This window comes from Aythya ferina (genome assembly GCF_964211825.1).
Source record: "Aythya ferina genome assembly, chromosome: 4".
NCBI classification, from domain to species: Eukaryota; Metazoa; Chordata; class Aves; order Anseriformes; family Anatidae; genus Aythya; species Aythya ferina.
Genome location: NC_140300.1, coordinates 28332597 through 28403261, shown reverse-complemented (window position 1 = coordinate 28403261; position 70665 = coordinate 28332597). Strand labels below are relative to the sequence as shown.

The 70665-nt window shown below is 43.1% G+C and overlaps 2 protein-coding genes across 3 annotated transcripts; one reads left to right on the top strand and one right to left on the bottom strand.

Moving 5' to 3' along the window:
• Window positions 1-30081: 30081 nt before the first annotated feature.
• GSX2 (GS homeobox 2) lies at window positions 30082-32655 on the bottom strand. 2 transcript variants are annotated; one of them, XM_084518316.1, is made up of 3 exons: window positions 31874-32655; window positions 30999-31619; window positions 30082-30817 (listed from the first exon to the last, which is right to left on the bottom strand). In XM_084518316.1, exons 2-3 carry the CDS (start codon window positions 31474-31476, stop codon window positions 30477-30479), a joined length of 819 nt encoding a protein of 272 aa, XP_084374442.1. In that variant the 5' UTR covers window positions 31477-31619; window positions 31874-32655; the 3' UTR covers window positions 30082-30476. The 2 variants fall into 2 exon arrangements, with proteins under 2 accessions (XP_084374442.1, XP_084374441.1); XM_084518315.1 differs by having other exon boundaries at window positions 30999-32655.
• A 13377-nt stretch (window positions 32656-46032) lies between these two features.
• On the top strand, window positions 46033-70311 carry CHIC2 (cysteine rich hydrophobic domain 2). The gene is made up of 6 exons (XM_084518209.1): window positions 46033-46313; window positions 52781-52835; window positions 52968-53123; window positions 66721-66777; window positions 66944-67003; window positions 69919-70311. Exons 1-6 carry the CDS (start codon window positions 46195-46197, stop codon window positions 69967-69969), a joined length of 498 nt encoding a protein of 165 aa, XP_084374335.1. The 5' UTR covers window positions 46033-46194; the 3' UTR covers window positions 69970-70311.
• Window positions 70312-70665: the final 354 nt, after the last annotated feature.

Genomic DNA, 70665 nt, shown 5'->3' with positions numbered 1-70665 from the left:
TGACGGGTTTAAGGATGGAGGTGATGCCTGGCGAGGGACCGCCAGCATCAGCCGTGGCGCCCGCTCAAGGAAAAGAGCAAAAGGAAGGGGAGAAGGCGCTCTCTGTTTGCAATTACCTGCCTCATTTGAATAATGCCTTCGTAGTGATCATTATCGAGCATTCGTTAACGGCTTCCACGTGGGATCTCACAAAAACGAGCACAGAATAAAACCAAATCGCGGAGTCGGGACGGGAAAAAAGCTGCGGGCGGGGACCCCGGCGGCTCCTGCGGGGCCGGGCCGGGGGCAGCGGGGCCGCTTTCCCCGACGTGGCTCCCCCTTCCCCGCCCCGACGGCAGGGGACGAGGGGCCCCCTGCCCGCGGGAGGAGCCCGGGAGCCTTCTCGGGGCCGGTCCCCCACTCCCGGTGCCGGCGGTGCCTGGGGGGTGTTTGAAATAACCCCTCCGGGACGGCTCCCGAGCGCTGCCCCCGCCCCGTGTGGCGCAGGGGGGTCCCGTCCAGGGGCTTGGGGTTAGCGAGAGGACAGGCTGGGGGTGGGGGGATTTACACCACGGCAGCCCCCTCCCCTCCCAGCCCCTCTCCCCTCCCCCGGAGTGCTGCAGCATAAGGCATCCTGCATGTTTATGTGGCAACAGATGGAAGCCGCACGTCTTAAACAACCCGGGCTGGAGCCTCTGCCGCCTGTTTACTCTCCCAATCTGCAGCCCCCCAACGCCCCCCAACACCCCCGGGGGGGCGGTCGCGGTCCCGGCTCCCTCCCCGGTTCTGCAGCGCCCGCAGGCTCCGGGCGGCGGGCACCGACGGGGCGGCTCGCTCCGGTCCCGGGAGCTTGCGGGGGGGGGCTGGGAGCTGAGATTTTGGGCTGGGAGGGAAGGCAGGGATGGGGCTGAGAGCCGTCAGCCACGTTTTAGGGATGTCCGGTGCCGGCTGAGCTCTCCCGTAGGCACAGCGCCGCTCAGGAGGACTGCGACACCCCTGGATGCACACCTCTCCGCTCATTAGTATTTTTCTATTTTTCTAAAATTTTAATTTATTTTTTAAATTTATTTTTCTAAATATCCATTCAATGCATAGCTCTCGGGCCCGGCCGTTTCCCGAGCAAAACACCGGCCTAAGCCACGACCATCGAGAAGGGCAGCTCCGGCCAGGAGCAGAGCCCCGACAAACCCCGAGAGAGGGGGAAAACCGAGCGGGCTCTCCTTGCTTATGTCTGTAAATCTGTGCCCCGTCTGTCGCGGAGGGAGGAGAACACAGCAGCGGGACAGACGGGGACAGACGGGGGGCACAGCCGGGCTCCGCCGAGCCCAGCCCCGCCGAGGGAGATGCTCGGCCCTTGCAGACGTGTCGCGTTTACAGCCATGGCGGGGATTTTTTGATTTTTCCCTTTTTCCACAACTCCCTCGTTCTGTTTGTCCAACATCGGCTGTCCCCGAGTAGCAGGGATCCCGTGTCGGTGGGCGAGCAGGGAGCCAGACAAAAGAAATAAACCTCTGCTCCCCGCCACCAGCCTCCCCTCCCCTCCCTTTATTTTCATTCACCCCGGGGTGGCTTAAGGCAGTGCCCCGTGCCCGTCGGGTTCCCTCTAAGGCCTCTGCTGCTTCGACGTCGAATTGTTTTGCTTTCACCGTCACATTTGGCTTTTGACGTTCAAAGATGGCAGAACAAGCGTGGCAGCCTTATTCTTTGCGGTGGATCAAAAAAAAAAAAAAAAGAAAAAGAAAAAGAAAAAAAAAAAGCTTTGTTTTCCCTGCTTTATTTTTTATTTTTTTTTTTTTTTTCTTATTCTTTTTTGGGAGGGATTGGGGCAGCACAACCAGGCTGCTCCGGTCCTAACCCGGTTTAAGGGTGGGGTAATGGGCCGGGAGCGGAGGCAGCGGGCGGGACGCTAGAGGGCACCGCAGCCCGCGGGAGGAGCGGCCGGGCAGCGCCAGCCACCGGGGGCACACGGCTCCCCCCCTGCACCGGAGGAGCGCTCCTTACACAGAGTCCCCCCCAAAAAAATAATAGTTAGCAGCCGCCCTCCCCGTTAGCCCACAGGAGAGGGCAGCGCTGGGTGCGCGCCTGTGTCTTGCAGCCGGGGGGTGGGGGGATGGTTTTCTTTCCTAAATATAACCCGCAAGCCCTAGGAGGAGTTCAGTGGGGCACGGCACGCCCCGCAGACGCTTGGTTTCGCTGTTCGCAGTTAAAGAATCGGCTGGGTTTTGGCGATGGGGAAGCGAGGATCCGAGCACTGCATCCCTGCGGGTCCAGCAGCAGCCCCGAGGCGAGCAGAGCTGCGAGAGCAGGTCCTCCCTGCCACAGACGTGGGGTTTTCCCCCCAGAAAATCAAAGGACCTCCTCCTCCTCCTCCTCCAGCCCAGGTTTGATTTCGATCCGTAACTCCTTAGGCCATTATCTTTGCCTTTGTTCTTTCAAACCGCAGCAATTAATGGATTACAGCAGGACACAGACACAGCCAAGCCAGGCGGCTCTGTTTCTCTATCTAGTTACTGTTGGTGCCAGCTTTACCCCTTCGGGCTGGTGCCCTGAGATCTGCACAGGACAGCTGGCTGGTCCCTGGGCCGCCCAGGACACAGAGGTCACCCTCACCCGTGGTGTGGTAAGCACAGCCAGCCCAGGTCCATGCCAATGTCAGTCCCCACATATGCACGGGCTGACCATGTCCACAACACATCACTGCCATGAGCAAGGAAGAGCCAAGGTAGGCTGAGCATCGTGAGGTGCCCAACTCTGGAGGGACCCCACAGGTCTGTCCAGTGACTTGAATCACCCATGTTGCAGACACAGGTTGTCATATTTCTGCTTCATCCTGTGATAGGTTTTCCTCTGGTGCTTAATGTTTTGACAACACATCCCTTTGGAACAATGTGCTGTAGAATAACTGAAGCTAAGGACAAGGTTTTGGAGATATAATTGACTTTACAAAAGGATCCATCTCTTCCCTGGATGTTTTTTGCTCTGAAATACCATGACAAACAAAGCACTCTCCCTCTGTTTTCGTAGCACGTAGAGATCCTGAGCAGGGGTCTCACTCATCCCACGATTCAACTCGTGTCATCAGTTGCTTTCTTTAGTTGGGAGATAGGAGGGACCGACACACTGAACAGCCAGGGGAAATTGTTCTTCTCTTTTCTGTCGCTTCTATAAATGACTAATTGGGCTTTTCCTTTTGTCTGAGGTCAACAGGTTTTAGCCTGTACCTCATCTCATTCTCCAGGGAGTACTTGCTGCTTCAGTTACATGTTTATTTGCCTGTCCATTGTCGAGAGTCCTTTAGGGTACTCAGTTATTTGCACTTCACTTGAGTGGGGTGGCCACAGCGGGAGAAATGAGAAAGTGAAATGAGAGGAAAATACAGGCACAGGTCAGTTCCCGGCAGCTGTGGACAAGAAATGACGGCTCAGGCTCGGCTTAGACCGGGGAGATCCAGCATGACTCAAGAACAGGGCTCATGGGGTGGGTTTGGGTCCTTGGACCGCTGGCTGTTGTACTCAGACAGCCCTGGTCTTAACCTAAATTATCTTACAAAAAAAAAGGGTCTAATGTGGAAACCGGGACAGATTCTGCATCATGTAAATCTGGTGTAATTCCAACTTCAAGGGAAATATTCCAGATTGAATCTGGTATAATTAAGATTAAAAATTGGCTCTGGAAGTCTTTTCTTTGGCAATAAAGTTAGAGAAGTACTGTGAAGAAAAATAATTCAAACCAGAACATTGTTTCAGTGCTCTTTTAAATAACATATGCTATAGGCGCTTTGAAGGCATTTGTTCTCCATGGCAGCAGTATTTTAAAACTTTCACTTTGGCTCCACTAACCGAGTTAACCCTTGAGAACCAAGTGTGTTTAAAATAGGCTACATACAGAGACACCATTTTGCAGAACATTCTCCAAATAACAGTAATTTAAAAATATCTTTTAGAGTGATATGATTGCTGCTGTGGCAATGGCAAGCTTCCTAGTGAGGATGAAACCATGCATTCACAAAGCAGGCAATGCAATGAGTCTGTATTTATACCTTACTTGTCATAGTGTTGTTTTTTCTTCTTTCCTGGTGAAAACTTTGCTATCTGAATGCTAAACTCAACACACCAAGAAGGAGCAATTTCAGAAGGCAGTTGTTTAGTGTCTCTGGGAAGCAAACTCTGAACGGAGTCCCTAAAGGAATAGAGGAAAACTGAAGACCCATAAATTACTCGGCATTTTTCTAGCTCCCATGAATAAGATGACAAGCTCTCCTCTAATAGTCACTGTGTCCAGTGCCACTTCATTTGTGGGGCCTGTGTCCCCTGTAGAAATGATTTCACCATAACTTTATTGCAATTGCTGAGGAGGTGCTGGTGCTTGCCTTGTGTAGCTGGGCAATTTTTCCAGGTCTGGCGTTCAGCCCCAATGAAATCACGAGGTCTGTCATTCCTATAGTGGTCCCAGATTTTCACCACAGGTTAATCAGATCTTTCTTCAGGGTGTGGGAAAAAAAAAAAAAAAAAGAGGCGAAAAATAAGAATCAGCTGTGTCTGTCTTTGATTCCTTGTGGCATATAAATAATATGTCTTTGGAAAACGTGTTTTCCACTTTTTAAGTGGGGTGGGGAAGTAGGAGGGGTTAAATCTTTCAAAAGCACAGGAACACTGAGCCTTGTCACCCCTGCTTTTTTTGCCAGAGGACCCCTTGTTGAACCAGCAAACGAGGATCTCACAATAACACTGACTCTTTCTCTGGGCAATTTTTCAAACCACTTGATGAGCAGGTTCATAGGGCTAGGGAGCAGAGAGACATGTCCTGCCCCAAACCTGCTGCTGCAAGGAACTGAGCAGCCGTCCTCCCACCACCCTGCATGGGTGCCCCGGAGGGAGGCAGGGAGATGGAAAACAAGCACAGAAGAGACCAGACACAGCCCCGAATGGACCTGCAGATGGGGCCCATCTGAGGTTTCTTTCAGAGAAAGTGAATTGTGGGATAATCCCTCACCTTTCTGGCCCCTACTCCCATCCGTGTTTTGCTTCCTTTGTCTCAAGATAACAGGCTAAGTGCTGAAGGAATAGTGGTAAGGACACAAAAAAAATGCCTAAATCAGGGCAGTGCTCTTTGCTGGCTCTTTTTGCCAGTTGAGGACACTACAGAAAAGGAGTAGGGTAGGAGCAGGTCACTTCACCCCTATTTTCTACTTTCACGGTCAAAGGGAATAGAAACGTGCTCTCCTCAGTGTCAAGAGAATTCAGAATTTCCTCTCCCTCTCGTTTTGTGATGGGAAAAAACATTTGTGCAGCCAAAGTAAATTCAAATAAATTCTTGCAATTCCTATCCGTCACCAAACTTCTATTTTCTCTTCTTAGTTATTTTTCTCCCAATGTTCTCTACACTACTATAAGAAAAAGGTGTCATTTAAATCCACACCTCTATGAAACCTTGTGGGGATCACCTCATTAAGAAAGCCGCAAGCAGAGTCTCAGGAGGTCCAAATGAATCTATGATGCCTGCTACGGTTACTCTTTTCCGAAACATAGTAGGGTTTAGTCAACTTGACAATGTGAAGGGTTCGAGGAAATGCTTTCCTCCAGAAACATCAGCAGCTGTACAGCTGGGGGCTGATCAAAACAGCACTCGGAAGTGTCACTGCAGCCTCTGCCGTGAACGGGAAAGTCAGAGGCACGCAGTTCTGCTTACGGGAGGTTAAAATATATAGGTAGTTAGACAGCTTGGGTGGACAGAAGCCATTGTAAATATCTGAGGAGTCGAGTGCCTTTTTTTTTTCTGGGAGACAAATGGTCCCACAGCCCACTTAGCACCTGCCAGTGCCCCTCAGCTGCCCTTTGCCCCGTGGGGCTGCTTGTTCTGACGGCTTCTAAAGCTCTCCCGGCTTCAAATTCCTTCTCCGTATGTTGGCTTTTTTCATTGCTGCCTATCCCAATATTGACTTAGGAAAGAAGGGGAGTTAAAAGTAGCCAGCTCCTGTGCTGCCTACAAGACCTTCTGCCTAGCTTTGCTTTAGGCCCCTGAATCACAAACATTGGCTTAAGCTACCATTAGCATCTGAATGGAGATAAAGGTCGCAGGAGAAGCTAGGGTAGGCAGCTACCTTGTGCAAGCATCACCCCTCAATTATTTTGAGGAGTAGAAGAGAAGCAGGATCACAGCAGAGAATGTTTGCATCCCATTTCAGCAGCAAGGGATTATTTGGAATTAAGGAAGTAACAAATTTGCTTTAAAAAAAAAAAAAAAAAAGTTGCATTCCTGAAGGAGACCACTGGAGCCTGAGCAAAGCCTGCTGTTGGTGACGGGTAGCTTCAGCTCCTCGCTTCTCCTTGTCCTTGCCCCTGTGCTGCTGTGGCTGGCCAATGGGAGTAAAGGGAAATGTGGGGCATGCACGGGTGGCACAGGTTTATGAAGGTCAGTAAACTTGGGCTCCATCAGACCACCAGAGAGAGTGGGTTTCCCAGCTGGAAACACTCAAACATGTGGCCCTGCATGGAAAAACACCCTCGCTCCAGCCTCCAGGAATGCATCTCTGCCACGGTTAGTAAAAGTGTCCCAGAATATCTCAGCGTCGCAGCGTTACACAAGAAGACAGCCAGACTCCGCGTTCAGATTCAGGATTAAAAACAACTGCTGGATTCCCACCCAGAAGCAAAAATAAAACAAGTGGAGGCTGAGAGCACAGGCACCGTGGGCTCCCTCAGCTCAGCTCCGCAGCTTCTGTGGCAGCTGCTGGAACCACAGCAGAAAGGAGACACGGCAAAAGCCAAACCCAAAGTAGACTGCAGTGATGTGTCCTCCAGGCAGACAAGTTTTTGGATCTCTACAAAGACTAAAACACGCCAGGAATGTTTGTTTTGACCCTGCTTTGATTCTAAGAGCAGGTGGTGGATCCCGAAATATCCTGGTTCTGTGGCTTTCTTTGGCAAGGCGTCAGCACCAAGAGAGATCTGATGTCATCTTGATGTCAGAGCCTGAGTGTGATACATGGATATGTCAACACGATGACCCACCCCCTGGGACGTGGGCCTCTCTCATTTGCAAAGGAGAGCTGAGGACCAGCCCGGCCACGCAGTGAGCCCGCAGAGGTGGCCATGGAGGGAGGACAGTGACAGGCTCAGGGATGTGCTTGTGGCATACCCTGGCAGCAGATGGGCAGTTCCTGAGGAAACACACAAATGGAAGGCATGCAGCCATCAAACATACCCTGTAACCAGAGGCGCATCTCCAAAGGCTAGCTCTGGTGGGGAAGACCTGGGCACAGTCTGTGCTCCTGACTCCAGGAATTACATAGGTACCTGGAACCTGAACAGGACCACAAGAGATGCTGTGTGCTGAGGTTACAAGCAGAACTTGTATGGTCTGAGTGGTAAAGACCACTTGTTTGGTTTTCACGGTGGTGGTGACAGGTCCCCAGACTTATTAAAATGTGTCATCAGTCCTCAAGTTCTTTGGACAGGTGGGGGGTAGTTTTGCTGACAATTAGAGAAAACACAGTGATCAGGTCCGCGTTAGGAGGAGGATTTTGTCAGGGGCAGAGAAAACTGAGGGTAGAAGGAAGGGTTAAGCCTATGAGGAAAGCATAGGCAGAGGCTTGGGTTCTCTTTCAGGGATTCAAGTTAATTATGCACTCAGTAATTTGCTAAAGCAGCTACAAGGCTACAAAGGTGCAAATTTAGACTACCTGCTGTTGTGTTCATAGTAGGCTAGAAAACCTTCAGCTGGCTGAGAGTTCAGGAGACTGGGTCTGACCAACTAGATGAAATCAATCAGCTAACTATGTAGGGAAAAGAAGACCACATGCTCCAAAAATGCAGTGAATTCACTATGATGTGTAAATGAGGGGCAACTGTTGAAATCTACAGCATTACAGTGTTGTGTTACAGGGACAAGAACTGCACCAAGAAGATTAATGTTTTCCTTGAGGCCACCATGATCACCAATGATGTTTGTCACATTTGGAAAATGAAAGAAAACATAAAATCCTTAAGGATAATATTACGTGCAACAAACTGTTATCTGCAGGAGTCTGCTAGATGTCTCTGAGAAAAATCTGTATCCAAAAGGTGGAATTCTAAGGAAAGTTTCTAGTGTTTTCATTTCACTCATTCGATCTACACCACTGAAAGGGCTTTGCTTTGGAAACACAGAAAATAGAGCCAACTTTCCACTTCCAGCATCTCCCATTCAGAAGGAATGTGCAGAAGACCTTGATATGATATGAATTAAAATGATTATGTCTTTGCCAGCCCTAAATTCCAGGAAGTGAAGCACACCATCCTCATCTGCCGTTCCAGGCAACATTTGCTTTTACTCTAGCCTAAATACCAGACTGTTTTCTAAATCCCCAGAAGCTGACCGTTTGCTCAGATTCCTCAAACTCTCCCAGCAGAGCAGCGTGCTCTCCAGGCATTTCAGGCACTCTTGCATGCCATCCAAAATCATCTCCTGCCCCCCGGGGTTTTAGAGACGCCTTTGGAAGAAAAACAATGGGCTTCCATGGCACGTGGGTCTGGTAGGACACACTGCCTGCACAGAAGCCCCTTGGTGGTACCTCCTGATAGTGCCAGGAGAGCATTTGCTCTTTGAACCCATGCTAGTTTGCAAACCTGTAGGGGAGTGGGTTTCATAAAGGAGATTCAGAGCTTCATGAAACCTTTCCATAGGATAACTGTGCTGTTATTGCTTCTTTGATTCCTCTCTGGCATCTTCCATTACACCACTTTCTGTGAATAGGCAGTGGGTATCTCATCCCCCAGCCCATGTCCTCCCAAAGAGATGTAGAAATCCTCTGGCCTTGAGTAGATGTTTCCTGTGTAGATTTGGGTGCTTGGCCACCTCTGTGACACCATGGATGCCTCACCTTCAAATCTTACTTCTTGGTCCAGGGAACCTGTAGGGAAGATGATAGGCATTGGAAGGACTGAAGCAAAGCGATAGGGTTTGTAGAAAATGAGAAAAAGCATGTCTCATCTGACTCCCATAGTAACCATGCAACATGAGCATCCCAGGAGGATCTTCTTTTCCTCAAAACCCCAGGAAATCTCTGTGTAGAGGCAGGACAATCTCTCAGCACACACTCCTACTATGCTTCACCTGGCCAGGGAGTCAGGAAGGGGAAGGGTGACAAGGTTCTGGGGTTAGCCCCAGGGGTATGAAGCTCTGTCACAGACAAAGCAACAGATTTGATGAAATGACCCATTTTGGGATTTCCTCTTTCCCAGCCCTCAGCCCTGGTGGGTATTGCCTAGCCAGTCCCTGGCTCTGCAGAGGAACTGGGCTGATGTTTTCCGAGTGTGGAACGCATCATGCCAGCAACATCTGACGCTCTTCAAAGAGATTACAGACTACATCTGGCGGAGGCGCTGGATTTGCTGCTGTCATGTAGAGGAAGGATGCAGATAGAGAGGCTCATGCAGTAGCCAGACAGCTATTAAAATGTACAGATTTTGATCCAGGGGACAATAAGGTCAATCAAAACCTTAAATTTGTTGGGATTCCTATGCCTGCTGTATGCTGGTAAATCACCACTTGGCCTGCTTCCCCCTCCTGTCACCAAAATCTGCTGACTTTGGTGTCCCAGAAGTGCAGGGCTGTAGCAGAGCAAACAGCAAAGCATGACAAAGGGTGTGGGGTTCCTACTAGTTTCTACTGAATTAAGATTAAAAAAAAAAATACAGAAAGCTGCAGCATTAAGTACTTTACTAGGTATTTTCTGAAGTTTCTGAGGGATTTATGTACTGAATAACCAATGATGTCACTCAGGGGTAGTATAGTAGCTTTTAATCTTGAAAAAATAATTAATTAGACACAATAGCATATTTTGACAAGCACTGTTCTTTCCAAAATACAAAAATAATGTTATTATTGCACTAACTACATAAGAAATAATCAAGGACTCGGTATGCATTTGGTCAAAAACTGTCCCTCTGTATATAGTAAATAAAAGCTTTTCCATAAAAGACCATACTGCTTGGGTTAATATCCATGTTCCCAAATTCTGTATAAGGTGATTAAAAAAATTTCAGCATGGTATACGTATATGTACATCACCTCATGTCAGAGGTCCTCTTTCTGCATCACACTGGGAGGAACTCAGGACAGGGAGTGCAGCTGAGCAGGGTGGCTTCAGCCCAACATCCCTCTGCAGCCAAGCATCACGAAATCGCTGCTCAAAGCGGGCTCCTGGCAGCTGCTAATGCAAATGGAAAAACGTCAACTAACCAAAACAGGTCACTGCTTTCTCCTGGAGATTTATAAAAAGACTTTAGTAGGAGTTTTTAGTTTTCTCTGAGAAATCTCTCTTTTCCCCTGAACATACAGAAAAAGAAGGAAAAACAACAAAGAATGACAGAAGTCCCCCCGGAGGTGTGACTCTCCCCACAAATGCCAGGGTGATCCAAGCCTCGTGCTCTGGCCGTGCCTGTTTACTTCTTTGTGCAGCAATGAAGTCCTGCTGGCTCACCTTCCAGCTGTTGCAACAGACAGCCACATCCTGAGACTCTTCCTCTGTCCGTCTTACTTTGGAGTGAAGCACTTTCCCACTTACTGAAGTGGGGACAGAGGAAAACTGGGTCAAGAGAAAGTGCAGAGGCTTCAAGCTGTGCTGGCGACATGGGCGGACCAAATGCTGGGTGTAGCTCTGGACTGAGGCAGGGGTATACACCCGAGGGAGAAGGAGATCATGATGGGTTTGGTCAATATACAGGTCCAAGACTTCTCTAAGCAGTTTTGAAAACAGAAAATGGTGAAACATAGGGATGAGGCCAAAGAAATGCAAGTAGCTCCTTTCCAGCTCCTCTTTCTTCTGACACCCCCTCGTCTGGTTAAATTCAATATGTAGGACAAGGCTTCAACAGGCAGTGACTGTAATCCTCAGTATTTTTAAGGTGCATCAAAAGAGAGGAGAATTTGAAAAACAACAACAACACACATAATTTCATTAAAATATTGAGGAGTGCATGGTATGCTGTCTCAAGAAAATGAGATATGCAGTATTTCCAGTAAATCAGATAACATTCATACAAGAACAAGAATGTGACTACACTAGATATTTAGGCTGATTTTTACTATATTTGACAACTGCTTTGAAGAGAAATCAGCATTTTAGAAAGATTTTTCGTTTCCTATATGCATAGCAAAAGGATTTGGAGGTGCAGAGGTCAGTCATTTTTTTAAAGGGTATGGTTCTATAGATCAAAATATTATACCATGGCATTAAATTTGTTTCATTACAAACTTTAATCACTATCAGGTTGTTATGATTACTGAAGAAAAACTTTGAAAAATAAACCAAGTCCTGATAGCACAGTTTTGAAACACTGTCTCTGGCATTACTTTTGCAATCCTTTTGAAATTTTTTTTATTTTATTTTATTTTTTGTCACATTATTTGCTTTTACTAGCTTGTTTCCCTAATCTGTGAGTTTTACATTATAATCAGTGTCTTCTTGGCAAAGAAAAATCTGAATAGCTTCCTCAGAGAAAATAATACACCAAGTTTGTATAGCATACTATATACTGCTTGTCACTCTGCTGATGACATGTTTTGCAGGCACAGGTATAATTTCAAGTTGGCAGTGCAACCTTAAACTTCAATTTCAAGAATGCTACTTTATTAGCATGACCTGCCAGATTCCCATAAACTAGTAATGTTGTGCAATGCTTCTCCCATGCTGCCATCCCTTAGCACAGATCTATTTTCTTTCCTTTTTTTTTTTTTTTTTTTTTTTTCCAGAACAGAAGAGCATTGCAGCATTACTGGGGCAGCGTAGGCAATTTTACAAAACACATCTTCTATAGAAAGATTACCGTAATCCATTATTTCCTCCTATAGCTAATCCAGGAAGTGTCAAGAGCAGCTTGATTTACTGTCTAGAACAAATGAATGTAAAAAATAAAACATAGAGAACCGTATGAGTAAGCTACATACAGAAGTCAGTCGTTATTGTACTTTCTGTACACTATCAGAAAGAATACTTTTCCCTACAACTTTCTTAATTTCTATATGCTTTAATTTACAATTGTTTTGTTGATTGTTTGTTTCCAACTATTGTTTGTTTGCTATTAATATTTTGTCGTTATTTTTTTTTTACTCTGGTAAGTACCAAGATTAGGGCTCTGTGGTGATGGATGCTTTGTATACACACATGGATGGATAGATAGATATCTATAGATATAGATATAGATAGATAGATGTAGATAGATAGATAGATAGAAATAGATAGATAGATATTAGATAGAGCCTGTTCCACAGCCTGCAGACACATGATCCCCCATCTCCTGTCTCAGTCCTTGGTCTCAGGAGAAGACAGCAGATCTAGGTCTGGTTCACTGTGCAGAGGTGAAGTTGCTCTGGCCCTGGATTTGGTCAAGGATTGGGTGCTGCTGGACCATGAGAATCAAGGGAGTCTGGTCATGCAGTGGTGGTGGGTCTGCACCAGAGGATGCTACAAAGGACACGACAGGATTCACAAGGAGACATCTCATTTAAATGAGAAAATTTTTCAAAATGTTCAAATTAAAAAGGAATGGGAAAAGGAAAATCCGGGATTTGTGGCCAAGATAAGAATGGAAGAACAGCTGTACTTAGTCAGACCATAGGCCCATCTTGTCTTTGACCATGTCCACTAACAAGTAACAGACTAGTAAAGGCAAATATGTAAAGCTGCTTTCTCAGAGTATCAATCTAGACTTCAATGATTTGCATCTCAGAGACTGCTGGAGCCAAGGGTTTGTTTCTTCATGTTTAATAGTTCTCCATGTCCATGAATTTTTCCAGTTGCACTTTGAACCCAAGCAGTTTTTTAGCCTCTGGCACCAAAGATTTCCCTGGACATAAGCATCAGCAGACCCTTAGGAGAGACAAATACCACTGACAACAGTATGGACACTAGCAAGGTTGGAGAGGCCCAAAGGCAAAGTCAAAATGGGGAAATCAGGCTTTAGAGATGCCACTAAGGAGAAGCATAAATTAGAGCAGGCAGTAAATAACAGGGAAATTAATAGGAAGGGTCATCATAAATTTTATAAAGTGAAGTGCAAAATGTTTAAAACAAACAGCAAGAGATTCTTCACCTAAAGAAAGAGGGTTTTGTGGAAAGAATTGGGGGCCCACTGGATCATGAGGAATGAAAAGGAATATTCAAAATAAACACACTATTGAGAAGCTGAGTACTTTTCCTTCATCTTTGTCTATCAACAGAATAGTGGAAATATGCCTGCCCTGAACTCGGTCACTTCCTTTAAGAAATATGAGATCTTCTTGGAAATGAAAATCTCAGAAGAAACCAGAGTTTGCAGGGAGTAATTTCTGCAGGAAGTTTACTTCTGTATAGAAGTAAATATCATGCACGTATTCCATGATATTTTGGCTGGTAGTCAAAAGGTTTCCAACCACCAGAAAGAAGGGTTTAGCCCTCTCAGATGGTGGGCTGGTCAAACTAGGTGACAGCCCAAGAGGTGAGGACGGAAGAACACCTAACTTTGCCATGGGAAGAAAGGACCTCTCATGGTCTTCGTCTCAAAAGACCATGCTCCATATAATCCTCAAGACCATGTATTTTACCAGAAAGCTGGGGCAGCAGAGACAACTGAACATTGGAGCTGTTATATCCTACTCCCAGCTTGTGGAACCAAGTTATGAGACATTGGCTTCTGTTATGGGGTGGAAGCATAGCCTTCACCAGTAACATCCGCTCTATATGTGCTGGTTCTTTCCTTGATGGAGGGAACTGAAGTCTGACTTTCCAGAGCTTTTGGGTCCATGGAACAGGCAGAGATTTGGCCATACTGGGAATTAATGTTGAATTCTGACACTCCAAAAACCACTGCAATTCAGAGAGAAAGTGATTTCTTCATTATAACATCTAAAGGTCCTGAATAAAAGGAAACCATTAATTACCCCAATGGTTCATCAGTTGGTTTGTTAGAAGTCCAGAGTTTGCTCAGGGTTTCCTAGTTTACTGGGCAGGTCATCAGAAAGACTGAGGGAAGGGGCAGAAAAAGAGCAGGATTGCAACCAAGGCTGCAACCTGTTAACTTCACTGAGACCTGGCACGCTTCACCAAGAGCAGCTCAGCACGGTGTTAGGGTGTCAGCTTGTGAATCCTCCCTTCTCAGCACACAACCCTCCAGAAATTGGCTGGAGATGACAGCATAACACAAAATACCTTGGCTACGTGCTGAATTGCCTTATTACGCTACCAAGAGTAAAGGGAAGACATTAAGGCATACATGTAGCTGGAAGCTGTATTTGTGAGAGTGATCTGGACCTCATGTTATTTATATCTGTAAAGCGATTAACCCTTGCACTCTTCTTTCAACACTTCAGCTCTATTTTCTTTTTAAAATGATACAGAGAACTAAGTCTGGGGGTATTTCCTAAGTAACTCTGTATGTGGCTGCCATCGTTGCTTACTCTTGGGGGTTTCTTTCTCTTCAGCACTCACATCTAAGTTTCATCAAATAAGTGCATATAGGGGCTGGGGCTGTGCCAATCTCCTCTCACTTGTGTATGCTTGCTGCCTCTTGGTTGCTGAGAGACACAAAAGTGAGATTTCCCCAAGGTGCTGGGAAATATTTCCTTCTGCTTGCTCAGACACACAGGGCAAATGCCACCCTTACTCTGTGAGTTTACCTTCTTGTCTCTGCATCCTTTTTCCCTGCTGCTTCCACAAATCAAAACGTTTTGCTGTATCCTGAACTTTTTGCTATCCACTGTTACTTCTTGCAAATGCTGTAAGGGAAATGCCTGTTTTTCTTTTCTCTAGCAATCAGCCAAATTATTTTTTTTATAAAGCTTTGGTACCTGGACTGGGATGCTGGTTCACATTTGTGGGTGTGTGTTCACCCCCCCCCAAATCTGGGGAGACAGTCTGTGGTTCAGGGGGCACAGACCTGTATTTTGAAGCTGAAGGAAGAGATGATTGCTAAACCTCAGTTCTGTGGGGTTTAGAAATAATTTATGTTAACTGTGTCCTCAGTCTGTGCCGCATGGCTCTGCTAACACCCCCCAAAATCTATTAGAAAAATACACTGGTTGATTGCATCAATTTAAAATGTTGCATGTTTCCTGTGGAGTGACAAATTCCAGCATGAACCAATGGAAAATGAGGTCTCTGTATCAGCACACATGGAGGCAGGAGGGGATTAGAGTCCTTTCAATAATCAAAAATGTATAAAGTTGAGGCTTGGTTCAAAGCCTGAATCAGAACCTATTGAATTGGCTGGAACGTTTCCAAAGGCTGCACTCGGCTTTGGACCAATTCCAGGCTGCAGAAAATAAATAGGTGAAATGTAATATCCCAAGATATATGGGAGCACACTTTGGATGAGTTTGTAATTTCATTTTGGACTTCATCTCTGTGCTTCTTGTCAAGTCTGGGGCTTTTTTAGCCACTTAAAAACAGCTCTAGCGTGAAGAAAACACAAAGTAGACATCTACACTAAGCAGCAGGGCATGATACAGGGATCCCAGAGCCACTGCTGCCTGCACGCCGTCCCTTCAGCTGCATGGCACTGTGCCCAGGCTAATAAGACCTGCTGAGCAACAGAATTTGTTAGCATCAGAGTAGCTTGGCCTTTAGAGCTTCTCATCTCCTCTGCTCCTTGCACCCATCTCCACATGGCCACTCCATTAGTTTCTGTCCTGTCTGCTGAGCTGCTTGTAGGGTTCTGATTTTTCTCACAAATTGGGCCAGGTTAGCAAAAATAATGTTCTATAAATCAATTAAGTTAACCTGGTCCACCTCTGCCAACTACAAAAAGGGGAGGGTTTTGTGGCAACAGCTCCAGGGACAGACACAAGAAGCAGGGAGATGGTGGGAGGGTAAGAACAAAAGCTGCACCAAGACTTCTTCAGTCACCCTGATGCCACCAAAGTGTTGACCCCAAAGAGAGTACCCAGAAAGAATCACTGTGGTCGGTTGTCTGAAAATGTCTGTGCCTTTTACTCGTTCAAAAACACTATCCCAAAACTTAAATATCTTATTCTATAACTCTTATATCTATTACCTTTACTGAATTCTTGTTATTCTTTACCTTTTACAGGAGAGAGAGCAAATGTAGAAGGAGAATAGCATTGTTCCACCTGTTACTGGTTTTAAAAGTAAAACTTCCCTACCATCATAAACACACAGACAATAACACATTTTCCCCAGACTTCTGTTTTGTCGAGAGCCTTATTCCCTCTTGAGACAGTTCATTATGTTTCCATAAAAAAAAAAAAAAGGGCTATGACTGCATCATTTCTGCTAGTGTTGCACATTCTAAATATTAAAAGCCAGCAGTGGCAATCTCACTCTGCAAGGAGATGTGGTATGTAAGATTTTCCCATCATACATTAAAGCTGCTTTTAAAGGGGAGCGAATCAGCACTGTTTTCCAAATTATGCCAGAAAGAGACTATAACTCTTAAGAACTCTGGAGGAATGGAAAAAACAGTTGGTCTTTTTACTGAAGAAAACAGTATTACTCCAATAATGAATCATTTGAAACATTCGCACAGCCTATTATAACAATATTTTAAATCAAGTTGTAAGGGAGTTAACCCCATAAATCTGAAAACGGGGTAAGCCCTCTGGGAACTACATTACTGTCTTGATAGGCCAGATTCTGCACGACTGAAAGCAAGAAATAGTTTTACTTCCCTGGGAAAAAAAAGATATGAAGAATTTATGTTGTGGAAGTTTACCCTATTGTTTCAGATGGTAGCAACCCCAGCTGAACATACTGAGAATTGTATTATAGGCATTTTCTCTCATCAGTCAAAATATTTTCCTGAGCAGTTTAACAAAATATTTTTCAACTCAGTATAAAGAGGCCCCACTATTACCTATGGAGGTGCAGATCAGGAGGGGTGCTGTGGCACTAGTACCACGTCAATGCATGCCCGCCATACGAGAGGAGAATCAGATGAGAGAATGAAGCAGGTGTATATTACCTGCTATGTAACATAAACTGCTCCAAGAAATTCTTATTCATTCAAGAGACCTCTGAAAATTAACATCTGTTCACATTAATTTTATTCAGTCGTATTATATATGGTTGAAAAAAATACGAACATATATATATATTTATATGCTTGTGCATTTGGCATTTTAAAATACAATATCCTTTCCATTTAAGAAGGCACTGGTCTTTCTTAACCATCACAAGAAAGGTTCTCTCATCATTCCAGCCCTGATTTCTGGTGCAAAATATGGGTTTCCCAACCCTGCAGTACTGCAGAAGTGCTACATGAATTAGCAGTGTTTAGGAAGAGGAAGCAAAGAAAGCCAAGAAATCTACCTAGTCTGGAAAATACACCAATAGGGTAACTCTAGGACCTCATACAGAAACCTACAAAGATGACCTTACACTGAGGTCAATATGAACATAAGGAAGCACTGACACTAATAAAACTGCATTTAGTATTTTATGCCCTGTGTGCTACCTCCATCTAGAGCTGCTCTGTATCATGTGAAAAGGTAAAACCTCACAGAAGTTAATGTGTAGTTATAAATATTACATTATTATGGTACTACCCCCCCCTCTTTTTTCGTATAAAGCTGTCAAAGTAATATAATAGATATAAATCAAATTTCTATGGTTTTAGCCCAGTGCTGGCCTCTTTGCTGAGGCTGCTTGAGCAGTGTTCCTGCTGCAGTGCTTACTTCCTTGACAGGGTGAGCAGAAAATCCCATCTACTACTCTTCCATCACACACCTGCCATACAGCAACCTAACATAGCTGCCCTATGAACTTGCTCTGAAGCACACCCCACCTTCTGACAGACTGCAGAGGTGGGGCAGGATGGGAAGAACTGGAAAGAGCAAGGGGCTTCACCTCATATTTCCCATGTTTGCCTATGAGTGCATTTATTTTTTGTCTATACGAGGACTAATGTCAAGTTATGCCTATGCATCTGTCCAGATTTGCTATTCTTAAGTCAAAAGTATTTCTGACTTCATGTTAGAACCCCTGATTCAAAACAAAGCCCCTGTCCACTCTAAGGAATAATCTTTCCCAAGAAGAACCATAAAAAGTTAATGAGCAGAGGTGAAGATAAAGATGTGGAACAAAGTGAGGGCAGGATTAGGAATTGGGACTTCTATCCACATTAAAAAATAAATAAATAAATAAAATAAAAATCAGTCCATCCATATTTTAGAGCTATATCTAGCAAGAAGGAATTTAGAGCTGCCAGCTCAATACATCTACATGCAGGTACCCAGGCAGAGCCAGCTGCCTCTCCATCCAATGGAAAGGGAGAGGTGTCTCCAGGGAGTGATTTAGGAAAACACTTAATCAAATGCTTAACCTTTGAAGTGTGTATTGAATTCTGTAATTAAAAGCTTGGGTACTTTTCAAGTGTATAGCCACAGTGATGAGAGACAAATCAATGAACACGAAATACTAGGAGCATCAATCTAGCCTTGCCTTATGTTGTGAATTCTTTGAAGACTTCTCTTGAGAGCAAATGCATGCAGAGTTCAGCTAAACAGACTGTTGCTGGACTACTGCTGAAGTAGCAGGCAGGGCATCTCACGAAGGAGAAGCAGGATCAGGTCTGCACAGAAGAATTTAGCCCAGAAAGTCTTCTGATTCAAAGTGATGTTGGACTTGGTTCCCAAGGAGAAATCCCTGTCTACTGACGAGTGGGATTACCAACATCATCAAGCTTTCTTCTTTCAAAATGCTTCACTTAAAACACTACAAATGAGATGGCTCTTTGTGCTCCAAGCAAGAGAAATGTTCACTTATCGTGGAGTATGTGTGTGTGTGATGTCTCCCTCTCTCCCTTTTTGGAGTACTTCAAGCTGAAATCTCTATGAACCATAACAGTGGTGTTGCTCAAATAATTTGAGTACACTGCTGGGTATTCTAGGCACCTTCAAAAATAATATAGTCCTTTGGCAATGTCATATACTTGATTGCAACACCTATATATTTTATATATTATATATATATATATTTAAAAGTTACTTGCAAATGTTTATATTTAATAATCATTATTTGGAGCAGAGGATGAGAGGTTGTCTTGTCTTTCCTGGGTCTCATTTTTCTGTAATCTGGGTAAATGTGAAGCAACAGGAAGCTCTGACACTCTGTAAAATACATAGCACAGCCGATTCTTGAACTTTTGTTTTCTTCTGGCCAGGGAGGGATTCATCTTGCCTTGCCTCAGGCATGCAGTCTAAGCTATTTATTTAAGTAAGCTATGATACAGTCCATGGAGGAAGATAAGTGTGCTGAAGTGGCTAGAGACTGTATTTCATATGTTATTTCACTTGTCCTTGAGATGTCATGCTTACAGTAAAATTGTTTTCAGATGTGTGTTTTAATTATTACCATTAAATATTAACCAAAAATAGTGCACATACATATCTTCAGCTGGAAAAAAAAAAAAAAGGAAAAAAAAGTGAAAGGTGGTGGAAAGTCTGCATTACTTTCACTGTTGGGTTGCCCACAACATTGCTGATGACACGATGTAGCTGGGCTATGAATACTATAGTTCCATTACCTGCAGGCAGCTAAAAGCAATGCAAGCATCAACCTCTTCAGATTTGCATTTGAGTATAAACTTCACAGAGAATTCATTTCAGTTAGACAACAAATTGACACCTCCCACCATTTTATAATCTGTGTATGGAGAATTATTTTGCCCTAATGTTGCTGAACAGCATGAATGCATTATGATCCGTTCAAATAAACAGCTGCATTTTTTTTCAGTCCGTAGCTATTCCTTTTATTCCAAATCTATTCCTTTAACCCAGAATACTGATAATAGATTGAAGATGAGATCACTGACTATACATACATGGTGGGCGGCTTCCAAATACCACACTAACAGAAGGACAATAGGGTCCTAAAAAAGGCAGCATTTTTTGTTTATTAAGTACCAGAAAGTATTAAAAAATGCAAATGAGGGAAAATAGCTAATTCCTCTGGCATGGATAATTAAAACAGAATTATACAAATAGCTTTGAAGTTTTTTGGAAAACTTAATTAAGCCTTAAATTTGAAGCCATCACCCACCCCATTTTCTTATCTGTACTATGAATCTTTATTAAAAACAGCATATATTACTCTAGAAACTTAGTCTAGCCATATTTCCCCACAAAAGTGTCTCTCAAAGTTGTCATTTATTTAATAAATGGCACATCATGTGGGGATTCCCTAAGCACCCTGTTAAGGTGCCAAATGCACCTATAGAAATCACCTCTTTTAAACAGATTTTAACAAACTGTTTACAAATTTAAATGTGCTACAAAAATATACCATAAAGAGCTAGAAAATCACCTAACTGGAGAGCCTTGGCTTGCATCCTAGCTCCTACTTTCTCCCAGTGCTGTTCCAGTCCTATTCTGTCTTTGGCTTTGAGACTTTACAGCCCTCTAATAGTCCCCAGGAGCTTTTCCCACATGGACCTATCTGACTCTCGCTGTCACTTACTCCTGGATTCGCGTCCCACTCATCTTCCAGCTGGATGCAAAACAAGCAGGCTCTATCTACAGACCAATAAGCCCTTCCCAGTGCTTTCCCAGGAGGGTGGGAAGTGGATAACAGCATGAGATGTTCCAGGCAAATATTACCATCCTGCTTCACTTTCTACGACAATTAAAACAACATTTTCATGCTGTTTTCTGCTCCAGTTAGGCAGCGTGTGTGAGCAAACTACAGTTTTCACATACAGATCCTGCATTGCATGTGCAAACACACGGCTGCTTGGAGACTCTAGGGTTTGTTTGTTTGTTTGTGGGTACAATTGTGTTTGCACTACTCTTAGCCAAGGCACAGTTTGATGAATTTGTCCCCAGACTTTTTCTGCTGAGAATAAACACAACACATCTTAGACAAAAGTCTACTTTTTAGAGAGCTCGAAGCAACTGGAAGAGGCTGATAGAGCAAACATTTCCTTAACCACTGCCACATCACTTTCATGATGCTATAGAACAGCTCAAAGATGTTTATTGATCAGCCTCGATGTAATTACAGTGGAAACTTCTGCTCTTCAAAAATGAAGAAGTATTTGTTAACACGCTGCTCCACAGCTATGAGCATGCAGTCAGTCTAGCAAGGAAATCATCAAATTGCACAAAGTAAAGAGCCAAAGGGTGTTAGGACCACACAAGTGTACCTTTTTAAGACTACAGTGAGTCACCTGTGTGCCATTCCCGTTTTCATATACAACCATTGCCACTGGGATGTATTCATGGTGTGCCATTTGCTGTTCTGGCTACAATAAGAGTCAAGTTTTCAAATCCCCATCAATTCTCTGACTTGATGACTATTCCTCTTCCCCTTCTTATACAGCTTGGCAGCTTGAACAATAAAATTGTTAATGAATCCACATACTCCTACTTGCAGGGAAAGCTTTTGTTCTCCACTTTGTCTTCCTAGATTTCACCTTGTGCCTTCACCACACCTTCCAGAGAGGGTCTGGAGGGAACCAACACCCACCTGCCCTGCCTTAACCTTCAACACTGATCCTCTCCGGGGGTGACCTGGGCTGTGGTTGGGTTTCTCCATCAGGTGGCATTCGTTCAAGGTCCCTCTTGCATGGCCAATTGTTCCAATGGCTCCTCACCCACATCCCCCCTGGAGCTGGCCAGACCATGGCTCCTCTCACTCTTCATCCCAGCCCTGGATGTCTCCCACCCCCAGAGCTGTAATTCTGTAATTCTTGCCAGCACCCCATGCCAAAAACTTGTCATTTGCAAATGCATACATTTTTTATGTGTAAATAATCTTTTAAAGCACACAATTTGCTGTGATTTGCTATAACTGCTTACTGGGTGTAGAAAGAACTGTGCATGCACTTCTGTGTTTAATAGAAAGCACATGTACAAAATCAACCAGTGAGCTATAAAACAAAGTGTCCAGCATTATTCTGTTTGCTTTCAAAGGGGAAAAGTGTTAGGAGGTGAAGGGGAAACAAGTGCTTCCTTATCTCCTTCCTAAATGACTTCCTAAAACCCCCAAATAGCAAAAGGGAATAAAGCAAATCAGTAAAACATTTTTGTTTTCCCCTTGTAGAGTGCTGTTAGTCCTATGAAAGGCAGTGTTACATAGCAGAAAAGCTAGGCTATAATGCAGCCTGCTTTCTCCTGGAAAAAAAAAAAAAAATACATATTTTCTTTCTGCAAAAGGTGACCTAGGGGATTCTCAAGTTCCCTCAAGATAAACTGAAATGGGAAGTCCAAGGTGTGTGAAGACAGACAGACGTGCTGGCAAGGAGTGCAGCTTGCCACAGTGCCTGGGGAAGCTGAGTGTTTAAAATCAATGCAAAATAGGAATAACTCTAACATTTGTGTCTCGTGTTTACTTTTTACACAGAAATTGCTCCTTAATTTCAAGCATCAGATTTCTTCATATACCCTTGAACTTGCCTTAGGGGAAAAAAAAACAAACAAACAAACAAAAAAAAAAAACAGTAGATCTCTTCCACTTCCATTCAGAGTTACAGGAAGAACTAAACACAAAGTTAACAGGGGAAAAAACAGTTATGAAAACAGCAGATCTGTGCTGTTGTTTGCTCTAAACAAGCACTGTGTTTACTTTCTCCTCTTCCTGAAGTTTTTATACAAATTTTTTATTTGCAGGTCAGAACCCCCTAGCTCTATGGGCAAATGGCCCACAAGGTTTTTCAACTGTATGGCTTCAGGCACGGCACATATCTGCTGGTATTCCTGTACCTCCAGTGCAGTAAAAGTCTTCTTCCAGTAAAGCCTCTTACAAAAGCTGCATTAACCATGAAGATTTTTTAAGTGATTTCAACTTTGACCTAGCAATTCTGGGAGTGCAGCTTCTGCCAGCAGCTGATACTGTAAACCTCATTTTCTAGGGAGGTTAAATTTATGAGAGCAGTCTGCCCGTCCCTCCCTCCGTCTATCTGTCTCGTAGGCTTGTCCCACCCACTCAGCTCCTCAGTGAGTTCTGGATCTGTTAGCCAATATCAGGAAAGGAGCAGAAGTCTTAAGGAGATGCTGATGTTCTGTCCTCCCCTGTGGGTGCAGAGCTGTAAAGAGGATGACTCGGCTGCAGCCTCTGTTTTCATGTGCTTCTCAGGAAAACAAATGAGGACAAGGGCACCAGTTTCCATAGAAAAGAAACAGGAATAAAGGATTGGACAACCCAGAGAGAAAGAGATGGGAAATGATGGGAGTCAAGAGCCATCTTTGCCAGCAACTACACTGCCTTCCTTCACAAGCCTCCAACATAAACAGCCTATGCTGCTCGTGATTTACTTTCACAGGTTTGCCCTCAAAACAAGAAGTAGCATTTTCCACTTTGCTTTTCTGGACAGTACCCTCAGGATGGGGAGCCCCAGCACTGCTGCTCCCATCTCAGCAGCATCCACGTGGCCATTGAAGTCAGCCCCAGGTAGGATCCACGTGGAGATCCCTTGTCCCTGTATATACCAACAGCATATGGCATACAGATGCACTCCAAGTAGTAAGGTGACTTTCTCAGTCTTGTTCCCAAATGTTTTTAAGAACATGAAGTCAGGAATCGAGCTGTTCAAAGGACTCCATTCCCAATTTTGAAAAATCAGAACTTGAGAGCTACGTCCTGTCCAGGCAAGCACTTGTTACATTTAATAGCAGTTGTGAAAGAGGGGGGCAAAATCCCACCTTGACAACTTTACTGTAATTTGACAGCTTTTACTGAAAACCCAATGGACTGAACTGCCACAGTCTATTAAGCTGTACCTTGCCTAAAACCACTCGGTCCTGCATTAATTACAAAAGACAAATCTGACTTTGAAAAACATTCTAACAAGAAAAAACATGGCAACAAACAGAACAAAAGAAAACAACAACAAAAAAGACTTATGTCTTGTGATCTTTCCTAAAAGGCATTTTAATACAATGAGTTTAGAGACGGTGTCTTCTGTCTGTGAAAAACTTCCAAATAACAGGAGCTGTCAAAAAAAAAAAAAAAAAAAGAATTAGGAATTCCTGATTGCTGTCCATTCCCTCATTAAAACTTGACTTTCAGTTGACCAAATAAAACATTGCAATAAAAAAAAAAAATAGGAAAAGAGGAAAAAGATGACAGCAAAATGAAAATCAATGCTGTTTGCATCAATGATGATTCCTTTTCCCTGCTACTGTCCCAGCTGCCCCTTGAAGGTATTGCAGTCTTTACAGAGAAACGACTGACTTATGGTCACAGTTCACCTGAACTCGCTGGAGTCACCCATGTGTCTAAGGGCTTCACCACTACTAGTTTAACTAGAGGTAGCATAGTAACCCTGTCCATCCATTCAGGAATATGCTTCATAAGGTAGGCCTGGTCTTTTAGGGGAACGGAATTACAGAGCATCTTGTTTGCAGTACCCACTGGAGGTACCTACTTGCTTTTCTGCAGCCACTCTGAGAATCTTAAGCCATGCCTGGTCTGACCACTGCTCCAGGAGAATGGGATAATGGTGGTAGGTTAGTTAAAATCCAAGGTTACTAATGAAAATTTAGAATACCAAGTTTTCTTTCAGATGCCCCACACACGTCTTACGCTAAGCGTGCTTCTTGGCTCTATGCAATTTGCATCTTCCACATCCCTGGCTGACCATGTTCTGGCCTAAACTTCTTGCTATTTTGAGAAGAGTGGTAGCACTTGCAGCATGAAGACATCTTGAATTTTCTCCATCATTACAGCTTTCTACAGAAAAGGAGGAAAGCTCTCGGGTTTGTGGCCAGGGTTACTTTGCTGGTATCATAAGCCACAGTTTCTGTCGGTTACCTACAGCCTGGCAGGGCTGGGGCTGTGACACCTACATAAATAAGTAACAGCGACCGACACACACCAGCCAACCAACCCAAACCCATGTACAATCCCCAAATGCATTAGTTGCTTTTTTTTTAGTTGTTGTTGCATTTCCCCCCCTCTTCTCTTCTCACCGCCCCTTCGCATAATTAATATATTCGCGTTTCCTCCCATCCTCCCAATGGGCTTACCAGCTGCAGGGCCCCTGAATAGCAAGCTTAATTGTGCTTTGTCATGCAGAAGACCTCCCTTTTCTATAGCAGGTTACAAAGGGGGCCCGGCGGCGGCCGGGCGGCCCCGCACCGCGCAGGTAGCGCCCTCCGCCCGGGGACCTCCACCAGGACGCAGGATCCGACCCGGGGCCTCGCTCCTGCTCGGGAGCAAATGGGGGTGATGGGGGTTAATTGGCACCGCCCGGGCTCAAAGGGGCTTTGCCATTATAGGCTAATCAGGCGCCCTCCACCCGGTACAAATAGCAGGGGCCGGGGGGTGTAGATATTCACCGCGAATTACGGCTAATTATTATTTGGGTCCCGAGCTGCTACTTCTGCCTGTTGATTGGCACCGTTGCCTTCAGAGTATCTTCCCCCCCTCCTCTTGTTTCTTGTTTTGACAGTTTAAATCCAGGTCTACGCGACATAGAAAGCTAATAAAATCCTCATTTCATTGTTAATCTGATTTCATCGCAGCGTAGGTTTTTTACCCTCACACCTGCGTGGCAGGGTGTAATTCCATTAATAATAATAAAAAAAAAAAATCAACATATTCATTGCGTGTCTTTTCCCCGATGATATATTGTGAGCAGTGTGAGTTGAAAAAGAGCCATTTATTCTCACCGTGAATGAGTCTGCCTGGAACTGAAGACTTCACCTGCCTCCTCAGTCAATTAGGAATGTATCGAAAATTCTACCAGAAAACGAGTTAAATTAACCGTTAGCTAATTTCCTTGTGTCCCTCCTACATAATCCCCCCTTTTCAGCTTGCCCCAGAAATTACCACATGTTGCAAGGTTCAAATAGTGCCTAATGAAACAGTGACTAAATGGTGCGCTCCAACCCACAGCGAAGCCCTTTCGCTGTGCCTTCAAAGCCTGGGGGTCTGCAACGGTCGGGGGTCCCCAGCTTAAAAAAAAGACAGAGAGACTGGGAAAAAAAAAAAAAAAAAAAAAAAAAAAAAAAAAAAAAAAGGCAAAATCCTTGATTTTGGCAGAAAACCCTGCCCCGGGAGCGCTTGGGACGGGCTACAGCATCCTGGTCTGGGGATATGGGGACATGGGGAAGGTGTCGCCCCCCCGGCGGAGCGCAGCAAGGTGGGGAGCGCCGGGGGAGTCCCAGATCTGTCGCCCTGCGTGGGCACGGTCACGCGTGGCACCTGCCGGGGGGGACAGGCAGCTGTGCGTGAACGCCCGGGGCTGGAAACCTCCCCCTGGGTGCTTGCGGGTCCCCTCGGGGCAATTCTTCCCCTTGTGGCACGGAGCACAGCCGGTCTTTTTTGAGCTGAGGGGCCACGAAAATGGTAAACCTGGATTTTTTTTGGAGCTTGTTTAGCTGAAAAGCAAGCCTGGAGCCCAGGAGCTCCGTGCCGGGAGTTTTGCCCCGTGGTTACGGGCTGTAGTCACCGCCCAAAGCAGCCCCAGTGAAGTGTCAGCTACTCAACCCCGGTGAATTCCGTAAAGGGAGCAGAGTCACTTATTTGAAACGGTGAGGCTAATACAAAGTCATCAAAGCACTATGGTTCTTGTCTTTAAGTGACAACCCTCTTTATTGAACTGTTTGAAATACGCCTCCCGCTTTTCAATGTCTCTCTATCCATCTTTGTCTGCCCCGCAGAAAAGCAGACAATATAAAGCAAAGCCTGGCGAGCTCCCCACGCTCTGGCTTGGGCAGTGCCAACGTTAGCCTTGAAATTGTCACTCCTTCATTAATCTGCAACTACTTTTTTTTTTTTTTTTTTTTTCTTGCAGAGCACACAGCGCACGCTTCCCATCCCATCCCTCGGGGCAGCTGCCCACAGTTTTCCACGAGGGATCCCCGTGGGGCCAGGGCTCCCCATGGGGCTGGGGTCCCTCCACTGGTCTGGGGTCTCCCCACGGGGCCGGGGTCTCCCCTGGTACCTCCAGGACCGGGCTGCGAGCCCTGCCGGGGGTTTCTCCCGAGCATCTCCCCGGGGATGCAAGGAGGCTGGCGCTCCCGCTGAGCCTGAGAAACTCAACCCTTGAATTTAAACCCTTAAAACCGGACTCTTTTAGAGCAGTCTCCAAGGCTTACATAAATAATAATACATATATATATATATATTTTTTTTTTCTGGCACCACTGAGCCGCCTCCCGCATCCGTGCCCACGGGGGCACCCGGCCGCCCCCGGCCAATGCCCCAGAGGGGCTGGGGAAGGAAATTACGGGAAGTTAAAGACCCACAGACACCTCTTTCAGGGAGCTGTGCCGAGGCAAGGTTTCAGGCTTCTGCCCTGGGGGGCTCGCCTTGTCCCCGGTTCGCACCCCGCGCAGCCTACACGCGGCTGCCCGCAGCGGGACGCACGTGGTGGGGATGCCGAGCGCCGGATCTGCAGCTGGAGCGTGTCGGGGCCGTGCCGGGCTCGTATCCGGTGCTAAAAAGCGGAATAAGGCTGGGAAATCGTCTTGAGGCTCGCGATGCTGGGGCACAAGCGGTCTGCTCCTTTCTGAGGCTCCGTTCTCGGTTTCTAAAGAGCAGCTAATTCATTGCTCCCACGGGAGCGCTAAAGAGAAGCTCAGTCATGTTTCCAGCGCTCTCAAGCATCGTCGTGACAAGTGCCAAAGGAAAAGAAGAGAGTAGCATTTGTTTCTTATTCACCGCACTTGCAACAAATAAGGCTTGGGATCGCACTGAGGCATAAAAGGGACAAGCTGGTTTCTGGGTGCTGTCCTACGTCCCCCAGCCCTCCAGCCACCTCCGTCTCTGCTGTGCTCTCACTACCCTCCCTGCTGGGTTATTTCCCCTGTAGCCATCCTCTTGCAGTGTAGGATTCCCTGATTCTTGGCCCCCGTGGATGAGCTCCCCCCCGCACCTTTCCCTCGCTGGTAACCCCTCCAGCCTGATGTAAAACTCAGAGGAACTCAATATCTCTGAGACCCGGGCACCCTGGCACAGCCGGCTGGTTGGCTGTGGTCACAGGGTCTAAGAGTGAGGAGGGAATGAGGGGAAGAAACAGGCAGATAAGCAAAGCAAAATGCATAATTCTCCCTGCCTTAGAAAGTCCATGGCAAGAAGAATATATATATATATATAAATAAGAAGAATATTAGGTAGGTGGCTGAACACTGCCTGTGCACTGAATGGGGCAGGGACTTCGTGGGGAATGAAGGAAGGAAAAAAGAGAAAAAAAGACAAAAAATAAATCAGAACACAAGGTGATTAAACTAATTTTAAACTTTGTTCTGTTTTTGTTTTCTCGCTGTTGGGTACTGGACATTAAAAACCATCCATTAACTAACTGCAGGTTAGGGCGCACACAACTTCCAGCACTGCTCCTGTCACACCGGTCCTGTCCTCTCCAGAGCTTTGTTTGGGTCAAGTCTTTTACCAGCCTTCTGAGATGTGTCGGGGCAAACCATTGTGTTGTACCTCCATTCCTAAATGGGAACGGTGCAACCTTTTAACATGAATTGTTTACTCTGATAAAATAAAAATAATAATAAAAAATCTGGTTATGACACCAACTGCCTCACTGGCATAGCTTGTGTGCTGGAATTGTATGTCACTACTTCCATTCACCCCTTGAGTGGTGCATACAGGCAAACATTCATTACTATGAGTAATAGCAACTCATTTCACTTCCATTTCACTTTTAGGAAATTGTTAAATCCTGCAATGAAAAGATCCCTTCCCACAGATCTCTAGAGGAGGTGAATTCCTGAAGCAGAGAGAAACTCATTTATTCACTGACTTATTTCCAGTGTTATGCTGAGAACGGGTACACTATCAAGCAATGCCTTTGCAGTTTTGGTTGCAGTACCAGCCAGGCTTAGATTTCATAGAATCATAGAATATCCCAAGTTGGAAGGGACCCACAAGGATCATCGAGTCCAAAACATGGAAAATTTGGAAAAGTGTGATGCCTTTTCCCCCAGCATGGCTCTGCCTCCCCAGGCTGCTGCAGGCCTGTGGACTCACTGCAGTTACCGGACTGGGATGGCACTGCCAAGGGAACAGTTGGGATTTCCATGGTGTTAACTTCTCCTCCCAGAGTTTCCAGAGAGGAAAAGCCTCGGTGGTATTTGAGGAGCCATGAGGTTCCCCATGAGGATGTCACAAGGGCCACGAGCAGGCAGACAGGCAGCTGGGGGCAGCCTGGGCCGTGCAGGGACTGCCACCTGGGGAAGTGATGTCCCCATCACTCATCCCGGCTGCTGGCCTCTGCTGTGAAATAGTTGTGAAACGAGAGAGATTTTGTGGTTGCTTTCCAAGTTCAGGCTAGAAACTTCCATCCATGCTGTCCCCTCCTGGAACACTCCCAGGCTCTGCCCCAAGCTGGTGCAGGCTGTGGCCCGCTCCAGGCCCTCTCCTTCCCACCCCAGCCCTGCCCACAGGCCTGGTGTCCCCTCCTGTGGCTCTGCTGGGGCTGCTTGGAGCTAACATCTCTCCCCAGCACCTCAGGCACTGTGGTAGCTGACGTTGAAGAGCAGCAGGCTTATTCCTTGTCTCCTGATGAGGGAAGATACGGGACCGACCAGCTCCATCCCCCCATGCCTCGGCCCTCTGCAGGGAGCTCAGGCCGTGCTGCTTGAGGCAGAGGCAGGATGAGGTGCAGGATGGGGTCGCCCACCAGCAACCAACACAAAACTAACATTGAAAAGACTGCACATATCACCCTGGTGTCCGAGAAAAATAAATAAATAAATAAATAAGAGGAAAAAAAGGAAAAAAAAAAAAAAGTTTTCCCTGCTCTCTGATTGCCACCACCCAGCTCAGTATGGGATAAAATAAGTGGGCTTTCTGCGTGTATGCGGCCACCCTCGGTAGGGAAGAAGGGGGATGTCCAGAGTGCAGCCCCTCGTCCCGTCCTGTCCCTGTCCCCGTGGCGGTGTCGCCGGTCGGAAGCCGCCAGCCTGCGCTGCCCCCGGCTGCGGTAACACAAAGCTTCATTTGCATTCCCCGCCCGAGTCGGAGGGGAACAGAAAACGTGTAGGGGCAGGAGCCCATGGCATGGATTTGGGGTCGGTACGGGGGTCGGACACACGAACCAGAGCTTGCCCCGTACAAAGCACCGCGAAGGAGCTCGCCCTGCCCCAGCCTGGGCTGGGCTGGCACTTGGGTCAGAAAAAAATAAAGAAAAGAAGAAAAAAAAACATAAATTATCGTCTGATCTCATTTATTTAAATAAATATAAATATAAAATTTATATAAAACTATTCACAAACAAACCGACGTCCCAAACCCAAACGACTTGAGCTTTATTGCTTTTCTTATTCGCGTTAAGGAGTCCGTCCGGGCGGCTGTCAGCCCTACAAGTTTCGTGTTTGCTTTTCAGGTCCCGAATACGCTTGTTCCTTCCTTCCTTCTCCCTTCAGACTGCCCCGGGAGGACCCCTGGGCGGTGCGGGTCCCGTCCTGCGATGCAAGCTCGGAGGAGCAGGTGCCTGCTGCCGGGCTCACGGGGTGCTTGGAGCATCCCCAGGGGAGCACCGGCACCCCAAAAAACAGCTGATGCCGGGGTGGGAGCCCGAGCGGCCCCAGGTGTGCCGCCCTGCACCCCGGGGGCTACGGGGGGCTCATAGCGGGGAGATCTCCTTCTCCTCGGTAGCCGATGAGGGGGATAAAGACTCCTCGTCCTCCGACCTGGGGTAGTGCCCCTGGCCGGTGCTGCACTTGCAGCCCCCGTGGGAGTTTCGCTGGGTGCCTTTGCCTTCTTTCTTGTGCTTCACCCGCCGGTTCTGGAACCAGATCTTCACCTGCTTCTCGGAGAGGTTCAGGTAGGTGGCTATCTCGATCCGCCGCAGGCGGGACAGGTACATGTTGGAGGAGAACTCCCGCTCCAGCTCCAGGAGCTGGGTGCTGGTGAAAGCCGTCCTCATCCTCTTCCCGTTTTGAATTTGGCTGGCGTCGGACCCTCCTTGACGGGAGAAGAAGTGAGAATTGGGGAAAAGGGGAAAAGAGAGAGACAAGCGGCAAGACACCCTCGCCGGAGGCGCATCCTACGCCTGGCGACCCGGGGGGCAGCGGGTCCCCCTGGGGACACCCCCCTCGTCCCACCGCCCCCCTCCCGGCCCTCCCGGTGGCCGCAGGGCCCCTACCCATGCCGAGGCAGTGAAACCTCCGGGGGTCGCTGACGCTGTAGGCGGTGGCGGCGCAGGCAGGTGGGTGATGCGCTGGGTGCCCCAGGGCGGCGGCGGGCACTGCGGGCGGAGGGTGCTGAGGAGGGTGCTGAGCGTGGCCGGCCCTGGGGCAGCACTGCGCCTCGGGGGAGCCGGAGGCGGCGGGGAACTGGCCCTTGAGCAGGGGGATGGCCCCGCCGCCTCCTCCTCCGCCGCCACCACCGCCACCAGCACCGCGGGAGGAGTGCAGGTGCGAGGTGACACAGAGCGGGCAGACGCAGAAAGCGCCGCTCTTGCGGGACGGGCAGCCCGGCCCCGCCACCGACATGACGAGGGGGGAAGGCACGCCGAGGGGGATGAAGAAATCCTGGCCGTGGTGGTGATGCTCGGGCAGGGACGGAGCCGGCCTCGACGAGTCCTTGATGATGAGGGAGTCCACGTAGAAGGAGCGGGACATCGCGGCGAGGCTCGCCGGTGCCGCTCGGCCAAAGTTGCCGCTGAAGTCCCGGCGAGGCGAAGAAGGTGCTTATGTTCGGGAGCCGAACAAAAGGGTCCCTGGAGAGGGCTGGTCTTAAAGTCCCCCCGCCTGGCTCCCCTGCGCTGGGGTTTTATATCAACTATTTAAACACGTGATGGCTGAAAGCCTCGCAGATCTAAATCTCCCCGGCTTCCCAGGCCGGCAGGAGAGGCTGCCGGGGGCGGGGAGGGGGCAGAGAGGGAGGGAGGGGGGGCACAAAATGTGCGTGCTCTTTCGCTGCCCGCCGACCACAGCCCTGAGCCTCGTCCCCAGATAAATTCTAGGAGCGGGGAAGCCGAGGGGGACACGGGGGGGGACATCCCCAGGGTTCCCCTACCCCTTAGGTGATGCTCTGGAAGAAGCGGGACATCGCAGCGCCCCCCCCATCCCGTGCAAAGCCGGGGGGCTGCAGGGCGCAGGGAGGGGGGGACCCGAGCATCTCCTCGCCGGCGGGGTCCTTTGGCACCACAGGAGCGGATAGAAAGTTATGGGTTGGTTAGGGATGGAGTGCTCGCATCTGTACCTAGGGCTTTTTTCGCCCTCCCCATCCTGGCCGAAGTGGCGATCAGACAGAGGACAAAGCCTCCAAAATCTCTGCGCCCTCCTTACCCAAACGGTGCCGAAACGGCAAAGTTCCCAGGGGACTGCCCCGGCCGCTCCGGGGCTCTGCGCTAATGAAAGGCGAACATGTCAGGGAGGGGTTCTTTGATCTCCACCAAGCCTGCTGAAGCAATCATTCAAAGTAAAATTGGATAAACAGCTAAATACGGTCGGTGGCTCCCGAGCATTGCAGATTGCGTGAAAAAAGCCAAGGTATTTGCAGCACGTTACGCGATTTTCCAGTGACCTGTTTTAGGGCGGTTTAAGAGGAGGCTCGGCGGTCAGAGCAGGGCAGATGCGAATGCGTTTAGAAAGGACGGCGTACCCAGTGCCACTGGACTGGGGAAAGGGAAGCGACAATTGTGCTGCAAAGCAGAAAACACGGAGCACGCCTGATTACCAGGGGCTGAGCGCAAGGCTGGGAAGCGAACCAGGAGCCTTACCGCGGCTAAAAGCGGCTGTCGCGCACAAGGGCCGGCCCGGGACACGGTCAGCCCCCAGGTCCCCCTCTCGCACTCAATCCCCTGTTGTTTAAAGCCAAAAACAAACAAACAAACAAACAAACAAACAAACAAACAAAAACCACGAATGGTGCCCGACTTCTGGCGTTTCCTCGCTGCAGCCCGGCCGGGCGCCGGGCCCCCAGCTCCCCCCGACGGCCCTGGCCGGGCACGATGCATCCCAGTTTTAGGGACACCCCGTAGCCGGCGAACTGAGGATTTATGGACGGCAATTAAAGTTTTATGAATTGCAGCTGAGGCTGGTTATGGAGCTATTTGAATGTGATTAGAATTCAATTAGAAAGTGTTTACCGGACGGCGGGGCTCCGGAGTGTAAACAGACAGCTATTCCAGCAATGCGCTAATCCCGCGTCTTGTGACAACAATTAGGGCTTTAGGCGGGTCAGCTCCCACCTCACCTACTTTTCCCCCAAACTGCTGCCGAAACCCCAGCCAAGGCCCCGGAGCACAGGCCCTGAACCTCGGGAATGGGAACGGGATCGGGAATGGGGCCGGGGTCCCGGGACACGAGAACTGCCCCTCCTTGGGGCTCTGCCTCCCGGCGACACCTAAATCACGGTCGTGGTACTCAGCAGTGGGATTTCACCCAGCTCCCCCCTCCCCGTCAAAACGCAGTTCGTCCGGCCGAGATTTGAGTTCACCTCTTTTTCTTCCTTTAATTAATTTATTTTTATTTCTTTTCTCCTGTAAGAGGCCCGCCGGCCCGGGTGGAAAACCCGCCGTCTGCAGCGATAGAAGCGGATCTGGGAAGAAGCTGTCGGACGGGAAAGCAGACAGAGCGAGAGTCGCATCAAAATTGCGATTTGTAATTGTTATAATAAACCAAGCGCAGTGATAAAAGAAAAGAGAGAGAAAAAAAAAAAAAAAAAAAGGGCAAAAGAAAAACCCACCCCGGAAAGCGGGAGCAAGAAAAGAAGTCATTTGAAAGCAAAGATATCCCAAACCAGGCGGAATGATGCAAGGCGTGCGCCCACATCACATCGGCCTCGTTACAATTTTATTTTTCAATAATTCTGTCCGATAAAATTTCATTGTCCATTAAGTAATCCCCGAAATGAGAGCTCTTATGAGCCTATAATGAGCTCTAATTGCTACGACTGGGAGAGCCACGTGGAAGGATTTAGAAGGTATTAAGCAGTTGGGTACAGAGCACAGGCTGTTACCTAGCCATTACTTTCATAATTCAAGGAGAAAATTAGTCCTTTTAAGGGAAAATCCTTTGATTCCCTTCATTCTGCTCGGGGTGACAGAGTATAGCTTTGTCTGCCTTTAGTTCAAGACAGTGTAACAAATGAGAATGTAACGAAATTGCCCCCTTTTCAAAGTGGAGCGCTTCAAAAAGAACAGCAGAGCCGCTCCCCCGGGCTGCGGAGCGCAGGACTGGGTGCTGGTTCCTCTTTTCTTCCAGATGTCTCGAACACCTTTATGTAGGGGAGATTCACGGCTTAAACGACAAAAGCAACGCTTTCCCTTCCCTTCCCTCCCCCCCCCCAAGTCCTCGCTCGGCTCCCGGCCGCCCGGCGAAGCTCCCAGGCGCGCATCTCCGCCCCGATGCGGGCAGGATGCGGCCCCGCAGAAAGGAACGCACCTCGGGGAAGCGCTCCCAGGCGGAAAAAAATAAATAAAAATAAATAAAAAGAAAAAAAAAGAAGAAAGGGAAAGAGAAAGGGAAAAGAAAAAAAAAAAAAACTTCGCAGGGCGGCCGCGAGTTTGCCAGCATCCCGCGGGGGTCGTGCGGTGACTCCGGGCAGGATGCTCCGAGGAGACCCACGCGTGGGTAGCCCAGGGGCCAAGGGCTCTCCTGCTCTTTCTTCGCTAACCTACCATCGATTTCGGATTAGTTTCCAAAGCAATCGGCGGTGTCGGAGCCGGGTTTTGTGAAGGGAGCGCAGGCAAAAGACAGGACTTGCCCCCAGCTCCCGTTAATGAGGTCATTATAAAAGCGTGAACAAGTCTATTAATGTTTTATTGAAAGCGCATCGTTAACTTGTATCCATCCTTTTCTGAAAGTGGCATTGTGATATTGCTGTCTGTGGCACATCTTACCCAATATAGCCCGAGATTTCTCCATTATCTGTAACCAAGCAACACTTTCTGAATACCAAAAATTGAAAAGAACCGCTTAGTCTTCAAGAAAGTCCTCAATAATAGTGGAAAAGAACAAAGATCCAGGAGACAACAAAATGCCACAGGGGTGACTTTTCATGAGCAATTATCTCTCATTAATCAGCAGAACAGCTGCAATATTAATTTCCTCTCTTTCTTCCTCTCTTTTCACAGTCCCCACCATTTGAATAATCATAAATTTTGATTTCATGGAGCACCAACATCGCCGGCGACTCCGGGACACAAGCTACCTACGCGGGGCGGGCGCTTTGCAAAACAGCTTCTATTTTTAAGGCTGCCAAAGGGATAAAAAAAAAAAAAAAAAAAAACGTGAAGAAAAGAAAAGAGAGGGAAAGTTGGGGCTGGGCTGCTTGCCCCCCTTCCCCCGGAGCACGGATTAAGGCCGGGAGCCCCGGCAGCCCCAGCCCTGCCTCTTTCACCCGCGGCCAGGAGCGGGGAGCGCACCGAGCGCTGCCTTCAGGCGTGGGAGTTTCAACAACCTCGCTGTCCATTTAACTTCCAAACATGAAGCCAAGCGTTGTAGATCTGTCCAAAGAGACAATCTTGGGGCGTAACGCGCATTGTGCGACATCAAAAGGCCCTGGCGTTATAGGCACTCAGAAGTGCTTTCAGGGAGGAGGGTGCGATGCCTTCGCTTTTCAGGGGCTCCGCCGCTGATTGTTTAACAAGCGACGTCGCCGAGGCAAGAAACCCGCGCTCCTTCCAAAGATAAGGATGTAATGTTCAAACTCCCCTTTTTTTTTTTTTATTTTTTTTATTTTTTTGGAAGGATTTCAAAGAATCTCATTAGCCGCGCTCTGGGGACGGGAGCGCGCAGCGCTGCCCGCCCGGCTCCCCGCTGCCCGGGGGCCAGTTCAGAGCCCCGGCTGCGACCCCGGTGCCCCTCGAGCTCTGCCCACCCCCAGGCACCCGCATGTCCCCGCCCGGCCCCGGGGGACCAGCAGGGAGCAGCCAGGGGGCTCGCCCGAGGCGTGCGGGCTGGCTGCGAGCTGAGCAGGGGAAGCCTGCTTCCCCAGGGGCCCTTCCCTTCTCTGCGGGAGTTTCTTCACCCACAGCCCCCGGCAAAGATGAGGCAGCCTTCAGCACACTCTCATCCTTCGTGGCTTGATCCTGCATTTTCTACTTTTATTATTTTTTTTTTTTCATTATTCATTTTGCAAGGTTCTTCCTAAGTGAAGCAGGTCTTCTCCCTCTTTAGCCCTCTTAGAAAGTGTTAGCTCATTGCTGGGTTCCCTTCAGTGCCAGGAGGCAAAGGAAGATTCTTGTTTGTGCCTTCTTGCCATGGTGAAGTCAACACCGGTGGTTTTGCACTGTCATACAGAGGAGCCAAGGGAGGAAACGCCCCACGAGATTACTGTTATCCGCAGTCTTGCCTGGTATCTCTGAGCTTGGTTTTGCCACATCCCTCATACTCTGCAAATATAGGACAACATTGTACCAGACACTCCAGTCTGGGCCCTGGTTTCAGTTAATGACCTTTGTTTTGAGCTCTAGCAGCTAAAATTGTTGTCATGCACAGATGATGACACATATGAGGGGAAAATGTGCTGATGTGTCCTTATTGGGGATAAAGCTAAATTTCTGCAACAGCCTCAGAGGAGGTTTATGGGGAAAGATGGAGCTGAAACCCCAGGCTCATGTGAGTGAGCACAAGGATTCAAAGTGCTGCTGTGGGCTGTGGACCACACCAACTGTGGCCAGTTTTGTTTTTACACTGCGATATCACAAAGCCACACAGGAGCATAACACTTTGTAGTAACACAGGTACTGAGCCAGAAAAGAACAGGAACTTCTGTGTAACATTAAACATCTTATTTCATTTCCAGCCTCAAAATTCCACTGTCACACATTTTGATCCTTGGAGGTCATGCTTAGTTTGAAGTATTCTGCTTGGCAGTGACCAAAAAGCAGTCTTTTGAATTTGCTACCAAAGGAAATGCTGTTTTTTTTTCAGACACACTGACACGAGTGGGCATTAAACATGGCTTTAAAAAAAATGAAGAGGTTATCAAACATCTCACAGCAGTGCAGGAGCTGCCAGTTTCCCAGTCTGAATATTGTGTGAGTTTTGAGTCCACCTTATCCAGACTAAATAAATAAAAGAGTTTGTGTTTTTTTTGCATTGTCCTGGAATGAGTGTAGATGTGGGATAGTCCAAGAGCAGCAGAGGAATGAACTTCCTAAGAGAGATGATACTACTCTTGCAGGCACAGGAAACAGATACAAATACAGTTAATGATTGAGTTTCTCAAAATTAGTCTCAAGGGCAGTTGAATTAGTTTGTTTCTTGCCATGGTCAATAGGAGTTTGCTATTCACAGCAAAGAGTATAACTACTGATACTCATGCATATTCTCCTTCCTATACTCTTTGCCATACACTACAAATTGCAAAGAGAAGTCAGGATCTGTGGAGATTGGTGTGCTGTACTGGAAAAAGTGGATGCTCTGAGGAGAGGAGCAATAGCAGTGCAATGACAAAGCCAGTATAAGCACTGGCACATTAATCCCAGACTATGAAACATCACTGTGGCATGGCAAGTGACAGGTGAATGCAGTCACTGAGCACAACAGGCAAGGTCATTCCACTAAGGAGATGGAAATATTTCAAGCCACTGTTCTGGGGAAACCTTGTCTAGGGTAGTGTACAGCTTTGGATCTCCATGTTCCAAAAATACTAAATCAGAGCAGGTCTAGAGAGCAGTGTTAGGAGTTTGAGAGGAACATGGACCCTTAGGAGAAGATATGACTCAAAGAGACTGGCTTATTTGCTCTAAGAAAACACTGGGTTATTTACTCCAAGAAAATAAAGGCTGACAGGAGGCATGCCTGTTGATTGTGGCAGAGATATATATCCATGAGAGAGAAGAACTGTTCCACCTGAAGAAGAGTATCACCTCAAGATCAAATAGATAAACCCTGGTCATGCATAAATTTACCCTGGAAATTATTATTATTATTATTATTATTATTATTATTATTATTATTATTAAAGTCTATAAGAGAAGTGAAGTTCTGAAACTCTTTGTGGGAATTACTAGTGGGAACATGAAAGTTTAAGAGAAAACTTGATACATTTCTGACAGGGTTATACAACAGTGGTTGAAATTATGGGACTTATTCTGGAGTGATGACATACATAAAGAATGTTTAATAGCTATTTTGACATGGTCAGTACTGACTTAAAATTGAGTAAACTGTTGATTATTTGAGTGAGCTGTTGATTATTTTCTAAAAAATGTTGCTGGATTGGTATTGCTGGGATCTAAGGTCTACTGAGCAGCTAGAGCATGGGTGGAAGCAGCACCTTGTTGCATCTTCCCTGCCTGTACCATCTGTGTTCATTGTTCTGGGTACTGCCCCTCATCCAATATAAACCAATGACATAGTTTTTTTTTTTTCTTTTTCTTTCTTTTTTCTCCTTTTAACATTTGTTGTTAAGATAATGGAAGGCAGAACCACGTGTGCTAAAAGGATACTTTTTTTTTTTTTTTCAGTTGTCAAATTAATGACCAGTCTGAATTTTGGTATGAACTTTAAACCTGTACAAGAAAAAGCATACCATCTCATTTCTTCAGCCCCCTTTTCACAAAACAGACTTAGCTTTGCCTAAGCAGATGATATGTGAAAACAAATCTCTAATGTATGTGGCTGGCAGCAACTGTTTTACAGTTTCATCCTTTTGATATGCATTTGTAACCTACCTTTTAGAAAAAGTAACAAAACCATGTATTTTAGGAAGAAGAGTGTCAGTGAAGTACAGGCTAAAGTCACTCAATGTATCACTCAGCTAGGAAGAAAATATTTTTAATAGTTTTTTAATATTACAGAGCTGAAATGGAAACAAAATTCAGACTTTTTAAAAACAATATTGAAAAGTTTTGCATAGCTTGCCCTTTCGTATTTATAATGAACGTATTGTCTGAGCTTGTGTTTCAAGGTTTCTCTTTGAAAAATCATAGTAATAAAGTAAGAACAAAGTAAACCTTTTTTTTTTTTTTTTTTTTGTAAGTATATTATTTCAAAGCTTGTTTATTCTGCTGTAGCATTGAGGCTATACCAAAATCTAATGGAAAAAGAAAGACAGAAGTCCTGACAACTATTTTATAAGGTTCAGAGCACTACTCTAGTGGAAAGGAAAGAGACTGAAATGGAAAAAAATACAGCATCAATCTTCTGAAGGAGGAAGAATTACTGGAACCTATACCACCAGAATATGTGACTAGGAAGGTATAAATCATGATTTTAAATTGCTAAGAAAATCTAATGACCATTATAGATTGACCAGGTGAAGAAAACATCAGCCAAAAAGGAGTCTGATGCTTGAAGAGCAGCTCAGACATCTCCAGCAGTCCAGGTCCTCTCTGCTAGCTGCAGCTTAGCGAAAGAACTAATATTCCCATTAAAACACCTGTACAGCTAGAATACAGCTAATGCTGTGGTGTGTAAGAAGTAAGACTATCTGCATCCTCAAGAGTACTGAAACATAGACTTGTAACACATCAGAAGGTGGAAAGGTTTGGGTAAAATACTACTCTCAGTTAAATACTGAGCTGTAAGACTGAGTTACTCTGCAGCTATTCTGAATGGTGCAGGGGGAGTAGAATTTGGCCTGGTGTTTTCAAAGGTTAGTTAAACAAAATATGACCTTTTTCAGGCAAGGGGAACAAAAGAGGTCAGCTCATTCTCCAGAGCTACAAAAGGTCTTTCAAGGGTACCAAAGAAATAAAAATAAAAGCCACGATCACACTTCCTAGATGCACACATAGAAACAACGCCTGTATGTTAAAGTATAGCCCAGTAGGGAAAACCCTAGGAGCTTGCCTGTCAATGAGAGCTGTGCCAAAAACTCACCTGCTACAAGAAAGGTGTACAAATTCAGACAGTTTTGTCCAAGGGCACAGAGTAAGGTCATTGCAGGACTGGGGTTAGATCCAGCATCTCCTATCTTTCCTGTCCAGTGGGAAAGAATTTGTACAGCTTGTTCTCCTGCTCTCAAGGAGATTCTGATATAAGCTGTCTGTGCTGTACAAACAGATCAGTTACCCAAATTTACCAGTTGATTCTCTGCTGCAGGCTAGAATTTTTAGTCTCATCTCTTCAAGGAGAGAAAACAACTCTACTCCAGAGTCTGACCAAGCTGCAACAAGATTTACAAATCTGGTCACCAAGTACCTTCAAATTACATGAGCAATATTTTTCTCTTATACATGTACTTGTTCACACATGTGCCAAGAAACTCTATCCTTTGTATGGTGATGGGATAACGCATAGATTTTTACTCTGCTACTCAGGCCTGATGGTCCAGGCAAGACTGCCAGCAGCCAAAACTGAGCTGGAGTCAAAGAAGGAACCAGATCTGGAAGAAAGGCAATTCCTTTTCCAATATCTCTCTTGCTTTGAAAGGAAAATACTTTTTTTTTTTTTTTTTTTTTTAGGCTGCAAATTGTTCAAATCTTTCATGCTTTACCACAGAGGTTGGAACTGTTAATTCTTCTTTACCTCCCTTGAGGACCTCATACTCTAGGAACATAATGTATTCCTCTGTAAGTACTTTTGGCATACTTTAAACAATTCCCAGAACAAGAGCATCTATTTTTTTCATGGTGTTAGATCAATTATTGGTCAAGACTCATGCTATCAGAAAGAAAAATATTTCATTAGAAGTGGGAAAGAAGTAATGTAAAGATGATGAGAAAGAAACAAAGTTGTTCTATCTGAAAGAGATATGTTAGAAATACCTCTTTGCTTATATGCAGTAGATATGAGCATGTTAGCATACCCAAACATTAATGAAGATTGGAGAAATTTTGGGAGAAACCTTAGTTGTTCATGTTTTGATGATTTTACATGAAAGCCATCCTTTCTTATTTTCTTTAGATCAACATTTGTCACAGTAATTAATGAGGAAGTAATTATAATGTAATTTGTCAGAATAATCTGACAGGCAAAGAATTATGTTCTCAATCCTAAAGGAATACATAGTTCTAGTTTTCCGACTGATTGGGTAGATGTGGGTGGCATAGCAGAGGGTATTTGCCTTTAAGCAGGATAAAAACTTTGGCACTCTATATTCTTAAGCAAAAATAGACAGAAGCATTGTCTAATTCTCTCAAATATGTTACATGAAAACATTTTATCTTAATTTATATTTCACTTATTAGTAAATTTGGTTCTTAACACTTGCTTCATATGAAAGCTACTTCATGTTACAGTGAAGATTTGCAATTCATTTGCAGTAGTTAAAGTCATCAATATTCATCTCAGTCACTATTTCTTTGAGATGGTGAGTAAACACCTTAGCCATTCAGTCATTTTTCCCATGAGAAATAAAATACCTTGAAATAAATACAAACTATCAGGCGAGGCATTAAAGGAGGTAAAAAAAAATGAAACAAGGAAAAATAAAGATATAGAATTTAAATCCCATTTAAATCCCTGCTGATGTTCAAAGGGGTATGATTGTTCACATCAACAGCAGTTGGAATAGCCTCATTTATTTTTATTTTTATTTTTATTTTTATTTTTATTTTTATTTTTATTTTTATTTTTATTTTTATTTTTATTTTTATTTTTATTTTTATTTTTATTTTTTTTTTTAAGGAAAGAAGTCAACTACAGTTCTACCCAACTAACAACGTCTATGTCTCTAACAGAGCAGAGAATTCAGCCACAATACTTTTTTTTTTTTTTTTTTAGCACTTCCAACAGATATTTTTCTTAAAAGTGATCTTCTGAAGAAAATTTAAATATTGTACTTCTGCCATTCTACGACCATCTTAAAAACCTTGGGCCTGTTGTTCTGACTGAATGTTTATATGGTTTTGTTTTACTTTTATTTTTGGTGGACGTCATACTTCTGTACTTTCAGCATGGAAAACCCCCATCAATTTCAATGTTACATTCACCTCACAAAATGACAAATGGAGACTTCTTGTGTATTTCTGCTTAACTGTAGAGATTATAGAAAAAAAAGCAGCAAGAATTGTGCTTTATTCGATTCTCTTATTTATAGGAAGGGATGAAACAGGTCACCAAACACATTTCCTATGTCAGCGAGTCCTATTGAAGACAAAGAAAAAAAAGAGTCATATCTAAAATCATCCAAGAGTTTATCTTGCCTGCAGTTTATGTGGAACACAAGTAGGTGTTTAAGTCTAGCATATTCCAAATTCTTCTTGGATTGGGAGAGTGCCTTCAGTAATATCTTGTCTTGTGTTCTTTGAAAGAGCAGAAATTCAACTATACCCATCCCCAACTTGAGCAGGCTAGAAACTACAGGGTCTTTTTTTTTTTTTTTTTTTTTTTAAATACATCCAGGAAATTTTGGGAAGGAAGTATCGGAAATATCTGCTTTTCTCTTTACATGAGATCTACACTTTCTATAATTTATTTATAGCTTATAAAAAGCCTCTTTCAGAAATCCTATTTTCTATAGAAATATATTTTTTAACTCTCCTCACTAGCTTCACATAAATGCAATATAGGAAGTCGGCCCCAAAGGAAAACAAAATAAATTGCTTAACAGGGGGAAAAAAAGACTAATAAAAACAAAAACTGAAGTGGAGCTATTCACCATCTCTTGCTAAGAGCTCACTCAATTCTGTATCATAAAGTCAGTAACAAAACTGTTTCTTATTAGCAAGGTTTGGTGTCAAGCCTTTTCCCTTTGCTTTTCACACAGGAAACCCTCCCTTGTTTACCTGTAGTTTCACAGAGATTTTGCAAAATGATCAGTTCAGAGGAACTGGTGCACTCTCCCGGCTAACCATACATTCTGCGTTAATTGTGTCGACTCACCCCTCCCCAAGTTCACCTTTCCACATTTCTACCATAACTGACACCTCATTCTTACTTTTGTTTTGCTGAAACTCTAGAGGCTGGGATGACTGATACCACAAGCAGAAATGTTTAAATTACAGGTAGCACTTTAGATAGCCTTGTGGAGAGCAACGGGACATTTAAGCAGGACAGAGAAGCCAATCTAGAGTTGAGAGGCCTTGTGGCAAGGGAAGGACTGATGTGAGAGGAGTTCTAGGTGGAGAAAAAGCAAAGCACACCCTGATGGGAGTATCCATGGAAGTTTGCTACAGTCCCGTAGCTTTTCCCAACTCTCCCTGTGGCATCAAATAAGTAGTAGTCTACTATTTCTATCTTCCCATCTCTGGCTTCTTTACATCCTATCCTCCCCTACTTGCTCTCATCCCTTGCTTGCTCCCACCCACTCTTGTTTTTCTTCTTACTACCCCTCTTCTCTCAATTAACCAGTGAATGAAAAAGACAAGATGTTCCTGCCAGCTTTGCTTTGCTGTCTGGTGGTAGGAGTTCAAAGAACCAGGTTACTCCTGCACCTACTGCTTGTTCTTTGATGCCCTGTTGAGCCCTGTTGGGCTTCTGAAGCCCAGCAACACACTAATTAACAAAGGAAAAGACAGGAGGAAACAGGCCAAAGAATATGGGAACAAGTGACAAGTGGGATGTTAGAGGGCAATAGTGGGAAGAAGCAATGACAAAGGGGGAAGTTGGAAAAAAATACAGACAGGAGAGGAAAAGACAGTAAAGAAAAGAAATATATCAGGTGGCAAAAGAGAAAGGAGAGAATTGGAATAAAGAGCTGCATAAAAAGAAACATGACAATGATTTAGAGTTCCCTTAGAGTACGGTATACAGCCCTTACAGAGCAGCACTTTGGGAAAACATGTACCTTGGTCAAAGAGAGTTGTGTGTGGCACTACTTCTATCTCACTGAACTTGCAGATGCAGAAAACAAATTCACTGGGAAGGCACTCCTGCTTGGAACAGCAGCAAAGTACTCTTCAAACTGGATTTTAAGCCTACTATCTTGTAGGTAGATATAAAGAGAATAAGTGGCTTAAAAAGACAATCAGTATTTTACAATCAGGCATGTTCTGTGGTGGCTCAGAGCACACGGCTGACTCAGGAGTGAGTGGCTGCTGAGGGTCCAGGCGACAGCAGTGGAGAAGGGGTGACTACTTATGTGATACTCGTGAAAGAGAGAAGAGGCCCAAGGCAAGACCTTTGGCAGTGTGTGGTAGGACACCCACTGCACAAAACAAGGAGTTTACCTACTGTGTCCATGAGTAGTCCAGGAGATGGCTGGTGAGGGTGTTTGGCAAAGGAGACATAAAGACACAACAATCTCATGACTAAGGCAGGTCATTTTTGCCTGAAAAACAAGCTGATAACTGTGCCCATGCGAGATGATGAAAATGTTACTTAAACTGAATATTTCATAGGTGGTTGCTAGCTGTGTGTACTTCGGTGCTAATGGCTGTCCCAGAAGTCAGAGATACCAAAGTAGCTTGTGCTCACTACTACCATCAGTCACGGTGCTTTGAGTACATCGGTTGCTACAGAATGGACAGAGTGCTGAAACATCGTGGGTATCTCAAACTAGAAGTTTAATATTTGTCATAGCTCTTCCTCTCTATATAAATGGAACAGCTGGAAACCATTGAACAGATATTTGTTAGGCGAGTAATGTATACCTAATATGATGATGAAGAATCCTGGGACTTATTTTTTCCTTGTCTTAGCTCAAACTGACCAAATGAGCTAACCAAGCTTGTCACTCCATGCAACACAGGGATCACAGACCTGAAACAGGATAGCTGACTTGTGCAGCTCTGCTACATGGATTGATGTAGGTAAATCCACCCCTTCAAAGTCATCTCCAAGATTTACAGCATGATGCTGTGCAGCATTAACTCCAATTATCTGGTTGCTACTGTGAAACAGTCATTTGGAAAAAAAAAAAAATAAAGTTATCAAATTCATTTGTAGTGGGCTTGCATAAGGAGGCATACCTTCACTGGGTTTCCACCATCTTTTGCCAGTATTAAATTTGGTCCATATTCTCAATTTCAGGACTGTTAGGCAGAAGCAATGAGTCATCAGAACCACAAACTCTAACTTCAATGTGCAAGATATATGCAAGAAGAGTAATTACATTAAAAAAATAATTCATAAGCATACTATTATGAAAGTAAACTATTACTCAGGGGAATTTTGTGTTATTCTGCAGAATTTCACTATTTGGGAAATGAAACCTATTACAAGTAGGTCATGACACAGAAATACTTAGCTTTCCAGTGTGACGGTGATAGATATTATTTTTTTTCCTTTAAAGACAGTGTCACAGAACATCTCACAAATATACTGCTTCTACCCTGGTTTTACATAGTCAGTAGGCGCTATTACATATTTGTATAGAGTTTATTCCTGAGAAATACACCACAAACATCTTTATGAGTAATGGAGGTTGTGGCAATGTAGTCTTTCTGAAATCAAGCTGATTGGTGCATAGACTGCAATAACAGTACAGGAAAAAAAAAAAAAAAAAAAAAAGTGTGTTTCAGAGGAAAAATGATCTAAGCAGTGAAGTAATGCGAGGACGGGACTGTTGTGATTAGGATATACAGAGCAAAGAAATGAGGAAAGGAGGGAGGTAGAGTTCTTGTCCTACTCATGAAAAGCAGGTTCAGACCCAAACTGTCTCCTGAAAAGTCTTCCATGTCACCATAACTGCCATATCTACACATTAAACACCTCCATGATCCACCATGATCCACCAGCTCACCGTCCAGTGATAAAGATTTCCTCTACCTTTTAAAATGTCACCTTGCTACTGCTAAATCTCATGCCAGCACTGCCTTCCTGTTACTAGAATAGCCAACAAGCCTACCTGATGCTTGCTGGCAGGCATTTCCCAACTAAACTCTAAGTTTTGGTTATGAGAAACACCAGAATTGAAGGGAGAATGAGAGCCCTGTTCATTTTCAGAGCTCCCTGGTGTGGGAAGGGAGCCTGAAAGGGAGCGATCCTCCAGATTCCCTGTTTTGGTGCTGCAGTATCCCCGACAGGGACTGCTCCCCTCTGTGAGGGGAAGACTGGGAGGCTACCAGAGGGCTGGCGCAAGGAGCAGACCCACACCGTTGGGTCTTCCCTCAACCGAGCCGAAAACCCCACTAGCCACCCCTCAGCTAAAAACATCCATGAAACCTCCAAAAAGGGACCAAAAACAGGGCAGTGACACCGCCCACCCCGACCCACAGAGCAGAACAACTCCCTACCCCCGCACCGCCCACCCTCCACTGCCCGCCCCTTTGGCAGCGGCGGGCGGGGCCCCGCGGGCCGGATGTTGTTGTTGTTGTTCCTGCGCCGCCCCTGGCCCCGCCCCCCGCGGAGGGTGACGGGCGCTTCCTCGGGCCCGGCCGCCGCCGCCGCCCCGCCGCGGCCCCTCCGCCGCCCGCCCCGGGGCTCCCCCCGCTCCCTTCCCTCCCTCCCTCCCCTCGCTCCCCCGCCCCGGTGCCCTCTCCCCCGGCCCCTTCCTCCCTTTGGTCTCGCCGGCCAAGCCCCGTCCCCTCGCAGCGTCGCCGGCGGGGCCCGGCCATGGCGGACTTCGACGAGATCTACGAGGAGGAGGAGGACGAGGAGCGGGCGCTGGAGGAGCAGCTCCTCAAGTACTCGCCCGACCCGGTGGTGGTGCGCGGCTCCGGGCACGTCACCGTGTAAGGGCGGCGGGGACGGGGCCGGGGGGACGGGGAGGATGAGGAGGGGGGGGAGGAAGCAGCTGGGGGTGCCCCCGGTGCCAGCCCCAGCCCCGGGGGCGGGTGAGGAGCCCGTGAGGCGCAGCCGATATCGCGACGAGTCGCGATTAAGGCGTGTGGTCGCGATTGAGTGTGCCACGGGGGGGTTGTGTGCTGCTGAGGAGCCAGCGCGGTGCGGTGGGTAATGCAACAGATCGGGTGCCTGAGTGCCATGTACTCACAGATGCTGAAATACCCGCCTGGAGACTAATGCTGCAGTGCAAACTTTCACATATACATCTGTGCGTATATATAAACATCAAAAAATATATATACGCATACATATTTATACATAAATCCATATCTGCTCAGGGAACCAGGCTCACAACAGCAGCATAAAAGTGTCAGGGATCGTATCCTACAGCCCCGGCTCCCACTAACTGCTTATTTTCAGATGCGGACCTGTCCCTAACCTGGCTTTAATTTCGGATCAGTTTGGTGGCTCTCCGATACGTCGCTGCTCTGGTAATGGGTCGGCGTTACGAAACGCTGGCAGCGAGGCGGTGCAGTTTGCAGGCGGGTTATAAACAGGAAATAAGACGTGGTGGAGAGGCTTGGAAGGATGTGGAGTGGACACGAGGCCGCGTAGGCCCGGTGAGGGAGCAGAAGTGTCACCTCAGAAGTATTCAGCGTGTGACTGCATGTGCCGGTTTGCTGTGATCGAAAAGTTGTTACCATCCAGCGGCTGTCTGGCTTCTGTGAAAACACTCCGGAAGCCTTACGGTGTTTCTGGTGAGCAGGTCGAGAACACAGGCAGTTGCCCTATTGGCAAATGCAGAAAGAAGTGTGAAGAACAGAAATGGAGGCAAATGCTGGCTTCTTCTCCGTACTTGAAGGCAAGTTGTGCAAGGCAAGATCGGGGCCCGTTAATGGCACTGTGAGGAAGCCTGCATGCCGTGCCCATGACTAGCACGGCCTTTGCGGCTGACGGATAGTTGCTTCATTAATTGTTTATTAATATTCACTACATCGTTAGAACATTAAGATCTAACTCAAAATATTAGTTTTATAGGTTTGGGGTGAGTAATTGAATGCGAACATACACCTCCAAAATTAGGCAATTGGATCTTCATCTACTTTGTCACGTTGGGTGTGAACACGGAATAGGATCCGCCACTTTTACCTTTGTACAGCCTATAAGATTTTTGTCAATGATTGAGAAACGTATTATTAAAAGTTAGATCACTGTCAGGATGTTCTCTCAGTGAATTTAAGGAATAGGTCAAGCTGTATGTATATAACTAATTTGTCTTGCCTCGTATAAAACCATCAATATGTCTCGAAGGCCTGGCAAAAACCATCAGTAAAGTAAAGCAAATACTGTATTGATCTCAGCTCTGCTGTTTAAAGAGTTGCTGTCTGCTTCTGCCGCGTGTGTATTTAAACAAAAGCTCTACTTTCACAGTTTCCTGTCATATCCTCTCTGATCTTGTATAGAAGTCATAATGTTGAGTTTGAAACATGTCATTTCCATGACTACAGATTAATGCCAGAAAGGCATTTACTATTACTTGATTTCACCCAACAGACAGTGGAAATGCGTGAGAGTCCTCTCTAAGCTGAGTTGTTAAAACAAATCAAAAGAATTAAGGTAAATATTATCCAAACAAAACGCTTGAATGCCTTGGTTTTCCAGGGTTTGGGGTTTTTATGTGGCACAGAGTTATCTTAAACTCACTATTTGGAGCCTGCTGCACACAATTACAAAGCCTCCTTTTAAACCATTGTGTTTTTTTTTTTTTTGAATATTTAGGTAGATAGTTTGCTGCTCAGGAGTAGTATTTGAGTTTGTCCTTGATTACTGAGGTGATCTCTTATAGTGGCAAGACGCTTGAAAGTTGGGAAAATATAGAACTTGTGTTACTTTACTAAATTGAAAATTCAAGGTATTTCATACTTTTTTTCTAAAATATTGTTAGGGTGGTAGGAGAGGTACATGATGACTGAAATCGCAGAGACCGTTTGTGGTAGTTTGCCAGATTGTGTTTTTCAGTAACTCTTTTCCTGGGCTTCCTAACTTGTTGACCAGTTGAGACACATTTGCCTTATTCCAGCCTGTATTCATTAGTAAAATTGGGTTTGGTAGCCTTTTGCAGTGCCAGACTGACAGAGAGCTGTTGTGATGTGCTGGGGAATGCCTTCCTGTGCTGTTTATTGTCCTGGTACATCACGTGTTGATGCAAGGTAGCTCTTGGGAGCAGGAGGGGAAAAGCCCTCACAAAATACACTTTTTTTCACCCAAGTAACTTTAACTTTCTTCAAGTCTGCCTGTGTGTTTTTGCATTTTATACTCTGTATCAAGGACATGTGAGTGAAAAGAGGGCTATGTAAGAATTACGGATGGGAGAGTTAATAAGACTTGTGGAATATGTGTTTATTTTGTAAGAGCTGTGAATATGTGGAGCTAAGGAGTATAGGTGAAAACAATAGAAAAATGGCTTAGTGTCTTCACGAGAGATGACAGAGGAAGGAGATAGCGTCTATCAGTTTTACGTGTCAGGAAGATAAGCTGCAGCCTGCAAAAAGGTTGGAGGTAGGCTGAGTCCTGTGCTGTAATCTGTTATCCTTTGATTCCACATCTCACTGCTTCGTTCCCTCCGCTGTTCACAAGGGCAGGAACTCAGCTGAACCTTTCAAGCAGAGACACGTTCGAGAAACACTTTTTCAGGTTCCAGGGCGGTTTAAGGAAGTCCTCCTGTATGAGGCGAGCATGGATCTGCTGAGGACATGGTGTGAAATGAGGAAAAGTGTCGAGAAATGTGTGCCTTGCTGGGGATGGTGCCTTATACTACAGAAATCTGGTGCTATGTGAGGACAGCTGTGAGGAAATGCAGCTCCAAAATATTGATTTCAGGCGTTTGATTTTAACACGCTTTCTGCTGCTTTTTTCCAGAGCGGCTGTATCTTTACCCTGAAACTGTATTAGTGTTGCATGAAGTTTCTAATATTTTAATTTCCAAATTACAGCATGCAGCCGAGTGATTAACGTTGGGATCGTATCATTTACTTACCAAAGCATTTGAAGTATGGAGTCATACTTTGTTCCCACCTACATATGGTAATGAAACTGTAAAATGGAAAGCTCCGGATGATGGTGGTAGCTGGTTAGCTTTGATGTTTTGGTTTAGCAGCCCCACCATATATTAAACATTGCCACAAGACTCGAAAATGGAGTCTTAGTCTCCATATTAGTTTTAGGATTATAAATTCACTGAATTGCGACTGTGTTGGTCAGAAGTTTCTGTGCTGGAAATCTGACTCAGTGAGTTTGTAAAAGCAATGTGACTATTTCCAAACAGGAGACTGGGGGAAAATGTTTTGTCCATGCTAAATTCTGGGATGCTTTTATTAAAAACAAGACAAATCTCAGGTAACTCTTAACTCCAGAGCTTTTCAGTTGGGCTGTCTTTGTCAGGTGTATCTCCTGTGACCTGCATCGGTATTTGCTTATATTTGATGAAGCTGTTAACTTCTAAATACTTTTGGATCACACATTCACACAAAAGCCTTGTTTCCGTCCTGCTGATTTCACGGCCAGACCTCAGCATGAGACTGCAATTACGTCCTCCTGAGACTTCACTGAGAGCAGGGAGACTTCCCCGGGCCTTTGCCCTACCTGCTTATGCCTCAGGGTAAAGGGCTTCCTCAGCACTGCAGGCAGAGGAACAGCAGAAACTGTCTCATCTCATGGTCTGGGGCTCAGCCTCATTTCAGTTTGTGGGCCAAGAGTTGCTTTGGACTGAATTATTCTTACGGTAGGCCACTCCCCTATCATCACTGTTTGTATTGAATTCCATTATTCATAGTAAATCTCTTCTGGATGCTGAAGCATCAAGTATATGAAGCTCGTTTTGTGATTCCTTCTTTGAAGATAAGTCTGTTTAGAGAGAATCTGTCTCTGGTGTTGATTTGATGAATTATGTAGTAGAGTGGTGTTACCAGGCTTGGCTGTTTGAGGTCTGTGTGGATCCAAGGGATTTTTTCAGGCCCTGGTTTCCGCTTCAGCATACTGCCAGTTTTAAGTAGCTTAACTGATAGGGCATGACACTTCTTGCTGACATTTACATAACTTTTGCTTGGGCGCTTGGTTTCACTCAGGATTTTGGAGAAAGGTGGGCTGTCTTCTTGTCATGGAATATTCAGCAGGGTTTTCAGTGGTGGAGGTGTGTTTACAATAAGCATGTGGGTGTTTGTTTGTGGGGGAGGTTTTTTTTATTCTGAGATGAGCTGGCAACCTTGCCACGTATTTCTCTGGTTAACGATTTTCACTTGTTGCTTTGTTTTGAGGGGCGTGTAGGGACTGCAGAGCTCCCATTCTAGTTATGAGTACTCTAATCTGCCAGTTAATTTCTGTCTAAGTAAGGTACGGGCTGCAGTCAGCGGCAGGAAGATGACTTGTTTAACTTTTCCTGAAGAACATATGTAGAAATTATCTAGGCATAAAATCGATAAAGCATCCTCCAGCACAATACGCTCTTGCAAACTCTGGCAGCAGACTTTGCTACCTTGAGGTTGCGTGCAAGTCTGGCTGTTCCTGATGTCTGTTCTCTGGGTAGCCTCTGGCATCTGCAGTTGTGTAGGGGGAGATGTGTACTTTAACAATATCTTTCCTTTTGGTGTCTGTTTGTCTGGGAACTTGCTTAACTTCTTTTAAAATCTGTTGGTGCAGTCTGCCTCCATAATCTCAAGTGGAAACAAACTCCGAAGTTTGCTACTTGCAGTTTAAAGAAGCACTTTCGTTTGTCTGTTTTAAACCAATCTCCTCCTAGTTTTGTGAGTGCTCTCTGTTGTGGGATTTGGTGATTAACAGTTAATCATTCACCTGATTCGCTGCTTTCCTGAATCTTTGCACTTTGATCATATACCTCCCCCCCAGACTTTTCTTTTCCAAGTTACTGTCTGCCTTTTGGCCTCATAAAGCAACTTATTCACTTTATTATAGTTTGCTTCCTTCTATCTGCTTTCTCTTAGCTCCACCAAGTCCCCCATGAATACATGGGTACAGGGAGTCCAAATGATGCTCTTCTTAATCACAGACCTAGTGGTGCTCATTATTTTGTTCCCACTTCTGATGGCTGCCGCTATCAATGAGCAATGAGTCAAGAGAATCATGAGTGGTGATAAAAGCTCTCCTTCAAGATCTGTAGCTGCCTAACTAACTTGTAAGCATAGTTTAGATCACCTTTCCCCAGCACATTTTATTTATCTTTAAGCTCACCTGCCACTTGGGTTTTGGCCAGTTGGTTTTGTGAGGTCCTTCAGCATTGCCTCTCCACTGGTACAGCATCTAACTGCACATTGACCGTGTGATGACTTGGACAGAGTTATCTGTTGACATGTGGAGTGCTCAGCTTAGTAAGAAAAAGATTGCCTGGGGAATGCCTAGCTGCTCAGTAATCATATTGTGAAAGCAAATTACTTCTCTAAAATCTTCAGCTATGGAAGCTCAACTAAGCTTTTCTACACATGGCTGAGTTGGGTGATGGATCTTGCTGCAGGTATTCAAGTTGAGCAGTTTAATTTCTGATTTGAGTTGTTTGAAGTATCTGATGGTAAGAGTGCTTTTCTGGTTTATATTCAGGAAGTTATTAATTGCAAATTAAATTTTACACGGAGTGCTGTTTACCAGATTAGTAGCCAGTCATACACTCTTATTAGTGGCTTTGCTCGTAGAAGCTATACCCCAGACTGGATGCCAGAAAGCATTTGGGTTTTCTTTGAAATTCATCCATTCATAAATCCTGCCTGCGAACCATTTTCTATCAACTGATAGAAAACAGACTTTTTTTTTTTTTTTTTTGAAGACGAGGTGAAACTTATAATCTGGACCTTATGCAACACAGAATAGTCAGTAATTTTAGCCCATCTTAAGTTACTTGATAGCTTTTTATTTTCAACTGGTACTGTTTTTTTTGGAAAGTAAAATTTAAACCATGTTTTGTTAAGTAGTATAGTGTTCTGAAACTTAATAGTATTTTTTTCGGAATAAGCAAGCTGGTATCGACCCCCTTTTTATGTTTAGAACAGTTACCTAATGTTATTTTTGTCAGAGCCTGCTAAATGACCTTTTCTTCAAGATACATCTGTACTGGGTGGGGTGCGGGGATCCAAGCCATGGCATTAACTTAGTTCGCCTCCCTTTTTAAGTACTTGTAAAGGTTTTGATGAGTTTGGAGAAGAATCAACAGAATGCCTAAAAGTCTATAGGCAGGATTTCAGACTATTTATGGTGGCGTACTTTTGTCTGTTAGGATTATCTTAGCAATTACTTTTAATAACAAACATTTTTTCCTTGAGCTGATTTTGTTCTAATAATACTCTCAGGATTCACATCAGGTGTTTGTATCTTATTTATGATTCTGCTATGATCCTCATTTTTATTTTTACAGGTTTGGACTAAGCAACAAATTTGAAGCAGAATTTCCTTCATCTTTAACTGGAAAGGTGAGTAATGGTGAATAAAAAATTGGAATTTAAAACTTCTGCTATTAAAAAAGCAGGAGTTCAAGGTGTTACGCATTCTAGGAGCAATAACTCGTGCTGCTGTGGTACTAGGAAGTTTGTTTTTTCTTGTAGGTTGCACCTGAAGAATTTAAAGCCAGCATCAGTAGAGTTAACAGTTGTCTTAAGAAGAACCTTCCAGTTAATGTACGATGGCTACTTTGTGGATGCCTTTGCTGCTGCTGCACTTTAGGTTGTAGTATGTGGCCAGTTATCTGCCTCAGTAAAAGAGTAAGTTGAACTATTTTTTTCATTTTCAATGGTCAAAATTCTGTTGGTGTTGTTCTCACTTTGTTTTTTTTTGTTTGTTTGTTTCTTTCCAACTTCAAAAACTGTATGCTAGAGCTTGCTTAGATGTGTTTGATTTTACACATTTTGATCTCAGTTGTCTGTTGTACCACTTAAAGCTACAACAGGCCCCAGTCAGAATGCTGAGCTTACAACTCAGTGACTGGTAGTTTTGCTGTCTCTGCTAGAAACACGTACTGTACAGCACGTACTGTTATTGAAATAATTCTCAATGTACTTTTTTAATAGCTTCATCTTCTCCACAGTACCCTGTCTAGCATCATCAGAACTGGGCAATGACTGACAGTTTGTTGTGAGGAGCTTCTAATTACACCGTGGCCTAAATAGCTATGTGCTTTAAAAATATATTTAAGATAGTGATTTATTTCTTTATCTTCCTTCCAAGATGTAGATGAATGTTTTTTTTTTCTTATATTAACAACTAGAAAGTGTCTTACTTAGAACAGAAGTTCCTTGCATGTGCCTGCTTTTTCACTTCCTTTCCCCCAGAGTACATAATTAGGTCACCCTCTCATCTCTTCAGTTTCCATATACATAAAAATTCTTTGGCTAGTCCTATTTTGCTTCTTTGCAAGAAGTTCTTGTGCCTCTGCATCCTCTCCTCACTATTGGTGCTGTTAGTCTCTCCATTTTGTGGCAAGGCTTGTGTGTGTTCTATTTTGTGTAATATCCCTTTATACTAAAAATTGTTGTACAGTACATTGAACACCATTGTGCTTTTCTTTATCAAAGTCCTCATTTTACACAGTTGGTAAATCAAGCTGTTCTAAAGTTGACAGTGACCATACGTTTCTGCAATATGGCCCTAAAATTTTCCTTGCACGTCTTCTCGATACTGATCGAGCATTTGCAGTTCTGGGCTTCTGCACAAATGCATGCATGCTCAAGCAGGTGCCGTTACTAAAACCAGAAGCTGGGCAAGCTGCTTTTGTAGTCTTAAGTATCAGTGGTAGCATTAGATGCTGCAAAAGCAGTGTGTAGAGGCCTGAAATCCCCATGTATTGGAAAGAAAAAAAAAGGACGATCAAAGCAGAACAAAACTTGTACACATTTCTTTTCTCCTCTAACTTTGTGTAGAGCTTAATGATTAGTCCCTCCGAGGGGTTACTTATGACTGGTTTTAATTGCGTACAAAATAGCCTGCTGGTAATGTTGGAATCCAATTAAAAAAATATAGTTGTTGTCAACATGAATTATATCAAGCCCTTGGTTTTACATCTTCAAGCTCTCATGAACTAGTGAGTTTTCTGTAGGATAACCGTATATCCTGGACGTCTACTGCAAGAAATCAGAATTTGTTGATTGCATCAACAGATAAGTTAGTGATCTAACTAGCTTGCAGAGAAGACTACCTTCTCCATTCCAAGCTTCATTACAAACAATGGTTTGTATGGCTGCTGTCAATTTTTAAGTTATAAAGGAGAAAGCTTCTGGTGCTCTTTAGTTTGAGCTGTTTTCTCACATAATGTGCTGTTGTAGCAGGATGTAACATATAACATGTGTAACATGTAACATGGTGGTACAAAGTGACATCATCAGCTTTTGGCAAGATGGGGTGATGCTTCAAGCTCTCATTTTCTGACCTGGTGCCTCTTAACCTAATACTAAAAGTCACTAATTATCAACATTCTGACTTTGTTAAACAATGTATTTAAAAAAAAAAAAAGCCAAGGGCTTGTAGCATCTGGGGCTAGGAAGCAGAGTTTGAAGCTGAGGAAGGAGGTACTGCATAGGAACCTAGTGAAGCAACAGAGAAGTGCTTCAGTTGAAGTTAGCTTGGAATAGGAGTTAAGATAAGCTCTCTTCAAAAGTGAAATCTGGAAAAAAGTATGTGGATACTCTGTTCAGAGGAGATGGTTTAAGAAACTTCACACATTTTCCAGCACTTAAAGTTGGGTGACTCATGCTGGACTTCCAAGCTTGAGTTGATGAAAATATGGGTAAGACTCAGCTGCCTAAACAAAATGTCTTGTATCACTGTGGATGGCCTGAAGCCTTTCTGATTGCACCAAATACATATGTTTAGGCAGTTTGATTACTGCCCCAGAATGAAAATCCGGTAAGTTAATTAGATCTTATGGCAACATCATTTATCTGTAACAGCAATGCAACAAATAGATGTCTGCTTACGAGCTTGTCTTTTAGAGAACTCAGAACTCAGTGTCAGTTGGACATCTGAAGGGTATAATACAGAGAAGAATTAATAGACTTCTTTTCTTAACGATGAACTGAAAGGGACAAGAATCCTTTCCCAGATTTAAATTCTTAATACTAGACCTGACTGGGATAGATTTTTTTTTTTCCCCTGGTTGAGCAGATAAGGAGGAAAGTTGTAGAATATTTTCAAGGACACAGTTGCAAATTCTAGTATAAGAAACAAGCAGAGGAATTTGTAATGATTCTAGTCAGGGCTACTATTCGTGGAAAAGCGGTGAAAAGTTACTGCTGCTTGTGTTGATTGAATAGGTATATATGAATTCAAGTTTGTACCTTAGTAGAACAAGATTAGGCAAGCAGAAAGATTTTAATCCTTTAAATTCCTTGTACATTGAATTACAGGTTTTGTACTCCCTAAGATATCAGTACTGACTTGTGTCCAACATGTTGTAAGATTTTTCTTTTATAAGGGACTTCCCATCAGTTTACGTCAAAATGCTGTGACAAGTGCAGGAGGTGACCCTATCTTTTTTGTCTCCAGAAGTGGAGAAAGTAAGATTGCTTGGTGTGAGTTTCCTGAAGCTGCACAGCAAACTGACAGCCTGGTTCATCTAGGTTCTAATCGGTGAACTGATCAGCAGATTCCTGCAAAACTGAAAATAGGCAATTTAGTATACTTTCCCTAAAAAAACCTTCAATCTATGGACTGTTCTGCTAGTGCCACGGTTCTGTTTATACATAGCAGATGAATATATTTAGCACAAAGTTATAATGTTTGAACTCTTGTACTGCTTGTCTCTGACTTTACTGTGTCTTGGAAGAAAGTTCTGTGTAGTCACAGCAGCCAGTATTCACTTCTTGAGAAAACCAGGCATCCAGGTTGACGTGCCTGTTTCTTTCCTTCTTTTAGGTATTCTTCCCTAGTGATTCAGGGTAGGAGTATGTTCACATGTAGAACTGAAATCTGTGTAGAACTTGCAGAGCTTGTTTTAATTATTCAAGATAAATATACCAGCTTCATCTTGGCCCTTCAGATGGCTTGTACTGCTGGCAATTCCTAACTGCAAATGGTTTTCTATGTAAGTAGAAGACTAACCCAGTTGTTCTGTTGAATTGCATACACAGTGATGCAACAAGTGGGAGATTTTCTCAGGCTTAAGTTTTTATTAAGTGAAATGTCGGTTTCAACTATAGAATCGCTGATTTTAATACAGGAGAATAATTTTTCACAGAATGACCAACTAAGAAATGTCTCTACATAAGGCTGAATCAGTCTGACATACTCTTAAAAGTTTCTCTGAAGAAAAGAATAACACAAATTTAAGGTTCACATAGACAAAATTAATACTACAGTTTCACAGTTTTTAAAATTTGAATGATTATCTTAATTTTTCTCTAGTATGTTTACTACTTTCATTAACTCTTTAAATTCAAATGTAGGAATGCTATCACAAATGTAAATGGCTTTTGAAAATACACACTTCTGGTGATTGGCCATATAATGATAATCTATTTATTGTGTGGTGCAAAATGAGTTACGAGTTTTGTCTCCTTAATTCAGCAGGTGCTTGAAAATATAAATTTATTAAATCACAGACATTTGTAAGCTTGACTGTTAATTATATCACTTTAATGCACTTCCATGCAACAAAAGCTTTCCCCTCGCTGTATTTTTCTTCTCATTGCTTTGTTCAATGCTAGTACTGGAAGTCTTTGTACGGTATTGTTTCTTTTCTTCTTTTGCATTGAGGTATCTGAGAAAAAGCCTGGTACTCCTCACCAGTAGAATAAATGTTTAATTTGATTCAATATCTGACTGCCTCTTTCCTTTTATGTGGTCTTGATTGGATTTAGATGAGTAAAAGCTCTAAGGAAATTGCAGGAAATGCAGTCCCTCATTTGCAGATCTAGATTGTCAATGATCTTCAGCAGTTGTACTCAGATTGTACCATCCTTTCTGGGACAAGTTCCAGATTGTACAAATGGACATTAAGTCTTTAAGTTTTTGTTCTTTAAATAAAAAGAATGACATAGTGAATTATAATTCAAAAAGCACTACAGCCGGAGGTGCCCATTTGAAGCCACTATTTCAAATGAATTGACGTTCATTTTCCGTATTAACTAAGTGCTGTAGTTCCTGATGTGTAAATGGGATAAATAATTTCAACAGAAGCAGTAACAATGAAAGCTATGATAGAATGCTAGCTTTTAAGAAATCTGGAGGTACTGCAATTCTACATGCAAATTGCATGTTTTGGAAGGTACATAGGCAATCTCTTAAAATGGGTAGAATGAGATATTTAAGGGTGATCTGAACTAATACTTTCAAGAGCTGCTTGTTTATTTGTGAATTCACACAAAGCTGATGAATACTGCTTAAACCCCATTATTAATTGTCACTTACACAGCAGTTTACATCTTCAAAGTGCTGTATAAACATAAGCTAATTACAACTTCCAAAGCGTTGATTAAATTAAATATGCGGTGGAGGAGCTAGAATGAATTTGTGGTTGATAGTGATGTTAAAGCACATTAGCTCAGTTTATTGCAGCTATGAAAACATTTAACTGATTTTCAAAACTGAAGAAAAATTTTCCATTCTGCCTTTCTGCCAGGGACTTGGCAGTAGAGATGCTCTGTTACGATAATACTTTTCCAAACAGCTCTGTGCGATGATTACATTAAACTGAAGGGGCTTTGTTTTTTATTTCTTAATACATTGTAATTTAATTTGGAAGCACAAAACAAACAAAAAAAAAACACCAACACATTTTATTTATCCTAACTTGAAAACATGCAAAGTCTATATGGGGTCTAATCAGCTTAGTAAAACTTCTTAAAGTAGAGTTTGTATGCATCGAATATACATTCTTGTCCATTGTCTTCAAATTATATTCACAAGTTTTTAAAATCATCTCATTTCTAGTATTGGTTATAAAATGAAAATGGTAAATAAATAAATAAATAAAATTAAAATTTGTTCTTCAGTGTTACTCTAGTCAAAAGAGTCACTAAATCCTCCTCTTACTGAACTTACAGGAGCCAAGTGTTTGCAGAACATAATAAATGTAAAGTCATCACATGTATAGCTCCATTATTTTTTTTTCTGCCTCTGTCTTTCAGAAGTTTTATTTACTTCAGAGCACCCCATAAAGAGTTTTAATGTGCTTTTCTGAAGGGTGGAATAGTGAGTTGGTGGGTAACAAGGCGTGGGAGCAAATAGTTCTGCTATGTCTTTTAATTTGCAAGCTTATCTGGAGGGTAGGGCAATAAGCTTGTCATGAAGAATACTTCCAAGTATATGTAAGTCACAAAATAGTAGTTTTGTTTCTTTATAGGTCAAATATAAATACATATTTCAAGAATAAGTATTCTGAAGTTAAACTTGTAATTTCTTGGGTTCTTAATTACAAGTTTCATGTTAATTGTAAATGTAGCATGTATCTTTAGTTTCCATAGTGAATATTCTAAATGCCGTTTAAAATCTAATAGCATTTGTAAAGGAGAAATCTCTCAGCATTTTAATATTTATCTAAATAATGCTTTCCATGCTACAGAGCCTTTTCTATTGTGATGGCTAAGGTATATAGAGGGAGCCACAGATAGTGGTGTATTTTGGTTTTAGGATTGCTTTCTGTGTCCTGTTTGACATGTTTCTGAACAAATATGAATTGGCTGAGATTCATGTAGCGAAGGCAGACCATTCTTACCATGCTTTTTCAGAATAACTAGCTGGTTGTCAGATCTGGACGTCAGGTTAGGAAGGGTCATTTGTAGGGTTCTGTCCTTAGCAAGTTGTAGGTGATGCCAAATAAGGAAGCATATACAGACTCAAGGGAAGAATTAAACTCCAAAACTATCTGAAATTGATATGTTAAACTTAAGTAGGAAGTATTTCATTGAACTTCATGGACTGTGGTACTGAAAATAAGAAACTAGAAATGACCTGCTGGCAAGCATGAGGTAGTGACGTTTCTGTGCCTCTTCTCTTGCTTTTCTTCAAAATGGCCTTGCATTGGGTTATGTTCTCTTTTTCAGTTTATTGAAGGAAACTAGGATAAAATGATATTCTCTGCATAAATGGAGCACTCTAGTAACTCAAGCACTGCATATAAAATAGTTTTATTCCAAATGAGAGAGAACAAAACATGAGTAAACAGTTCAAGAGACAAGGCTGCTAAGGAAAGTGGTGGAAGGGTGAGGGAGGCAGTTCTTCTGCAGAAGAAAAGACCATTTTATTGTTCTCCATAAAAATAACGTTTGAAATTTGGAACAAATTTTCTGACATTTGGAACAACAATGATGATAGTGATGGATTTTTTTTAGAGTAGACAGATCTATTTTTTCCAATTTGTTTAATGAACTATGGGATCAGCATGCCTGGGATTCTTGTGGTTAGGCCCTAGGCAGGCAGGACACGACAGGCCATTCCTTTCAGAGGGGTCATCCTCTTCAACATGCACACAGGATTTTGTGGGGCCTGCTAAAGTTAGTTCACTACCTTATGCTGCCTTTCACGTAACTTCCATTCTTGGCCCCTTGTCCTTAGATGTTCCTAACAGCAGGAATCAAATGCTTCCTATTAATAAATGAAACCTGGAATTCCTAGGAATTGCAATAATTTGTATTGAGGAATTATTTGTACTTTAAGGAAGGTCCATGGCGAGCGTTGGTCCTGTATTGTATGTATAACAATTCCTAGGCATTATGAGGATGTTGCAGGCGCTGTGGGTAGTTTGGAAGTTAGGAAAACTTTATAATAAAGATGTAAGCTCTTCCCTGCCAGCTGGCTTGAAGTGAATGGGAATATTTCTGGGCACAGCTAGTTTTTCTAATACAGATGTAACCTGAGATTCTTCAGTTTTTCTACCTACACTGGCCTTGAACTATATTCCATAGCATTCTACTAGATACTTTGGAAATACATGACTGCAATCCAAACTTAACATCTTTGTAACTTTAAAAAGGGGGATGGAGGTAAAATTTTCATCTGTGTTCAGTTTACAACTTCCCACAGTAGACAATACCAGATGAGTTACTTGGTAGAGATGCAGTTCTTTTTTCATTCCTGCTATGGTCTATTCAGTCTTCCATGTTCATTTTCTGTGGCCCTTTGTAAGAATGTTCACCTTCATCAGGAGGTGAACACCTTTCGTTGTCATGCCCAGTTGTTCCCTTACAATGACAGATTTAGAGCTGGAATTTCGTCCTAGTTAAGATCTTGATGCTTCGGAGATCAAGTCAACGTGTATCTGCCCATTAAAGGGAGTTTTCTACAACCCAGGCCTTCTCACGGGAAGTATGCTAATTTTCCCAGGGTCAAGACCATTTCCACTACAAGGCTTTTCCATGGCAGGGACTGTCCAGAGCAGTTGGCTCTACTTACTGTCATTTTATGAGTGAAGATAGCTAGCTCTTCTTGTTTGGTGACCTAACTCTTAACATTATAACCAAAGTATCTTTTGGCCTTAGCATCTTGAGTCTTCTGGATTGTCTGTACTTGAGAGGAAACTTATATAGGACTCTACCAATCAAATTTCAGGAGCTTTCCTTGATAATTTTCCTCTCTATCATGTTTCTTCTGCAGACCAAATTTTGGATGCTAAAGATACTTTAGAAGCAGTTCATTGCACTGCTGTTGATGTGAGCTGAGTTGGTAACTGCTGATTCTGTGCCATGAATTTAGATAATGTTCACTTAGTAACTGTACCAAAAAATCCATCAGTACATTACAAAAGTGTTGGTACAACGTACCATCAGTCTGTTGGTAATAATGAAATGTATGTTCTCCGTTGTTGCTCTGGATAATAGGCACAGGTTCTACATACATTCTCCTTTCTCTACCTCTTTCATGATTTAGTGCTTTCTTAAACAGTCTTAGAGTTTGGGAATCAAGGTAACCAGAGTCTCTGAGGAATATGTATTAGGTTTTTGGCTTAGCTTTTCAAAACCATTACAGGTAATAATGTCAAATAACACTGCTTGTTCTCTTTATATCGGCAGGCAATGACAGGATAGTTTGGGTTGGAATTAAAGACCACCTAGTTCCAATCCCTGGCCATGGGCAGGAGCTCCTCCTACTAGACCAGATTGCTCAAAGCCCCATCCAGCCTGGCCTTGAACACCTCCAGGGATGGGGCATCCACAGCTTCTGTGGGCAACCTGTGCCAGTGCCTTACCACCTTCATAGTGAAGAATTTCTTCCCTATATCTAATTAAAATCTACATTCTTTTAGCTTAAAGCCATTACCCCTTGTCCTATCATTATGCTCCATGTTAAAGAGTCCCCATCCATCTTTTCCGTAGACGCCATTAAGTGTAGGAAGGCTGCTATTGGGTCTTCCTGGAGCCATCCCTTCTTTTGGCTAAATAACACCGATGTGGTACAAGAGACTGTTTTGGAAAGTAGTTGATCTGATTCGATTAATTAGACTTTGAATTTGCCTGTCCTTGCGGTACCCACTCAGGCTTGAGAACAACAACCATACAACTTAGGTTAGTTTGTGGATCATGTTTGTGTTTGGGACAATATCCTCAGGGCTGCCTTTTAGAAGGGGAAGTTCCCTGAGGTCAGAGTGATGTCTGTGAGGTCAAAGTTGCTTCTGCTCCAGAATTTTGGTGAAGATATTTCTTTGCCTCATCAGGAAGTTTGATCATGGGGCTAACTTTCTGCTCAAAATCATCTGTAAGATGAGATGTAGCAGTAATAATACTCTTGGGCAAGGCAGCTATTTCAAGATCTTATGAAAAGCATGAGATAGCTACATTTATTTTCAGATACTCTTCAATCCATGTAATATGGGTTTTGCTCACGTTCTTGCATTGATGCTGCAGTGGCTTCTGATTTGAGCACACTGTAGCTAATCTTTAGTAAGAAGTGTCCCAGCTACTAATAAGAAAGATGGTGCAAGATACACCTATGTGGTCTAACAGACAGGGTCTGAAATCAGCTCATCTTTCATCTACATCCTCTTTGCCTTTCACAAATAGAGAATTCCCCAGTAAGATGGGAAACTTACCAGTTTACAGTTCCTGAAGAGTTTGTGTATGATGTAGTCTCAGCACAGATAAAGATGCCTTTTAGTTCAGTTATGTATGTTTTGATTACAACATTGACATTTTTGATGTGCCACCAGAGTAGGACTTTAAATTGTTTAGACCTCTTCCACAGTCCACAAAGTACGAACTCTACAGAGAGCATATTTTAGTGCTAGGAACAACCAACCAGCTGTGTAGCAGCACTATCTTCAGTACCAGGACTTTTTCATCCAGTTTTGTTTGTAGTTTTCTAACAGAAATATGGTTCATTGATACTCAATAGTGCATCAACATTAACTATATACCCACACTTTTGATCCAAGTGTACTTTTTAAAATTCAACGAAAGAATAAATCTCTGAAAGCATTTGGAGTGATAACTAAATTGCTTGGGTATTAATTTTGTAGACCAGTCTGTCTTTGCTTGCAGAATGAACAGATTCCTGCTTCCATCCTTTTTTCCTTCGAGTGAAAGGCGATGGTGTAGTTCAGAGTTCTGACAGGATCCTTAGCTTTTCTTACATGGGGTACAATACAACTTCGGGTTGTATGACAATCAACAGAAACCTCCTTAAACTGATATCCTTTTATTTTGAAATTTGAGCATGAAGTGTATTTTTTCAAGGTGTTATTCAAAATTATTAATACTTCATTGTGGTAAAGTTTTTATAAAAATAATTTGAAAATAATTTTTTCAGCTGCAAAGTCAAAGATCAAATGAATGTAGAGAGAGATTTTTCTGTTGTTACCAGACAACTATGGATAAAATTGATAGCGTTGAAGTGTTACTGTTTATCTTGTATCCCCACTTAAATATTTAAGGCAAAGGAGGTAATCAAATTAGCACCATTTTGGGTGTCATGTAAGACCTTTTGTTTAATACTGTCTAGTCCCTCACTGATTTACAGCAGGAGCTCAGGGAGCCTTGGCCCATTCACAAGTACCGTTTGGTGCAGCATGCATGTTCCAGGTCAGGCACTGCAGGAAGGGGCCTTGTGGCTGCACAAACTCCCACTCCAGATCACAACTGCATCTGGAACTGCAACCTAACTTCTCTAGACACTGCAAAGACGTAAGAAAAAGATACTGCATTTGATAGTCCAGGTAACACTTTGTTACTGCCTTATTTCTCCATTAAAAGTTCATAACCTTCCCAGTGTGTTTCATCTTTAAGGGCAAAACTTTTTTTTTTTTTTATTTTAATTGGGAGCAACTGGAATTGGTAAACATGTATTATGAGTTGGGCTTCTTTGGTAGTCCAGTTTTTCAGGAGGAGACTGTCATATATCAACATCTCAAAAGAATCAGACATCTTACAGAAATGTTTCATTATAGATTGCATCTAGAAGAGGCCTATTTCAGAAAATCGTGTAGATAATATTAAATACTATCTTCCTTTTCACAGAATATGTGACAAAGCATACTTTCTTATCATTGGTATGCTAAAAAGTATACTTGAATTGCAGTTTCAGCTTTGCTCAAATATTGGTGTGAGTTTTTTAAAGAAAAAAAATGTAAAAGCTGGTTAGTATTAAATCTTCCTAATAAGCAAGTCTCTCTTCCACTTAATTTGTGCTTTTGTTGTGGCTAACAAATAATTTGCTGTATAGGTTTTTCTGTTCACCATTGATAGAATATATAAGCTTGTCATCCTAGTGTGCTGGAAATGCTACACTCAGATCAAGTGTTCCTTTCTGGTTTTGTATATCCTCACCTGCTCCTCACTGTAAATCATTGAGATGTCAAGAGCAGTGATTAATTAAGCTGCACGTGCAAGTGCTTTTTTTCACCTGTCAAGTAGGAAGAAAACTTACTATAGTGAATTGTGGGATGCTGTTTAATTCATTTCTTTTTATTCCAAACTCTGAGGTTCGCAGAAATATTTTACAGTCTAATTTTCATTGACATTTCAGTTTATGGATAATATGGCCTGATTTTATGGCCGAATATCCCAAGTTACGCTACAGGAGGGGCTGGATGCGAGGCTTCAGGAAAGCAAATAATCGCGGTGGCGAGGCGGCCCGTGTTTTTATCTAATGCTAGTCAAATGACTTTAAACTGGCTTCTTGTTCAAATAAACCAATTAATACTGCATAACTACCTATCAATTTCTTATTTATGTGTATGTATTGTAATATATGTGTAATTTTATTGGAATTTGAAAAGCTTAGATGTTTTTCACACCCCTTTGGGCAAACAATGAAATTAAATTGTATAGTGATCTTAATCTATTATTAAAAGGTCCTGGAAAGGAAGATTACAAGGTAGATTCAGGTTTTGAATCGGTTTTGCCATTGGTTTAGCAGCGGGTGGGCAGGCAGATGCCTGCTCAGAGTAGAACCTATTGCCATTTTTCACCATTGATAGAGTAGCCTTTCAGAGTCAATGAGCTCTGTCAATGTGAGCTTGTCAAGGCTACAACTTCATAGACCTGAGAGGCGGTTTGAGAGGTCAGCCCTTTTCAGGTTTGCTGTGATGCAAATGAACTTTAATGCTTAAACAACTATTGGAATTTTTATGTCTGCTCCTTGTTCTTTTTTCTTCACAAAGTCATTGACGAGACATTCAGTGCTTTTTAAATTGGAAGTTGCATTGTGCTAAAGACCTAGTACAGATTTACGGAGGGCTGAAAGCAGTTAGATCATGTTCTTTTCATGGTGCGATTAGAATCAAATCGATTTCCCTACAGCCTTCAGCATTCAGATGGCAATTTTAACAAAGCTTGGGGGCTAGACAAGGGACAAAACGACTGAACTGAATGTTAATTACACTCTGCAGCCTTATTTTCTTTTGATTTGGAGCTGACTGGCAACTAAATTAACAAAAGTGTGACCATAACTGCTGCCCTATTTTCATTTAAAAGGAGAGCAGACTCTAAAAGGCTATCTTTACAAAGAAACAAGTGAGGTCTGCTGATTATTGTTAAAGGGCACTGTCTTTAAAAACATAATAATAACAATAACCCTCAAAATACTCAATTCCGAACTGAAGTGATAAATTAGTCATTGGCACATCCACCTTTTGGATAATTCCCTGACTTGTGCTTTTTAAAATACAGCGTAATAAAAATTCAGCACACTGATTATTTATAGATAGCCATGATCTAATTTTTAATCATGTGACCACAGTGCATGCTTGGATGCTACCGCAATACTGCACCAGAGGCTAACTGGAGTTTTAAAAGCAAAATGTTAGTATTTGATGGGAAAGGAATAATTTGTTGTCCAATTTTTATTTCGTTCAGATGTTCTTCTTTGCCGGGCCGGCATTTAGTTTGATTTGTTAAGGTTCATTTACAGTACTTGTATTTTGTAGTAATAACAGCAAGATGCTTTCTCATCCCTTCCCCTCACCCCTCTGTGCCTTGTAAGGAAGCTGCAGCTGCACAAAGTTGTATTTGATCTTTGTCATTGCTCCGTCCTTTTGCACCTGCAGCTCTGTTGGTCTCATCTTAACACCTGGCACCATGAATTATCCTCTATTTATTCATAGTCAGTAGCAAATCCCATTTAGAGCTAAGCAGTATATATTCTGGCAGTCAAATGACCATAAATGTCAGAATGTATTTCTCAAATGTAAATATAACTGAATAACTATATTCAAAATGCCGTGAAACTTTACAGCACAGAAAGTCCTTTAATGCTGGCGTGTGTAGTCTTAAAGCTGTGAAGGAACAGATTTCAGAATCCTCTATCTGAAGTGTCAAGTGTGGTAAAGACAGGCAGTAAAACTTGGCTTGAGGCTCCTATATACAGGATTTGCTCTTTATACAAATCCTAGATTTTGTAAGTTAAATTTGTGCAAGTTACCATAACTTTCTGCGTTTGGTTATTTGCTCTCTAGAATCTCGATATAAATGTAACTTTTTTTTTTTTTTAATTTTATTTTCTCAAATAGACTATTGTATATCTGTACTTGACGTAGTAACATTTGTTGGTTCAAATACCAGCTTTGTAAGAAGCAGTGTATTGAGACCACGGGTACTAGGGAGCAGCGTTTATGCTTGCATTTATACTTGGATCACTTTAAAGTTTCTGTAGTAGGTTTTGAACCCGTAGCTGCTATAAAAACATATGTGAGAAAAGCTTTTGTTCCAAAATGGTTAGATTTTTCTACACCGTTTTGAAGATAGTTATTTGGGTGTCACGAAAAGTTGTTTTCTGCGCTGGTTACTATTTAATACCAGGGAAGTTTTGATAGTACTACAGACCACCCTGTACTCAGTCACTGTCCTGTACCTCTCTCCTTTTCACACAAAAGCAGCTGCAAAACAAAGTTTTTCTAAAACCACTCAAGAGTAAAATTCTTTCTCATTTGTCTTCCAGACACGAAGATCGATTGAGAAGTTATTAGAATGGGAAAACAATAGGTTATACCACAAGGTGAGTGCCGCAGGGAGCAGCTTCGTACTGTTGGAGTTTGAATTGCACAGTATGGAAACAGATGCTTTTGTTGAACGAAAAATATGAAAGGTGGACAAATGGGCTAGTCTGTGTGCTGCAATAAAATACAGCTCATTTTTCTTCTTTTTCTTTCCTCCTTGTCTAGCTGTGCTTGCATTGGAGACTAAGCAAAAGGAAATGTGAAACGAATAACATGATGGAATATGTAAGTTAAAGGGCTGTTTTGTGAGTTTCTCTATTAAATGATCATTTATTTTGCTTCTGATCTTATTCTTTTCATGATTATTAATCAGCAAAGGTGTCAGGAGCTTAATCGCCTGAGTGCAAGGATTTTCTACGGTTCACAGATGCATGGTTTCATGTGCAGGACTGATTTATAAAGTTATGAATGACTTGAAAACAAGGCTTCACTGTGTTCTAAAAAATAATAAATTAATTGCCAAGATAAAATAGCTCGAACATGTGCTGATGGAGTGTGAAATTTTAGATGCTGTATAAAGAATAACCACAACTTTGGTTACGCAGCAAGTCAGATATGGCTGTTTTATATGATGCTAATCAAGTCTAAAAGTATGGAAGAAGACCTTTCAACTAAGCTGTTGGAGCTTAAGAAACCTTTAGCCTTTTTAGATTTTAACTGCCCCTTACCTCAACTGTCTTGAAAGTATCTTTATCTCAAATTGGTGTTGCTATAAAATACTTTTAAGTCACTCTAAAATTAAAACTCCAGTCTTTGGCTGAGACCCCATAAGCACTTCATAGAAACATCCAGTGAGAAGTTATATGCAGTTTAAAATGAATGATGTCCAGTGTGGGATTTCAGTTTGTTTAGCTGGCAACCTTCTTGCTCTTTTTTTGGTGCTGTTTATGTTTCCGTTTTGAAAATCTCTTGGACGTAGACAGAGGGTGCTAAATAGGATGAATGTAAGCCGCTGAAGTGTAAGATACATTAGAATTTGTGGGATTTCTGCAAACTGCCTAGTAAGTAGGAGACAGGAAGGGTTAACTTTGTAAAAATAAAGACTAATCTTTGAGAAATATCTGCTATATTAGTTCTAACTTATCTGTGATTTTTCATTGTATGAAAAATTGTCTATTCTTTGAAACAAAGGTATCATGCATGTAAAATTGATTTAGAAACTGATTAAGTAGTAGGAAATTATATTAAAATGATCTTTTCCTTTTAGCCTTTCCTTTTTTCCCTGTTTCTGCATTAGATCTTAATTCTAGCCTGAAACATAAAAGATTTTTAAATGCCTTTTTATACAGAATAGCTCTATTCAGCTCACTGAATAAGTAGACACTTTGTATCACCTTTTCTACAAAACTTGTTAATTTAGATGTATGATAAGACACTACAAACAGCATAAATCAAACTTTGGAAAGTAGATTTGAACTTCACCTAAATGAAGGTTTTTTTATCTCACTGAAAAAAGTGGTTTTCTAAAGGAAAATTATCACATCCAATGTTTTGCAGATTCAATTAAAAAAAAAAAACACACCACAAATGTACAATGCTAGTTTATAAATACTGTGGTTCATTCATTCTGTTAAATACAATTCAAAATGAGCTATTTGCATTACTACTGTGTAAGCATGGACATACAGCTTTACAGGATAAAGATCTAAGATTTTATTTTCAATTTGTGAAACATCTAATATGCAATCTCTGCATGTATTTAATGAGGTTTGTTAATAGACTCCCCTACACCATTTCCTCATTCTCAGTTAACTAATTTGTTAGTCTCTTTAAAACTGCTCTTAATGTTGTAGTCATGATTTAATTTTAATTAATAAACTCTTAGCCTCAGTTTTTTCAAAATAAGTGCTTTCAGTTGTGCCCCTGTATGCAAAATACTGTTCTTTGCCCACCTGAGGGTCTACGTCCACTGTCAGAGATGCTAAATTATATATAAGGTGGCCTTACTCTCTTGGTAGAAACACAGATTTCCAGCTTTTCATCTTGCTTCCTTTTTGAAATCTTGCCTGAATATTGGAAGTGCTGGTAGCTATGAAGCATCCAGTGGTCAACCTGTTTCAGCGATCAATGGATTTTGAGCAGCTTGCATCCCTGCTAAACATCAAACCACTTCTGAGTATCTGTAAAAATAGATTTACAGACATGATTTCAGTGTTCATTATTTCTAAAGTGTTGGCCTCAGAACTAAAATGTGACGGTTTTTCTTTTCTCATGTTCAGTGTGCTATCACAGAAAGACGCATTTATTCTCTAAGCAGCCAAGTTGCGTTTTTCAATCAAAAACGTTTAAAATTCTTTCTTAACTTTGCAGAAACTCAAGCTCCCCTTACAAGTAAATAAAAAAATCCTTAGTTATGCTATCAGATGAAAGTATTTTATTTTTTATTATACTTATTAATATTTTATTAATACACTCATGCTGGTGTTTTGGTAATCTTAAGACTGTCTAAAGAAAGAAAACGTATAATGTGAAAATGTACATGTGAACATTTTCTTTAAGATTTCTATTTGAATATAAACCAGGATAACTACTTGGATTGCATTCTTGAGTTTGTCTATGCTAACAAGTCTACATAGTTATGCAAAACATAGCTGAAACTTCAACTGGGACCTGAGGCATAATCATTTAGAAACATTACTCAAGTTTGTTAACTACTTGTAGGTTTGTTTGATATGCAAAATTTGCAGTAGATGATACCTCTTTCTATATGAGTTTTTGAAGTATAAACTTGATTTTAGAATCCTATATTAAGCAGAATCAAATTTGAAGTAAAGGGAATTGTTCATGTAATTGAAAATTAATTTTGCATGCATTTTGCTTTATGTTTTTTGAATTAGTATCTTTATCTCTTTAATAATGTGTTCCTAATAATTTTTGTTAAAGAACGCTTAAGTAGGTTCTTTCAGTTTGTTTAGATGTGTTCAGTATTAGTAGGCAAACTTTGTCAATTCCATTTGATTCTTTATGAGTTTTGGCTTTGTCTGAAAAGAATTTTGACATTTTTCTACCTGGGGAAAGTATTGTGATTGTCATTGTGACAACTTGATGTACATCAAAAAAAAAAAAAAAGTGAATTGTCATTGTGACAAACAGGATTGCTGCGATCTCTTAAATAATATATTTCTTTTCTTTTTATACAGGTCATCCTTATAGAATTTTTACCAAAGACACCGATTTTTCGACCAGATTAGCATATGATTTATTTATAGAGACTTACTCAAGTATGTTGTCTTTCCAATGGTGCCTTGCTTGGTGCTCTCCTGGTGGTGACATAGCATTGGTTCTACAGACTCTTGTGGTGTTTCCATTCTTTTTTTGTTTGTTTTTTGTTTGTTTTAATAACAGCATGTTCTAAGTGCATTTGGTCAAACTCTGCAAAGTCATTTCATGCAAATGTTACCTACTACTTAAGTTATTACTTTTCCTACTTCTGTTTGTTAATGTATCCTGATTTTCAGAGAGTCTTTTATGTGTGCGCGCGCGTGTGTACATATATATATTACTATAAATACACAGCTGAAAATGTTCTACAAGTGAGCAGGTATTTTTTTTAAACCCAAAATGACACAACTGATTGATTGTCCATCGTGTAAGTCCTTTTAATTATTAGTTTGTGCTGAAGTACCTTCTAAGATCTACCTAAACTTTTGTCAGTGACTAGGCAGTTGTAAATATTTTTATTTCTTTTTGGGTTATTGGCTAGCCTCTTCCAACAGAAGAAGGAGATGATTTTTTTTTTTTTTTTGACAATGTGCTTTCTGGAACCCAAATGCCATTGCATTAGTAGAAATCTCAGTGCTTTTCATGAAGAAGTCCTGTCAGCTGGTTCTGAAGAAGTTCTAACTTAAATTTAAGGAAAAAAAAAAAGGCAAAATAGAATTATATTA

What these genes read in the sequence shown, in the direction of transcription:
- GSX2 (XM_084518315.1), bottom strand. Translation starts at nt 31,476, where the DNA reads ATGTCCCGCTCCTTCTACGTGGACTCCCTCATCATCAAGGACTCGTCG. An exon ending in GTTTCACTGCCTCGGCATGG is followed by an intron (nt 30,818 to 30,998) that starts GTAGGGGCCCTG and finishes TCTCCCGTCAAG; the next exon opens with GAGGGTCCGACGCCAGCCAA.
- CHIC2 (XM_084518209.1), top strand. Translation starts at nt 46,195, where the DNA reads ATGGCGGACTTCGACGAGATCTACGAGGAGGAGGAGGACGAGGAGCGG. An exon ending in GGCTCCGGGCACGTCACCGT is followed by an intron (nt 46,314 to 52,780) that starts GTAAGGGCGGCG and finishes TTATTTTTACAG; the next exon opens with GTTTGGACTAAGCAACAAAT. An exon ending in CTTCATCTTTAACTGGAAAG is followed by an intron (nt 52,836 to 52,967) that starts GTGAGTAATGGT and finishes TTTTTCTTGTAG; the next exon opens with GTTGCACCTGAAGAATTTAA.